At 41.1% G+C, this 67500-nt stretch overlaps 3 protein-coding genes across 4 annotated transcripts; all 3 read right to left on the bottom strand.

The window, feature by feature from the left end:
• Positions 1 to 16505: 16505 nt before the first annotated feature.
• Positions 16506 to 38602, bottom strand: LOC106089769 (uncharacterized). The gene is made up of 3 exons (XM_059369866.1): positions 38540 to 38602; positions 38129 to 38473; positions 16506 to 16547 (listed from the first exon to the last, which is right to left on the bottom strand). The coding sequence occupies exons 1-3, from the start codon at positions 38600 to 38602 to the stop codon at positions 16506 to 16508; spliced, it is 450 nt and encodes a 149-aa protein (XP_059225849.1).
• A 5618-nt stretch (positions 38603 to 44220) lies between these two features.
• Positions 44221 to 44974, bottom strand: LOC106089766 (uncharacterized). The gene is made up of 3 exons (XM_013255742.2): positions 44848 to 44974; positions 44438 to 44782; positions 44221 to 44376 (listed from the first exon to the last, which is right to left on the bottom strand). The coding sequence occupies exons 1-3, from the start codon at positions 44908 to 44910 to the stop codon at positions 44221 to 44223; spliced, it is 564 nt and encodes a 187-aa protein (XP_013111196.2). The 5' UTR covers positions 44911 to 44974.
• An 8238-nt stretch (positions 44975 to 53212) lies between these two features.
• Positions 53213 to 54240, bottom strand: LOC106089768 (uncharacterized). 2 transcript variants are annotated; one of them, XM_013255746.2, is made up of 3 exons: positions 54134 to 54240; positions 53610 to 53948; positions 53213 to 53537 (listed from the first exon to the last, which is right to left on the bottom strand). In XM_013255746.2, the coding sequence occupies exons 1-3, from the start codon at positions 54194 to 54196 to the stop codon at positions 53475 to 53477; spliced, it is 465 nt and encodes a 154-aa protein (XP_013111200.2). In that variant the 5' UTR covers positions 54197 to 54240; the 3' UTR covers positions 53213 to 53474. The 2 variants fall into 2 exon arrangements, with proteins under 2 accessions (XP_013111200.2, XP_013111199.2); XM_013255745.2 differs by having other exon boundaries at positions 53213 to 53551.
• Between the last annotated feature and the right edge of the window lie 13260 nt (positions 54241 to 67500).

A 67500-nucleotide genomic window follows, 5' to 3' on the forward strand; every position in this document is an offset into this window, starting at 1 on the left:
TGAATTATTCCCAAGGAAAACTTAAAATGACCATATCTCCTTAACTAAGCCTCGTGGAGCAAATGTAAGGTTTATTTGTGATCACTTCTAAAAATTCGAAAATTTATGAAAATCGGCCAAAAATTGAATTTTTCCCTTGGAAAACTTAAAATGGCGATATCTCCTTAACTAAGACTCGTAGAGCAAAAGTAAGGTTAATTCGTGATCACTTCCAAAAATTCGAAATATTTATGACAATCGGTTAAAAATTTAATTTTTCCCTACGAAAACTTAAAATGGCCATATCTCTTTAACTAAGCCTCTTAGAGCAAAAGTAAGGTTATTTCAGGATCATTCCAAAAATTCGAAAAATTTTGTGATTTTTCCGTAGGAAAACTTAAAATGGTCATATCTCCTTAACTAAGCCTCTTAGAGCAAAAGTAAGGTTAATTCGTGATCTCTTCCAAAAATTCGAAAAATTGATGAAAATCGGGCAAAAAATTAAATTTTTCCCTAGGAAAACTTAAAATGGCCATATCTCCTTAACTAAGCCTCGTAGAACAAAAGTAAGGTTAATTCGTGATCACTTCCAAAAATTCGAAAAATTGATGAAAATCGTGCAAAAATTAAATTTTTCCCTATGAAAACTTAAAATGGCCATATCACCTTAACTTAGCCTCGTAGAGCAAAAGTAAGGTTAATTCGTGATCACTTCCAAAAATTCGAAAAATTTATGAAAATCGGCCAAAAATTGAAATTTTTCCTAGGAAAACTTAAAATGGCCATATCTCCTTAATTAAGCCTCGTAGAGCAAAAGTAAGGTTAATTCGTGATCACTTCCAAAAATTCAAAAAATTTTTGAGAATCGGCCAAAAATTTAATTTTTCCCTAGGAAAACTTAAAATGGCCATATCTCCTTAACTAAGCCTCGTAGAGCAAAAGTAAGGTTAATTCGTGATCACTTCTAAAAACTCGAAAAATTTGTAAAAATCGGCCAAAAAATTGAAGTTTTCCCAAGGAAAACTTAAAATGGCCATATCTCCTTAACTAAGCCTCGTAGAGCAAAAGTAAGGTTAATTCGTGACCAACTAAACTAAAAAACTAAACTAAAAAATCGTGACCACTTTCAAAAATTCGAAAAATTGATGAAAATCGGCCAAAAATTGAATTTTTCCCTAGGAAAACTTAAAATTCGTGATCACTTCTAAAAACTTCGAAAAATTGATGAAAATCGGCCAAAAATTGAATTTTTCCCTAGGAAAACTTAAAACGGCCATATCTCCTTAACTAAGCCTCGTAGAGCAAAAGTAAGGTTAATTCGTGATCACTTCCAAATATTCGAAAATTTGAGTTTTTCCCTAGGAAAACTTAAAATGACCACATCTCCTTAACTAAACCTCGTAGAGCAAAAGTTAGGTTAATTCGTGATCACTTCCAAAAATTCGAAAAATGTATGAGAATCGGCCAAAAATTTAATTTTTCCCTAGGAAAACTTAAAATGGCCATATCTCCTTAACTAAGCCTCGTAGAGCAAATGTATGGTTAATTCTTGATCACTTCCAAAAATTCGAAAAATGTATGAGAATCGGCCAAAAATTTAATTTTTCCCTAGGAAAACTTAAAATGGCCATATCTCCTTAACTAAGCCTCGTAGAGCAAAAGTAAGGTTAATTCGTGATCACTTCCAAATTCGAAAAATTTATGAAAATCGGCCAAAAATTTAATTTTTCCCTCGGAAAACTTGAAATGGCCATATCTCATTAACTAAGCCTCGTAGAGCAAAAGTAAGGTTAATTTGTGATCATTTCCAAAAATTCGAAAAATTGATGAAAATAGGGCAAAAATTTAATTTTTCCCTAGGAAAACTCAAAATGGCCATATGTCCCTAACTAAGCCTCGTAGAGCAAAAGTAAGGTTAATTCGTGGTCACTCCCAAAAATTCGAAAAATTTATGAAAATCGGCCAAAAATTTAATTTTTCCCTAGGAAAACTTAAAATGGTCATATCTCCTTAACTAAGTCTCGTAGAGCAAAAGTAAGGTTAATTCGTGATCACTTCCAAAAATTCGAAAAATGTATGAAAATCGGCCAACAATTGAATTTTTCCTTAGGAAAACTTAAAATGGCCATATCTCCTTAACTAAGCCTCGTAGAGCAAACGTAAGGTTAATTCGTGATCACTTCCAAAAATTCGAAAAGTTTATGAGAAACGGCCATAAATTAAATTATTCCCTAGGAAAACTTAAAATGACAATATCTCCTTAACTAAGCCTCGTAGAGCAAAAGTAAGGTCAATTCGTGATCACTCCCAAAAATTTGACAAATTGATGAAAATCGGCCAAAAATTTAATTTTTCCCTATGAAAACTTAAAATGGCCATATCTCCTTAACTAAGCCTCGTAGAGCAAAAGTAAGGTTAATTCGTGATCACTTCCAAAATCTCCTTAATTAAGCCTCGTAGAGCAAAAGTAAGGTTAATTCGCGATCACTTCCAACAATTCGAAAAATTGATGAAAATCTGCCAAAAATTGAATTATTCCCTATGAAAACTTAAAATGACCATATCTCCTTAATTAAGCCTCTTAGAGCAAAAGTAAGGTTAATTCGTGATCACTTCCAACAATTCGAAAAATTGATGAAAATCTGCCAAAAATTTAATTATTCCCAAGGAAAACTTAAAATGACCATATCTCCTTAACTAAGCCTCGTGGAGCAAATGTAAGGTTTATTTGTGATCACTTCCAAAAATTCGAAAAAGTGATGAAATTCGGCAAAAAATTTAATTTTTCCCTATGAAAACTTAAAATGGTCATATCTCCTTAACTAAGCCTCTTAAAGCAAAAGTAAGGTTAATTCGTGATCTCTTCCAAAAATTCGAAAAATTGATGAAAATCGGGCAAAAAATTAAATTTTTCCCTAGGAAAACTTAAAATGGCCATATCTCCTTAACTAAGCCTCGTAGAGCAAAAGTAAGGTTCATTCGTGATCACTTCCAAAAATTCGAAAAATTGATGAAAATCGTGGAAAAATTAAATTTTTCCCTAGGAAAACTTAAAATGGCCATATCTCCTTAACTTAGCCTCGTAGAGCAAAAGTAAGGTTAATTCGTGATCACTTCCAAAAATTCGAAAAATTGATGAAAGTCGGCCAAAAATTGAAATTTTCCCTAGGAAAACTTAAAATTCGTGATCACTTCCAAAAATTCGAAAAATTTATGAAAATCGACCAAAAATTTAATTTTTCCCTAGGAAAACTTAAAATGGCCATATCTCCTTAACTAAGCCTTGTAGAGCAAAAGTAAGGTTAATTCGTGATCACTTCCAAAAATTCGAAAAATTTATGAAAATCGACCAAAATTTTAATTTTTCCCTAGGAAAGCTTAAAGTGGCCATATCTCCTTAACTAAGCCTCGTAGAGCAAAAGTAAGGTTAATTCGTGATCACTTCCAAAAATTCGAAAAATTGATGAAAATCGCTCAAAAATTGAATTTTTCCCTAGGAAAACTTAAAGTGGCCATATCTCCTTAACTAAGCCTCGTAGAGCAAAAGTAAGGTTAATTCGTGATCACTTCCAAAAATTCGAAAAATTTATGAAAATCGGCCAAAAATTGAATTTTTCCCTAGGAAAACTTAAAACGGCCATATCTCTTTAATTAAGCCTCGTAGAGCAAAAGTAAGGTTAATTTGTGATCACTTCTAAAAACTCGAAAAATTTGTGAAAATCGGCCAAAAATTTAATTTTTCCCTAGGAAAACTTAAAATGGCCGTATCTCCTTAAATAAGCCCCGTAGAGCAAAAGTAAGGTTAATTCGTGATCACTTCCAAAAACTCGAAAAATTGATGAAAATAGGCCAAAAATTGAATTTTTCCCTAGGAAAACTTAAAATGGCCATATCTCCTTAAATAAGCCCCGTAGAGCAAAAGTAAGGTTAATTCGTGATCACTTCCAAAAACTCGAAAAATTGATGAAAATAGGCCAAAAATTGAATTTTTCCCTAGGAAAACTTAAAATGGCCATATCTCCTTAAATAAGCCCCGTAGAGCAAAAGTAAGGTTAATTCGTGATCACTTCCAAAAATTCGAAAAATTGATGGAAATCGGCCAAAAATTGAATTTTTCCCTAGGAAAACTTAAAATGGCCATATCTCCTTAAATAAGCCCCGTAGAGCAAAAGTAAGGTTAATTCGTGATCACTTCCAAAAATTCGAAAAATTGATGGAAATCGGCCAAAAATTGAATTTTTCCCTAGCAAAATTTAAAATGGCCATATCTCCTTAACAAAGCCCCGTAGAGCAAAAGTAAGGTTAATTCGTGATCACTTCCAAAAATTCGAAAAATTTATGAAAATCGGCCAAAAATTGAATTTTTCCCTAGGAAACCTTAAAATGACCATATCTCCTTAACTAAGCCTCGTAGAGCAAAAGTAAGGTTAATTCGTGATCACTTCCAAAAATTCGAAAAATTTATGAAAATCGGCCAAAAATTTAATTTTTCCCTAGGAAAACTTAAAATGGCCATATCTCCTTAACAAAGCCCCGTAGAGCAAAAGTAAGGTTAATTCGTGATCACTTCCAAAAATTCGAAAAATTGATGAAAATCGGCCAAAAATTGAATTTTTCCCTAGAAAACCTTAAAATGACCATATCTCCTTAATTAAGCCTCGTAGAGCAAAAGTAAGGTTAATTCGTGATCACTTCTAAAAACTCGAAAAATTTGTGAAAATCGGCCAAAAATTGAATTTTTCCCTAGGAAAACTTAAAATGGCCATATCTCCTTAAATAAGCCCCGTAGAGCAAAAGTAAAGTTAATTCGTGATCACTTCCAAAAACTCGAAAAATTGATGAAAATAGGCCAAAAATTTAATTTTTCCCTAGGAAAACTTAAAATGGCCATATCTCCTTAAATAAGCCCCGTAGAGCAAAAGTAAGGTTAATTCGTGATCACTTCCAAAAATTCGAAAAATTGATGGAAATCGGCCAAAAATTGAATTTTTCCTAGGAAAACTTAAAATGGCCATATCTCCTTAACAAAGCCCCGTAGAGCAAAAGTAAGGTTAATTCGTGATCACTTCCAAAAATTCGAAAATTGATGAAAATCGGCCAAAAATTGAATTTTTTCCTAGGAGAACTTAAAATGGCCATATCTCCTTAACTAAGCCTCGTAGAGCAAAAGTAAGGTTAATTCGTGATCACTTCCAAATATTCGAAAATTTGAATTTTTCCGTAGGAAAACTTAAAATGGCCATATCTTCTTAACTAAGCATCGTAGAGCAAAAGTAAGGTTAATTCGTGATCACTTCTAAAAACTCGAAAAATTTGTGAAAATTGGCCAAAAAATTGAAGTTTTCCCAAGGAAAACTTAAAATGGCCATATCTCCTTAACTATGCCTCGTAGAGCAAAAGTAAGGTTAATTCGTGACCGCTTTCAAAAATTCGAAAAATTGATGAAAATCGGCCAAAAATTGAATTTTTCCCTAGGAAAACTTAAAATTCGTGATCACTTCTAAAAACTTCGAAAAATTGATGAAAATCGGCCAAAAATTGAATTTTTCCCTAGGAAAACTTAAAACGGCCATATCTCCTTAACTAAGCCTCGTAGAGCAAAAGTAAGGTTAATTCGTGATCACTTCCAAAAATTCGAAAAAATTTATGAGAATCGGCCAAAAATTGAATTTTTCCCTAGGAAAACTTAAAATGGCCATATCTCCTTAACTAAGCCTCGTAGAGCAAAAGTAAGGTTAATTCGTGATCACTTCCAAAGATTCGAAAAATTGAATTTTTCCCTAAGAAAACTTAAAATGGCCATATCTCCTTAACTAAGCCTCGTAGAGCAAAAGTAAGGTTAATTCGTGATTCTCCCGAAATTTGGCAGGAGGGATTTTCTTATGACTCTCAACATTACTGGTGATTTTCATGGAAATTGGTTCAGATTTATATAAAGCTCTCATATAAAGGGTGATTTTTTTGAGGTTAGGATTTTCATGCATTAGTATTTGACAGATCACGTGGGATTTCAGACATGGTGTCAAAGAGAAAGATGCTCAGTATGCTTTGACATTTCATCATGAATAGACTTACTAACGAGCAACGCTTGCAAATCATTGAATTTTATTACCAAAATCAGTGTTCGGTTCGAAATGTGTTCATTCACCGTAACGTTGCGTCCAACAGCATCTTTGAAAAAATACGGTCCAATGATTCCACCAGCGTACAAACCACACCAAACAGTGCATTTTTCGGGATGCATGGGCAGTTCTTGAACGGCTTCTGGTTGCTCTTCACTCCAAATGCGGCAATTTTGCTTATTTACGTAGCCATTCAACCAGAAATGAGCCTCATCGCTGGACGGTGAATGAACACATTTCGAACCGAACACTGATTTTGGTAATAAAATTCAATGATTTGCAAGCGTTGCTCGTTAGTAAGTCTATTCATGATGAAATGTCAAAGCATACTGAGCATCTGAAATCCCACGTGATCTGTCAAATACTAATGCATGAAAATCCTAACCTCAAAAAAATCACCCTTTACCATGTTTTTTGCCGTGGCGAAATCAATCAGCCTCAATCCATTATTAGACGTTATCTCGTGGAGGCTATTGGGCATAATGTGCTGTGGTGCCAATCATCGGGTATGTGTTCTTCTAGCCAGATTGCGCAGATAAGCTGATGCATACGCCTTATCAGCGTGTCGCCTCCGGCCTTAAATAGTTCAGCGGGTAACCCGTCGGCTCCTGCTGCCTTATTATTCTTTTGTCGGGTCACTGTTACTTGGACCTCATTATGACTAAGTGGTAAACATTCTATACCATCATCATTGATTGGTTCTGCGGTATCCTCGATTTTCTCATGGTAGTTCTCATAGTTTTCTGGGGGCGGGTTACTGGCCTAGCGCCCCAACCGCATGGGTTTTGTGGGTTTGCACTCGTATCCCTCGTTGTGGCGAGCCACTTGCTCCAAGATCCGACGCTCGCCCCCAGCCGCCCCTAACCTGAGAACAGACGCTGATGTTGGCCATAGGTTATTCGAAGGCGCCAATATCTCGCCTTGTCATCTCGAGCTTTATTGGCACTCAGTAATTAATTAAGAGCCAGTGCCACCTGACTCCTCAAGGAGACTCTCCTCTCGAGAAAGCAGACTCTAATCGGACATATTTACCGACGATTGAAATATGGGGCTCAAGTGCAAGGCATTTGGGAGTAGAGCACGAATTTGTTACCCACATTCGGGACCACGTTTCGGGGAGTCATTTGTCAACCGTAGTTTTCACAGTTTGATTTTTTGTTGTTGTTAAAATAAAATAAAAATTTGAAATCCTGTTATAGTCTACATTCTAAACTCAAACGAATGATAAAATAAATTAAAACTAACCCCATGTAAATGTTGAATTAAGTTTAGTTTTTAATTAATTGAAATTTAAGGTAAACAACTTTAGCCGAGCAAAATGTTGTTAACCACAACAAACATTACATTTACTCATTGGGTGGAACTGTGCTGCATGCATCTGTTAGCACAAATAACCGCAATGAGTTATGAGAGGCAATTCATAGAATGATTGTCTATCTAAATTGTAACATTGTTTAAATGCAAGCAATTATCATTATGGCCATTCTCAAAGCAAAAAATTGGAATTTGGATCATTTATTTCATTTTTCGTTTTAAGCCAGAAATTGCCAAATTACAAATAGCCATTATAGGGATTTAGGCTTTTGTGTTGGCACAGTTGGTTTCCACAGACCATATCCACAAAGCATCACACCCACACCCACACCCATATGGGCAAAAGGTCTCATTATGGTCATCAATTGATATTGGAAGCCTCAATTAAATTTTGAATAATTTAGGGTTCTTTTTAAATAGTTTGCGGTTATTTAGTATCCATAGCATGCAAATATGTTGGTCTCATATTGAGAACATTTTCGGCCTGAGTGTTTGTATGTGTGGCAATAGTTGAAGCGAACACATTAAGCTAAAAGGAGGTTTAAGAGGTCTGTTTAATAAAAAACGTAAAGTTTAGTTGCTCACAAGAAAAATAGTTATTTTACCTATTACCATAGAATTAGCTCTGCTCTGGTTTGACGGAAGAGGTCAATTTCTGCAGGTGCAATAGGAGGTGGTCGTTCTTCACTCGAAAGTTATTCACTGCATCTGCTAAGGTCTCTGCATGAATGTTGTCTACGCCGCTTGATCTAGAGGTCTCTCTTGTAGCACTGAACTTCAGGCTCCAGATCATGTAGATCTACCTTAAGGCTTCTGGGTGGTGGAAACCTATCCACAAGATGATGAGTTGAATGATCTCTGTGATAACAGCCCAGAAGGTAGTGCTTTGACAGCATGTAGTTAAGTCTTTGTTTTCGTCCATTGTGATACCATAGGAACTGAAGAAGGAAGAAGCTTTCTTATTGCTACCGTTGAACCATCCAGGTCGCTTTAGGTTAGGTTAGGTTGAAATGAGGATACAGATATTAATACGCCCCATGCCACTATGGACATACACCTAAGCCAGTAATCGGCTTGCTGTGCGCTCTAAAAACAAACAAGTAAAAAGGCGTTAAGTTCGGCCGGGCCGAACTTTGAATACCCACCACCTCGGGTATATACGTAAATCACCTTTCATCAAAATCCGGTGAAAATTGCATACCTTATGTCCCATAGCAGTTATATCGAAATATGTTCCGATTTGGACCAAATACTATGGTTGCCCAAAAAGTAATTGCGGATTTTTTTAAAAGAAAGTAAGCATTTTTAATAAAACTTAGAATGAACTTTAATCAAATATACTTTTTTTACACATTTTTTCTAAAGCAAGCTAAAAGTAACAGCTGATAACTGACAAAAGAAAGAATGCAATTACAGAGTCACAAGCTGTGAAAAAATTTGTCAACGCCGACTATATGAAAAATCCGCAATTACTTTTTGGGCAATAATAGGTACAAGTCATTGTTCAATTTTGTATAACAAAATATTGGTCTTTGTAATAGCTTTTTCTAAATATAAACCGATTTGAACCATATACGGATGTCGAAAAGCCTAACATAAGTCACTGTGATAAATTTCAGTGAAATCGGATTACAAATGCGCCTTTTATGGCGCCAAGATTTAAAATCGAGATATCGGTCTACATGGCAGCTACATCCAAATCTGAACCGATTTGGACCAAGTTGCAGAAAAATGTAGAAGAGCCTAATACAATGCACTGTCCTGAATTTCGGTGACATCGGACAATAAATGCGCCTTTTATGGGCCGAAAACCTTAAATCGAGAGGTCGGTCTATATGGTAGCTATATTCAAATCTGAACCGATCTGGGCCAAATTGAAGAAGAATGTCGAAGGGCCTAACAAAATACACTGTCCCAAATTTCAGCAAAATCGGATAATAAATGCGTCTTTTATGGGCCTAAGACCCTAAATCGGATGATCGGTCTATATGGCAGCTATACCCAAATCTGAACTGATCTGAGCCAAATTGGCGAAGGATGTCGAAGGGCCTAACACAACTCACTGCCACAAATTTCATCAAAATCGGATAATAAATGTGGCTTTTATGGGCCTAAAACGCTAAATCGGAGGATCGGACTATACGGCAGCTATATCCAAATCTGAACTGATCTGAGCCAAATTGACGAAGGATATTAAAGGGTCTAACACAACTCACTACACTAAATTTCATCAAAATCGGATAATAAATGTGGCTTTTATCGGCCTAAGACCTAAAATCGGCGGATCGGTCTATATGGCAGCTATATCCAAATCTGGACCGATCTGAGCCAAATTGACGAAGAATGTCGACGAGCCTAACAAGAAGCACTGTCCCCAATTTCAGCAAAATCGAATAATAAATGTGGCTTTTATGGGCCTAAGACCCTAAATCGGAGGATTGGTCTATATGGCAGCTATATCCAAATATGGACCGATCTGAACCAAATTGACGAAGGATGTCGAAGGGCCTAACACAACTCACTACACTAAATTTCACCAAAATCGGATAATAAATGTGGCTTTTATCGGCCTAAGACCCTAAATCGGAGGATCGGTCTATATGGCAGCTATAACCAAATCTGGACCTATCTGGGCCAAATTGGAGAAGGACGTCGAAGAGCCCAACACAACTCACCGTCTCAAATTTAAGCGACATCGGACAGTAAATGCGCCTTTTATGGCCACAAAACCTAAAACCGAGAGATCGGTCTATATGGCAGCTATATCCAAATCTTGACCGATCTGGACCAAATTGAAGAAGGTCGTCGAAGGGCCTAACACAACTCGCTGCCCTAAATTTCATCAAAATCGGATAAAAATTGTGGCTTTTATGGGCCTGATACCCTAAATCGGCAGATCGGTCTATATGACAGCTATATCCAAATCTGGACCGATCTAAGCCAAATTGACGAAGGATGTCGAAGGGCCTAACACAACTCACTGCCCTAAATTTTATCACAATCGGATAATAAATGTGGCTTTTATGGGCCTAAGACCCCAAATCGGCAGATCGGTGTATATGGCAGCTATAACCAAATCTGGACCTATCTGGGCCAAATTGGAAAAGGTCGTCGAAGAGCCTAACTAAACTCACTTTCCCAAATTTCGGCGACATCGGACAATAAATGCGCCTTTTATGGCCCCAAAACCTTAAAACGAGAAATCGGTCAATATGGCAGCTATATCCAAACCTGGACCAAATTGACAAAGGATGTCGAAGGGCCTAACACAACTCACTGCCCTAAATTTTATCAAAATCGGATAATTAATATGGCTTTTATGGGCCTAAGACCCCAAATCGGCAGATCGGTGTATACGGGAGCTATATCAAGATATAGTCCAATATAGCCCATCTTCGAACTTAATCTGCTTATGGACAAAAAAAGAAGCTGTGCAAAGTTTCAGCTCAATATCTCTATTTTTAAAGACTGTAGTGTGATTTCAATTGAAAGACGGACGGACATGTCTAGATCGTCTTAGATTCTTACTCTGATCAAGAATATATACTCTATAGGGTCGGAAACGGATATTTTGATGTGTTGCAAACGGAATGACAAAATGAATACACCCCCCTTCCTTTAGTGTTGGGTATAAAAAGGACAAACACTAACACTAAGGCGGCAGCCCTTGACGATGAAGGATTCTATCGGGCCAGTCCGGTGGATACAACCGGCTGCCATTGCAAGAAAATAGTTGAGGAGTGAAAAAAGCCATGTCGGATCCGGCGGACTCGGTTTAGTGCAAATTACAACCACATAGGTCTTATTGATTTGAAAATTTGTTTGTAACTTGACATAATGGTTTCGAGTATACCTGTCTTCCTTATGGGGTTGGTATAAAAACAACTGCATAATACAAATGGCCCGGGTAATTTCAAATTTTACCTTTTCTCCTGAACAGACCTCTTATATCAAATAATGTGTGTAGACAGTGCCTAATGACATAGTTAATGATATTGCTTTGATCCTTTATAATTTGACTCACATTAAAGGCATTTTGATTACCTTATTTTCTCCTGTTGAGCACTTGACCTCAATTGCAAAGTTCTTAGAAAATTTGTGGTTATCGACTATGTGGAAATCCTATTGAGTTCTTCAATGCCAAGAGTTTTGAAACTAATGATGATGAATTCCAATTTAAGGAGGAATTTTTATGAGTTTCATCAACAAATTTTGAAAGTTGTTTAAATTATAAGTTATTGGAGAAGACAATAATTTTGAAAAATAAAGATAACTAAGCAAGTAAATTGGCATTAAATTCGGCAGGAGAGATACTTGGACATCTACCATTAATGATCTAGGTTAGGTTTAAATGGCAGTCTGCCATCAGACTCACTTAGACGTTTTCGTCCATTGTGGTACCACAGAAACAGAAGAAGGAAGATGCCTTCCAGTTCTTACCACTGAACCATCCAGATCGCTTTAAAAAGCCCAATAACTTGCGAATGTTCACATCCGCTAAATCAGACAGATTCTCAAAGAAATGAGAACCTAAAGTGGAACTCCTTTTAACTGCTAGTGCGGGACGCACACACACAGAAGGTGTTCTATAGTCTCTTCTTCCTCGATGTCCCTACAGCTTCTGCGAAAGTGGAACTCCTTCTAACTGCTAGTGGAGGACACACACACACAGAAGGTGTTCTATAGTCTCTTCTTCTTCGATATCCCTACAGCTTCTGCAAAAGTCGTTGCTGGCAACCTTCAGTCTGTCAGCATGTTTTCCGATTAGACAGTGACCTGTCGTAACGGACACAATGACTGAAACGTCTGTTCTAGCCAATGACAGCAAAGCTTTAGACCTCTTCAAGTCTAGATTAGGTCACATAGTTTTGGAATGCTTGCAGATATTTATGCCAATCGTCGTAATGACATTAAATCTTAGCCATTCCACCACTTTCTCAATTGTAAGGATCTCTGCTTGATGCACACTGCAGTGGTCGGGTAACCCTTTCGATGTCACCAGTTCTAGATCTTTAAAGTACACCCCAAAGTCCACCTGGTCGTTTTGTTTGGAACCATCCGTATAGAAGTCAAAGTAACTTCTATTACCAGGGATATCGTAGTTCCAATCGGTTCTATCGGGAATAGAGGTAATTTGCAAATTTTGCCCATGAACATTCCACTAAGGAACAGGGGCAAACTTCTCACACATCAATGAGTGCGGTCCGATTCAAGTTTTAAGCTCAACGATAAGGGGCCTTCTTTATATAGCCGAGTCTGGACTGCGTGCCGCAGTGCGACACCTCTTTGGAGAGAAGTTTTACATGGCATAGTACCTCACAAATATTGCCAGCATTACGAGGGCAACACCACCGCTGAAAATTTTTCTGATGATCTCGCCAGGATTTGAAACCAGGCGTTCAGCGTCATAGCGGACATGCTAACCTGTGCGCTACGGGAATAGAGATACAGTACTTATTATCAAAAAGCGGCTCTCGTAGGGTGCAATCCACACTGCCTGGAACATTGGACATTATATCAAGGATAACACAGTGTCCGTTGCTGCCGCATGACCAAAGAGGCAGCTGCCTTAACCTCACAGCAGTGTTCGCAGCAATTTGTCTAGCCACAATGTCCAGAGGGATAAGATGTATGATTAAATTCAGTGCAACAGATGGTGTCGTCCTCAGTACTGCTGTGATGCAAAAACAAGCCATCCTCTGGATCCGGTTAAGTATTGAGCAGTAGGTGGATTTTTGAAGCGCCGTCCACCAGATCACAACACCATATAGCATTATAGGTCTGACAACTGCAGTATATACCCAATGCATGACACGCAGTCTAAACCCCCAAATGTTGCCTATTTCAGGTGTATAGGGCAAGAGTAGCCTTTCGTGCCCTTTCCAAAATCTTGGATTTGAAGTTCAATTTCCTGTCCAGCAAAACACCCAGGTATTTTGCCAATTCTGTAAATGGAACATTCTCTCCTCCCAAGGAGACAGGTACCACTGTAGGCAACTTGTATCTCCTGCTGAAAGAGGAACTACTTCTGTCTTACACGGATTTATACCTCGCCCACTTTCGGTAACTCACTTTGCTGTTGCACGTAGAGCTTTCTGAAGTATATCTCTTAGAGTGCTGGGAAACTTTCCCCTAACCGCAATTACCTCGTCATCTGCAAACGCGACCACTTTTACGCCTTTTTCTTCCAGAGACAATAATATATTGTTAATGGCTATATTCCAAAGAAGAGGAGACAGTACACCTCCTTAAGGTGTTCCTCTGCTGACCCATTTTTGTAGATCCACAGATCCCAAGCCTGCCGTAATGCATCTTTTAGTAAGTAAGTTATTAATAAACTTTCTTATGGAAGACTTGATGCCTGGAAACTCCAACTCCTTCATGATTAACGTCGGTTTTACATTACATTGAAAGCACCTTCAATGTCAAGAAATGCTAACATTGTATATTCCTTGACAGCGAGGGAGGGTAGCCGACTAGGTCGTGAAGGGCTGTTTCAGTGAATTGGCCTTTACTATATGCATGCTGTTGCCGCGACAGGCGATCTCCAGGAATATTTGCTCTAAGATTTGTTGCTATCAACCTCTCAAGGGTCTTCAGCATAAAGGATGACAGACTAAAAGGACAAAAATCTTTCACCTTCGTGTGGTAGGGTTTTCCTGCTTTCGGAATGAAAATGACCTTCGTATTTCTCCATCCCACAGACATTCTGATACAAGCAGAGTATATCTCCCTAAGCCTGGAACCAGTCTATCAGACACAACTTGCAATTCAACCGGTGATACATCATCAGGGCCTGGCGACTTAAAGGAGGCGAAACTTCTTATCGCCCAAAGGATTTTCAGCTTAGACACAATTTCTCTAATAGCCACCGACAAATGCATACCAGTGACAACCTCTTCTGGCGCCACGTTGTCCGTTGGAGAATTTCCCGGGAAATGTGTATCAACGAGTAGTACAAGTGTTTCCTGACTAGATATTGTCCATACATTCTCTGACTTCTGTATATAACCCACCGTAATAGGTCTCGAAGACAGAATCTTCCTTAGCCTAGAGACCACAGATATATCCACCTAGCTGCTGAATTCCACCCAGGATTTGTTCTGAGCCTTTATAAACTCGCCCTTATATTTTCTTAGCTCAGCCTTATAGAACCGTGTGGTGCTCTTGTGGCTTTCATTCTGTTGAAGAGTTTTCTGCAGTCCTTCCTTAGACCAACCAGCTCTGGGGTACACTATGGCGGTTGCTGTTTGTCCCTTGGCTTGGCACTAGGGCATGCTGACGCAAGCGAGTCTTTCAGGGCCTTCGTGATCCGTTTCACTATTATGTCTATATCCTGTGCAGGTACCACTTCCTTTTCTGGTCTAGAAGGGATAGACGTGCAGAATTTGTGCCGAATTTATCCCAATCCACCTTTCCTCTGTTTAGCTGAGGGATCACTCCTGCAGTATTTTCTCCAAGGCTGAAACTTATATCACGAAGATCAGAGAAGCTGTGGTCATCTAACACTTCCCAGTCGCATATTTTTGCGCTTATATCTTGCGAAACAAAGTTAAGACCCAGTACCTCCTGCCTGTTCCTGATAATAAAGGTCGGTATATCCCTTTTATTGGAGGCAATCGTGGCGCCTATGATGCCGAGCGCTTGGCGAGACCACCAAAAAATTTTTCAGCGGTGGTTTTCTCCTCCTAATGCTGGCAACATTTGTGAGGTACTATGCCATGTAAAATTTCTCTCCAAAGAGGTGTCGCACTGCGGCACGCCGTTCGGATTCGGCTATAAAAGGGAGGCCCCTTATCATTGAGCTTAAACTTGAATCGGACTGCACTCATTGAGATGTGAGAAGTTTGCCCCTGCTCCTTAGTGGAAGTTGCATGGGCAAAATTTGCATTTGCATATTCCTTTTATTATATCTCGTCAGATTGCAACTTACAATATATTCGGGTGAGCACCCCTTTCGTTGACATACGAACTTCCCCATTTCAGGTGATGTGCTTTAGCATCACTTCCCACAATGAAGCTCTTCTTCCCCACAGAAGCGGCTTCAAACAGCAACTTAAGGTTTGAAGGTGGCATCTGAATAGTTTGCCATGTAATAAGGAAACCTGCCAGTAATGAGACTTACTGGCAGGCTTCCTTAGTGCCCTAACCATTCCTCCACACCCCCTTGGTTCCTGGATAAAGACCACGTCAAATCCCCCTGCCATCAAGAGGCCCTTTAGTGCCGACGAAGCGGTTTTACAATGGTGGAGATTTATCTGCTGAAACCGGTCCATAGTCAGGATTCAGAACTTCCACAACTGTTGTGTTCGCCTCGTCTTCTGATTACGCCAGGAGTTCAGCTTGACAAGATTCGTTAGATCTTTTCATGATGAGCTTCCGTTCGAATCCAAGGAGAGGTGAGAAAGCAGTGGAACCACTCTCACTCAGGACACTGGACACTTGCGGTGTGGACGATTCCTTCTTAGATGCTCCACTAGCTGCTGCTGTCGAAGTAATTTTTGGAGTCCGTGCTTCCCCGCTGGCGCACACCTTGAGCCCAGTCCAACTTTGTGACCCACCCACACAGGGCTTCTCGGGTTCCATTTCGATGCCATCCCCTCCTTCTTGAATGAGGCAGAGGTATTTTCAGTCTCTTGCAATCCGCCAGACTTTAGCGATGTGGTCGATAGTTATTCAGGCAAGTGTTCAGCAACAACCACTGAGTCGTCTCCTGATTCCCCAACCCCATCGCTTCTATAGACCTTCAGCTTCAACTTGTTGAATCCGTAGGATACAACCTCTTTAGACTTGTTGAGGCCTGCGAGACAGCTGGAGTTGAGAACGAATAGTGTATGTCTCCAGATACCATCAGCCTCATCCAATCTACCAATTTTCCAGTCGGTGGTTGAAAGATTGGGATTACATTCCCTTAGTCTTCCAAGTATCGATTCAGGATCTGGGGGAATCCTTGGTATCCAAGCATGCGCCATTGATCGAGAAGGTATATCTTCCTTCTTCACAAATCTAGTGCTGCACCGGGCCAGATCTCACCAATTTTTTTTATTACACAACGATACATTCCAATTGAGCATTGATCCCCGAAGGCAATTAGCCTGTGTTGGCCTCGATATCACCCTGCATCGTCACTAACTGGAGGAAACACAAGAAATTCCGCAAGAACATTCGAGTATACTGATGACAGTTCATTGACTATCACATTCCAATTATTCCCAGGTATGCAGCCCTGTTCTTCTCCCTTGTCGACAGCTGCCATCACCAAACTATCCCTAGCGACATTAGCAAAGGTTCTTGGACCCATCTTACTATTGTTCGCCCTAGCTCGTTAAGGCATGGGAAGCCCTCCAGGTAACCGCAGCCTTTTGACTGACTGCAGTGCAGTTTCCGAATCTAGACGTGTAGCCCTTGGGATAGGCTGTGCAGCGAATCCTCGAGCCCACTTTGGGGGGTCTCTCTCCCTATTAGTGAGAGTCTTAGGATTATTCGCATCAAGCCTCTCAAGAAACCTGAGAGCGATGTATCTTCGGTTTGCCGGGGAAGACCGATGGCCTTGGCAAATTATAGGCATGCGAAGATAGAATAGGTTTGGCCTTGACCTTAAGACTCGAATCAGTTGTCTTCGTCAAAAGCGCCTGCTGACCAGTCGTCTGTTGGCTAGTGGAGCCTGGAGCAGCCGCTCCACCAGTCGAGGTTTCAGTAGCAGATAACATGCTACGACCCGATATCACCACCGCAGCTGTTGGGTCTTTGGAGTCTATTCTAAGCTTACTCCCGGGCTCTAGATCTGCCGCTCCACTGGAAACAGACGCAGATGATGATCTGCCTAATGGATACCACTATCGCAGCCATCATTGAGTGACTTAAATTTTTCTTCCAAAAATAATGACCTATTACGAGTTACAGAAAAATTCTTGCGGAGTTACAGAACAATTCTAGCAAAACGTCCGCTTCGATTCAAACTAGATTCTCGATTGTAAATGAAAACATTTATCCTATTTGTTTCGCTAACAATGAGAGAGTACAATGAGAGTATATGAGTATTGTGGAGCTTCCTTCTCCTCGGTTACAAAATTCAGGCGTGCATTCCAAATATTTTCGTTGACTTCGTATTGGCATAGCCAAGGAGGATTGGCAGTGCAATGCATCTTCCTCGTTCACTCATATGTCATCTGTAGGAATAGGAATGTTATTGAGCCTGAGAATGTGCCATAGTAATTCATGAGGTTATCTTTCTATAGCACATGCTTGAGAAATTTATAGTCCTTTCATCCGACACCATAGGATAGGAGGAAATCCGGATAGCAGTTGAATGTTGCAGTAGTTGGTGGAAGTTTTTCATGCTTTTCTTTAAGAAAATATCCAAAACGAATTTTCTTTCCTATATTAAAGTTGTGAGTATACTCTTGATTTTTTTTGTTGACTTGCCAAAGCATCCTTCACGTCAAAGCAAGTTGGAAAGCCAAGAGACACGGATGGGTATGTTTGTCTGGTTTCCGTTTTAGATAAAAGTGCAGTACAAATATTTGGGACATTAGAATGTGGGCAAACCCCTCAAGTGCAGCTCATTCATTCTATTGTCATCAAATAACAGCAATTCCAAGAAAAGTTAGAGATATGATAACTAGTATTTTAAATAAGGTTTATGTTTTTAGTCAAATTTGACAGTAGAGAATCATATTTTTTTTTGATATTTGGAGGGGAGCGGACCCTCCCCCTTACTCCAAAAGTACTACCAAAAAATGAAAGTGGTCCGATCGAGACAATATGGGATTCAAATGAAAGGTATTCAAGAGAAGAGTACGCATTTCATAATAAAAGTTGGGTCCAAGTACATGGGGGGCCGCTCCAGACCCAAAACCCCCTAAAATAGGTTTATTTGACGATCATTACAATATGGGACTCAAATGAAAGGTATTCGGGAGTAGATTACGAATATGGTGAGGAAGTAGGAATAGGTTTTATAATTTATTAATAAAGGAAGGGGGGGGGGGGGGCGGACCCTCCCCGTTACCCCATAAATATCATCCAAAATCACAAGTGGACCGATAAAGACAATATGGATATCAAATGAAAGGTATTGAAGAGTAGAATACGAATATGGTATAAACAAGTAAAAGCGTGCTAAGTTCGGCCGGGCCGAATCTTATATACCCTCCACCATGGATCGCAATTGTCGATCTCTTGCCATGGTATCTTTTTTTAGGCAAACAAAGGATAAAAAAAGAATTGCTATGAATTGAATATCGGAGACCATAATAGAAGTCATTGTGTAAAATGTCAGCCAAATCTAGTAAGAATTGCGCACTTTAGGCGTTGAAGAAGTAAAATAGGGAGATCGGTTTATAGGGGTGCTTTATTAGGCTATAGACCGATTCATGCAATATACGACACGTAAGTTAAAGGTCATGACAGAAGCCGTTGTACAAAATTTCAGCTAAATCGGATAATAATTGCGCCCTCTAGTGGCTCAAGAAGTCAAGACCCCAGATCGGTTTATATGGCAGCTATATCAGGTTTTGGACCGATTTGAACTATTCTTAGCACAGTTGGAAATCATAACAAACCACCTCATGCAAAATTTCAACCCAATCGGAGAAGAATTGCTCCCTCTAGAGGCTCAAGAAGTCAAGACCCCAGATCGGTTTATATGGCAGCAATATCAGGTAATGGACCGATTTGAACTATTCTTAGCACAGTTGTTGGACTTCATAACAAAACACGTCGTGCAAAATTTCAGCCAAATCGGATAATAATTGCGTCCTCTAGAGGCTCAAGAAGTCAAGACCCAAGATCGGTTTATGTGGCAGCTATACCAGGTTTTCGACCGATTTGAACCATACTTAGCACAGTTGTTGGAAGTCATAATAAAACATCTCATGCAAAATTTCAGCCAAATCGGATAATAATTGCGTCCTCTAGTGGCTCAAGAAGTCAAGACCCCAGATCGGTTTATATGGCAGCTATATCAGGTTATGGATCGATTTGAACTATTATTAGTACAGTTGTTGGAAGTCATAACAAAACACCTCATGCAAAATTTCAGCCAAATCGGATAATAATTGCGTCCTCTAGTGGCTGAAGAAATCAAGACCCCAGATCGGTTTATATGGCAGCTATATCAGGTTATGGACCGATTTGAACCATACTTAGCACAGTTATTGGAAGTCATAATAAAACATCTCATGCAAAATTTCAGCCAAATCGGATAATAATTGCGTCCTCTAGTGGCTGAAGAAATCAAGACCCCAGATCGGTTTACATGGCAGCTATATCAGGTTATGGACCGATTTGAACTATTCTTAGCACAGTTATTGGACTTCATAACAAAACAAGTCGTGCAAAATTTCAGCCAAATCGGATAATAATTGCGTCATCTAGTGGCTCAAGAAGTCAAGACCCCAGATCGGTTTTTATGGCAGCTATATCAGGTCATAAACCGATTTCAACCATACTCAGCACAGTTGTTGGAAGTCATAATAAAACATCTCATGTAAAATTTCAGCCCAATCGGATAAGAATTGCGCCCTCTAGAGGCTCAAGAAGTCAAGACCCCAGATCGGTTTATATGCCAGCTATATCAGGTTATGGACCGATTTGAACTATTCTTAGCACAGTTGTTGGAAGTCATAATAAAACATCTCGTGCAAAATTTCATCCCAATCGGATAAGAATTGCGTCCCCTAGTGGCTCAAGAAGTCAAGACCCCAGATCGGTTTATATGGGCCCATAAAAGGTGCATTTATTGTCCGATATCGCTGAAATTTGAGACAGTGAGTTGTGTTAGACCCTTCGACATCCTTTTTCAATTTGGCTCAGATCGGTCCATATTTGTATATAGCTGCCATATAGACCGATCTCTCGATTTTAGGTTTTGGGGTCATAAAAGGCGCATTTATTGTCCGATATCGCTGAAATTTGAGACAGTGAGTTGTGTTAGACCCTTCGATTTATTTCTTCAATTTGGCCTTGATCGGTTCAGACTTGGATATAGCTGCCATATAGACCGATCTCTTGATTTAAGGTTTTGGGCCCATAAAAGGCGCATTTATTGTTCGATGTCGCCGAAACTTGGGACAGTGAGATAAGTTAAGCTCTTCAACATATTTCTGCAACTTGGCCCAAAACGGTCCAGATTTGGATAGAGCTGCCATATAGACCGATCCCTCGATTTAATGTTTTGAGTCCATAAAAGGGGCATTTATTGTCCGATTTCACTGAAATTTGGGATAGTGAGTTGTGTTTGGACCTTCGACATCCTTCATCAATTTGGCCCAGAACGGTCCAGATTTCGATGTAGACGCCGTATAGACCGATCCGCCGATTTAGGGTCTTAGGCCCATGAAAGCCACATTTATTATCCGATTTCGCCGAAATTTGGGAGAGTGAGTTGTGTTAGGCCCTTCGATATTATTCTTCAATTTGGCCCAGATCAGTTCAGATTTGGATATAGTATTTGGTCCAAATCGGAAAACATTTCGATATAATTGCTATGGGGCATGAGGTACGCGTTTTTCACCGGATTTTGGCGAAAGGTGGATAACATATGAACCCGGTGGTAGGTATCTAAAGTTCGACCCGGCCGAACTTAACGCCCTTTTACTTTAGGCGTTAGAAATTGTATAAAAAATCTTCATATATAGTATGCATGTAGCTACGAAAATAAAATTTCTCAAAACTTCTTTAAGTGTTTGTTGTCAAGAGGGAAAACTGTACAGCCATCATAATAGGAGTCCCATATTAGTCAAGCATAAGAGTTTTTTTATCTTTTGCTGCACTTACCACTCAAGGAACTTTACATTCAACTTAGAAGACAGCACGATAAGTGGAGATGGATGATGGCGCACGACATTGTGTCAATATCTACACATGATGATGACAACTACAATGAAAATAGAGTACAACGTTTAAGGAGTAAAGAAGATGATTATGCTTTTCCCTTTTTTTTGGGGTAGGTCAAGGATCAAGAGCTGCTCAAAGTTCACAGTTTGCTGAACTTCTTCCCAGCACTTGTGCGATGCCTTTGGCATATCAAAGCATGTCTCCCATCACATGGTTCAAGTATGTGATTGTTGGCATTACGGCTCTTGACTTATGACTGGAAGTATTTTTTTTATTTTATTTTGTTATTGTAATGCAGCTGCTGCAATCCACAGTGGCTGGAGAAACTTATCAGTGTATAGCATTAAGTGTGATAGTATTTACCATGATGTTATATGTGCAATATTTATCCTTTAAACTAACAATGCCGTTTTGAGTATGGGAAATTTGTATGCAATGCTAAAAAAAAGTGCTAACTGCATTTTGGTAAACTAGCATGAGGGTAAAAAAGCATTGCATTGGCAGTAGAATAATAAGAATCAGAATTTTTGCATGCATCATTGTACAAATTGACAAGGGCATACTAAACGATAAGGACCTCAACATAATATGCCCCTTCATAAATGATGATAAGACAGATGGATGGACGGACGGACAGACAGGGCTAGATCACATTAGATTTTTACAACGACCAAGAAAATACAGTGTCGTGCAAAACTAAAGCAACTTTTTTTTCAAATACCTGAAAATATTCCCAAAATTCAACTAATGCATTATGGTCATACAAAGTTGGCCATAAAGCTCCGATGAGTGGTGAGGACGTTTTGTTATTTCACTCCGCAAGAATTTTCCTGTAACTCGTAATAGGTCATTATTTTTGGAAGAAAAATTTAAGCCACTCCAGGATAGCTGCGGTCAGGCGGTTGATGATCTGCGTCGGTTTCCAGTGGAGCGGCAGTTCTAGAGCCCGGGAGAAGGCTTAGAATGGACTCCAAAGACCCAACAGCTGCGGTGGTGATATCAGGCCGTGGCATGTTGTCTGCTACTGAAACCTCGACTGGTGGACCGGCTAGATCGCATTAGATTTTTGCAACGACCAAGGAAATACAGTGTCGTGCAAAACTAAGGCAACGTTTTTTTCATATTCCTTAAAATATTCCCAAAATTCGACCGATGCATTATGGTTAAGCAAAGTTGGCCATAATGCTCCGTTTGTTATTTCACTCCGCAAGAATTTTCCTGTAACTCGTAATAGGTCATTATTTTTGGAAGAAAAATTTAAGTCACTCCAGCATAGCTGCGGTAGAGGTATCCATTAGGCGGTTGAAGATCTGTGTCTGATTCCAGTGGAGCGGCAGTTCTAGAGCACGGGAGTAGGTTTAGAATGGACTCTAAAGACCCAACAGCTGCGTTGGTGGTATCAAGCCGAAGCATATTGTCTGCTACTGAAACCTCGACTGGTGGAGCGGCTGCTCCAGGCTTCACTAGCCGACAGACGACTGGTCAGCAGGGGCTTTTGACGAAGACACCTGGTTCGAGACTTAAGGACAAGGCCGAACCTATTCTATCTTCGCATGCCTATAATTTGCCTAGGCCATCGCCCTTCCCCTAGGTTGGAATAATAGAAGACGTATCGCTCTCAGGTTTATTGAGAGGCTTGGTGCGAATGATCCTAAGATTCTCACTGATGGGGGGGAGAGACTCCCTAAATTGGGCTCGGGAATTCGCTGCACAGACTTCCCCAAAGACTACACGTCTAGATTCGGAAACTGCACCGCAGTTAGTCAAAAGGCTGCGGTCACCTGAAGGGCATCCCATGCCAAAAAGATCTAGGGCGAACAATAGTAAGATGGGTCCAAGAACCTTTGCTAATGTCGCTAGGGACAGTTTGGTAATGGCAGTTGTCGACAAGGGAGAAGAACATATCTGCATACCTAGTAATAATCGGAGTGGGATAGTCAATGGGCTGTCATCAGTATACTCGGATGTTCTTTCCTGAGTCTCCTTCAGTTTGTGACGATGCAGGATGGTATCAAGGCCAACACAGGCTGATTGCCTTCGGGGATCAACGCTCAATTGAAATGCATCTTTGTGCGCTACAAAAGATTGGCGAGATCTGGCCAGGTGCAGCACTAGATTTAGTCAAAATATATTCCTTCTCGATCACTGGCGCATGCTTGGATACAAAGGATTCCCTCAGATCCTGAAGCGATACTTGAAAGACTAAGGGAATGTTATCCCAATTTTTTAACCACCGACTGGAAATTGGTACATTGGATGAGGCTGATTATGACCGGAGACATGTAGTATTCGTACACAACTCCGGCTGTCTCGCAACGAGTCTGAAGGTGTTGTATCCTACGGATTCAACAAGTTGGAGCTGAAGGTCTATATAAGCGGTGGGGTTGGGGAATCAGAAGGCGACTCAGCTGTTGTTGCTGAACACTTGCCTGAGGAACTATCGACCACATCGCTAAAGTCTGGCGGATTGCAAGAGACTAAAAATACCTCTGTCACAATCGAGACAGGAGGGGATGGCATCGAAATAGGACCCGACAAGTCCTGTCTGGGTGGGTCATCCGGTTGCAATGGGCTCAAGGTGTGCGCCAGCGGGGAAGCACGGAGCTCAAGAAGAACTTCGACAGCAGCAACTAGTGAAGCATCTAAGGCGGAATCGTCCACAATGCAAGTGTCCTGTGTCCTGAGGAAGAGTGGTTCCACAGCTTTCTCACTTGCTTCTTGATGATTACGGAAGCTCAACATGACAGGTTCTATCAAATCTTGTGAGGATGAACTCCTGGTGGAGACAGAAGACGAGGCTAACACAACAGTGGTGGAAGTTCTGGATGCTGATTATGCTCCGGTTTCTACAGATAAATCTCCACCATTGTAAGGCCGCTTCGGCGGCACTACAGGTCCTCCTGATGGCTGGGGGATTTGACGCAGTTCTTATCCAGGAACCATGGGAGTGTGGAGGAATGATTCGGGGACTAAGAAATCCGGGATTTTAACTACTCAAGGGAATGGGAGACACAGAGCCTGTATTCTTGCAAAGAGTGTTCAAATGTTTTCTTCTTCCGTCGCTAAGCACTGAAGATTCAGTAGTAGCCAGCCTTGAAATAAACAGGTCTCAACATTGGCTGGCTTCCCTATATATGGCACACAATTCAGAGATGCCACTTTCAAACCTTAAGTTGCTGGTTGAAGCCGTAGCGAAGTAGCGAAGAAACGCATCATTGTAGGAAGTGATGCTAATGCACATTACCACATATGGGGAAGTTCGAATGTCAACGAAAGGGGTGAGCTGCTTATTGAATATTTTATGAGTTGCAATCCAGCGATTTTTAATAAAGGGGATAAACCGACCTTTATTACCAGGAACAGGCAGGAGGTATTAGATATTATCTTTGTATCGGAAGATATAAGTGGAAGAATATGCGACTGGGATGTTTTGGATGAGCACAGCTTCTCTGTTCACCGTTACATTAGTTTCAGCCTTGTAGAAAATACTGCAGAAGTGGTCCCTCGGCTAAACAGAAGAAAGGCGGATTGGGATAAATTTCGGCACAAATTCTGCACGTCTAACCCTTCTAGACCAGAAAAGGAAGTGGTACCTGCGCAGGATATAGACATAATAGTGAACGGATCACGAAGGCCCGGAACGACTTGCTTGTGTTAGCATGTCCTAGTGCCAAGTCAAGGGACAAACAGCGACCGCCATAGTGTACCCCAGAGCTGGTTGGTATAAGGAAGGACTGCAGAAAACTCTTCAACAGAGCAAAAGCCACAAGAACACCACACGATTGGAACATCTATAAGGCTGATCTAAGAAAATATAAGGGCGAGTTAAGAAAGGCTCAGAAAAAATCCTGGGTGGAATTCAGCAGCTAGGTGGATAAATCTGTGGTCTCTATGCTAAGGAAGATTCTGTCCTCGAGACCTATTACGGTGGGGTATATTCAGAAGTCAGAGAATGTATGGACAATGTCTAGTGAGGAAACACTTGAACTACTCGTTGATACACATTTCCCGGGAAATTCACCAACGGACAATGTGACGCCTGAAAAGGTCGGAGGCTATTAGGGAAATTGTGTCTGAGCCGAAAATTCTTTGGGCGATAAGAAGTTTCCATTCCGATTAGAAGTCGCCAGGCCTTGATGTTATATCACCGGTTGAATAACAAGCTGTGTCTGATAGACTGGTTCTCTGGCTAAGGGAGATATACTCTGCTTGTATCAGAATGTCTATGGAATAAAGGAACACGAAGTTCACGAAGGCGAAAGATTTTCGTATTAGTCTGTCATCCTTGAGAGGTTGATAGCAATGTATCTTAGAAAAAAGATCCCTGTAGATCGGCTGCCGCGGCAGCAGCATGCATATAGTAAAGGCAAATCCACTGAAACAGCCCTTCACGACCATGTCGGCTACATAGAGGTTTCTCTCGCTGTCAAGGAATATACATTAGTAGCATTTCTTGATATTGAAGGGGCTTTCAATAATGTAAAACCGACATCAATCATGAAGGAGTTGGAGTTTATAGGCAGCAACACTACCATAAGAAAGTTTATTAATAACTTACTTACTAAAAGATGCATTACGGCAGGCTTGGGATCTGTTGATCTAAAAAGTCGGGTCAGCAGAGGAATACCTCTAGGAGTTGTACTGTCTTTGTACTTTGGAATATAGCCCTTAACAATATATTATTGTCTCTGGAAGAAAAAGGCGTAAAAGTGGCAATTGCGGTTGGGGGAATGCTTCCTAGAACTCTAAGAGATATACTTCAGTAAGCTCTACGTGCAGCAGCAAAGCGGGCTACCAAAGTTGTCTAGGTATAAATCCGTGCAAGACAGTAGTAGCTCTTTTCAGCAGGAGATACAAGTTGCCTACAGTGGTACCTGTCTCCTTGGGTGGAGAGCGCAAAATTACCTGGGTGTTTTGCTGGACAGGAAATTGAACTTCAAGTCCAAGATTTTGGAAAGGGCAAGAAAGGCCACTCTTGCCCTGTACACCTGCAAGAGAGCCATTGGCAAAAGTTGGGGGTTCAGACCGCGTGTCATGCATTGGGTATATACTGCAGTTGTCAGACCTATAATGCTATATGGTGTTGTGGTCTGGTGGACGGCGCTTCAAAAGTCCATCTACTGCTCAATACTTAACCCGATCCAAAGGATGGCTTGCTTGTGCACCACAGCTGCACGTAGGAACACACAATCTGATGCACTGAATTTAATGCTACATCTTATGTCTCTGGACCTGGTGGGTAGCCAAATTGCAGCGAACACTGCCGTGAGGTTAAGGGAGCTTTCTCATAGGTCATGTTGCGGCAACGGACACTGTATATCCGATCTGATATAATATCCGATGTTCCAGGCAGCGTGGATTACACCCTACCTGAGCCTCTTTTTGATAAAAGGAATTGTACCACTATTCCTAATAGGAGTGGGCAATGAATTCGCATGCAACATTGCGGAATAGCGAAACGGTCGTTAGGACGGCGAAAATCCTATGGGGGATCCAGATCGCGAGAAGACGAGACTATTACTGAAAGGAAGCAAGAAGGAGGTCAGTAAAGCTATTGGTACCATAACGGGACACATAGGACTAAGAGCTCACTTATGTAATATCGGTGCGGCAAGTGATAGCATGTGTAGGGCATGCGGGGAAGATGATGAAACGTTGGAGCATTTCCATTGTCATTGCCCGGCTTTCGCGGCCAACAGATATCGGCACTTAGGTGGAGACACAACATCAGACATGAACCAACTTAGGGGAGTGGTATTGAAAACAATTAAGGATTTGTAAGAAGCACGGAATTCCTAACTTAAATTTTTCTTTTTAGAGGTTACTCTATAGTTTTTAGAGCACACAACAAGCCGATTACTGGCTTAGGAGTATGCCCATAGTCGCCATTCCTGATAGAACCGATTGGAACTACGATATCCCTGGTAACAGAAGTTACATTGACTTCTATACTGATGGTTCCAAACTAAACGACCAGGTGGGCTTTGGGGTGTACTCTAAAGATCTAGAACTGGTCATATCGAAGAGGTTACCTGACAGTGGTCAGCGTGTATCAAGCGGAGATCCTTGCAATTAAGGAAGTGGTGGAATGGCTAAGATATAATGTCATTACGACGATAGGCATAAATATCTTTTCAGGCTGCCAATTAATTCCTGGAGAACGTATTTCTGAATACAAAAATCACCCTCGACTGGCGCAGGTCTATCAACGAGATGACTGAACAGTTCAAAATTCACCTGTTCTGGGTGCCGGGCCATAGAGATATCCCAGGGAATTGTAAAGCGGGCGAGCTTGCGAGACTAGCAACTACTCTACACATTCCAGGGATACTGTAATCTGTAGGTATGCCTTTAGCGACATGCTGTAAGTTTTCAGGACCAAGCCCTAAGGACAACGAATGATAGATGGACACAAAGAGGGGGCTCTGAGCATTCCAAAACTATGTGGCCTAATCTAGACTTAAAGTCGTCTACTGCTTTGCTGTCATTGGCTAGAACAGAAGTCTCAGTGATTGTGTCCGTCATGACAGGTGACTGTCTAATCGGAAAACATGCTGACATGACAGGTGATTGTCTAATCGGAAAACATGCTGACAGACTGAAGCTGGCAACCTTCAACTCGACTTTTGCAGAAGCTGTGAGGACATGTATGTCCCGCACTAGCAGTTAGAAGGAGTTTCACTTCAGGTTCTCATTTCTTTTTTGAGAACCTGTCTGATTTAGCGGATGTCAACATTCGCAAGTTATTGGACTTTTTAAAGCGATCTGTATGGTTCAACGGTAGGAATTAGAAGGCATCTTCCTTCTTCTGTTCATATGGTATCACAGTGGACGAAAATGTCAAAGTGAGTCTGATGGCTGACTGCCGCTAAAACCTATCCTTACCTAACCTAATGGGTTCCTCAATAAGCAAAATATGCGTTATTGGTCTGGTAAAAATTCCTATGTGCTTCACGAATCAACACTTCATCCACAAAAAATAACTTGTTGGTTCGGTTTGCATGCCGGTGGCGTCATTAGACCATACTTCTTCGTCGGTGATGCCAATCGTCACGTTACCGTGAATGCCCAATGCTTCCCCAGATATTGACCTGGACGATAAGTGGTTTCAACAGGACGATGCTGCAAGCCACACAGCACACGTTACAAACGATTTATTGAAATGTAAGCTTGATGGGCATGTTATCTCAAGTAGTGACCTGGTCGAATAGAACGAACAAGGCTTACGATTTTATTCCCTAAAACTATTTTCTTTGGATCTTTATCAAGTCATTGGTCTATGCCAACAAGCCGACGACATTAGAAGAGCTCAGAGCCAGCATTGAATAGTTAATAGCTACCGTTTCGGCTGGGATGTGCGGCCGAGTCATCGAACATTAGGTCTAATATCTTGAGAGATGTAAATGTGCCTGAGGTAGCCATTCGATAGGAGTCGGGTCCCACCCATAAATGTTTCGATTTTATTTAATGCCTATAACAAAGTTCTTGAAATGTCTCAAATTGTTTGCGTTTTAGCTATAAACAAGTAAGAGCGTGTTCAGTTCGGCCGGGCCGATTCTTATATACCCTCCACCATGGATTGCATTTGTCGAGTTCTATGCACGGTATCTCATTTTAGGCAAACAAAGGTAATATTTCAGATCATTCGAATAAGAATTTCGCCTTGTAGGGGCTCAAGAAGCAAAATCGGGGGATAGGTTTTTATGGGAGCTGTATCAAGCTAATGATCGATTCAGACCATATTAAATACGTATGTTGAAAGTCATGAGAGAAGCCGTTGAACAAAATTTCTGCCAAATCGGATGAGAATTGCGCCCTCCAGAAGCTCAAGAAATCAATATCCCAGATCTGTTTATATGGCAGCTATACCAGGTAATGTACCGATTTGCGCCATATTTAGCACCGTTTTTGGAAGTCATAACACATCAGTCAAAACACATCATACAAAATTTCAGCCAAATCGGACGAGTATTGCGCCCTCTAGAGGCTCAAGAAGGCAAGACCCAAGATCGGTTTATATGGCAGCTATATCAAAACATTGACCGATTTGAACCATACTTAGCACCGTTATTGGAAGTCATAACAAAACGCATCATGCAAAATTTCAGCCAAATCGGATGAGAATTGCGCCCTCTAGAGGCTCAAGAAGTCAAGACCCAAGATCGGTTTATATGGCAGCTATATCAAAACATGGACCGATTTGAACCATACTTAGCGCAGTTGTTGAAAGTGATACCAAAACACAACGTGCAAAATTTCAGTCAAATCAGATGAGAATTGCGCCCTCTAGAGGCTCAAGAAGTCAAGACTCAAGATCGGTTTATATGGCAGCTATATCAGGTTATGTACCGATTTGTATCATACTAAACACAGTTGTTGGAAGTTATATCGAAATACTACGTGCAAAATTTCAGTCAAATCGGACGAGATTTGCGCCCTCTAGAGGCTCAAGAATTCAAGACCCAAGATCGGTTTATATGGCAGCTATATCAGGTTATGGACCGATTTGAACCATACTTAGCGCTGTTGTTGGAAGTGACACCAGAACACCACGTGCAAAATTTCAGTCAAATCGGATAAGAATTGCGCCCTCTATAGGCTCAAGAATACAAGACCCAAGATCGGTTTATGTGACAGCTATACCAGATTATGAACCGATTTGTATCATACTAAACACAGTTGTTGGAAGTGATATCGAAACACTACGTGCAAAATTCCTTCCAAATCGGACGAGAATTGCGCCCTCTAGAGGCTCAAGAAGTCAAGACCCAAGATCGGTTTATATGGCAGCTATATCAAAACATGGACCGATTTGAACCATACTTAGCGCAGAACACCACTTGCAAAATTTCAGTCAAATCGAACGAGAATTGCGCCCTCTAGTGGCTCAAGAAGTCAAGACCCAATATCGGTTTATATGGCAGCTTTATCAAAACATGGACCGATTTGGCCCATTTACAATCCCAACCGACCTACAAAAATAAAAAGTATTTGTGCGAAATTTCAAGCGGCTAGCTTTACTTCGAAAGTTCGCGTGCTTTCGACAGACAGACAGACGGACAGATGGACGGACATGGCTAGATCGACTTAAAATGACATGACGATCAAGAATATTTTTGCTTTAATGGGTCTCAGATGCATATTTCGAGGTGTTACAAATAGAATGACGAAATTAGTTTACCCCCATCCTATGGTGGAGGGTATGAAAAAAAACTTGCCAAGTCCTTATTGAAAATCATTCTCTACATAATTTACTTTCCCTGTTGACAACCCATGCTCATATATTGGGTTGCCCAAAAAGTAATTGCGGATTTTTTTAAAAGAAAGTAAATGCCTTTTTAATAAAACTTAGAATGAACTTTAATCAAATATACTTTTTTACACTTTTTTTCTAAAGCAAGCTAAAAGTAACAGCTGATAACTGACAGAAGAAAGAATGCAATTAAAGAGTCACAAGCTGTGAAAAAATTTGTCAACGCCGACTATATGAAAAATCCGCAATTACTTTTTGGGCAACCCATATTTCTTGGACATGGCTTTTTTTCTTCATTTGGTATTTATCCTTCTCCTCGAATTTAATTAAAAGATGTGGTTTAACAATGGACATATCCATATGAGCGATGAGAGCAGTAAATGTCGTTCGTTGTCATCTCAGTCACGTCTTACAACATTCACGCGGCTTGTGTCTTGACATTTATAGTCGAGTGAACGTCGAATGATACATGTCTTGTCCTTATGCAACGATGCAGCAAACGTCTTCAGAATTTTATGTTATTATGGCAATTATTTAAAATGTTATGGGGCAATTTTAAATAATTGTCCTGTTTGTTTCTTATGTCCCCTCATGTGAGACATGTAAGCGTGACGTCCCATATTAACTTTAGCGCCAACATGTCCTGTGACAGATTACAATACAGCCGAGCATACAACAAAAGTGAACGCAAGTGATTTATTTTAATTTCTGTGATTTATGTAAACAATTAACGTCCTCTCATGTCTGTCGTGCTTCTTTGTGCGAATGCTGGTGAATGTCAACTCGAGAGACTGAGTCAGTGAGTGCGTATTGTGTGAGTGACATTAAGCCTTTGTCGAGTGGCCAAGTTAAAAATGATTCGTGCCAGTAACTGTCAAATGGGATTTTCGTTACTTTGAATGAATCCTTGATTTACCACATATTGGCATGGGCACTTACAGTATCATATAAAAGCGAAATGTAATAAGTGACCCTTGAGAGAATCGCAACACAAGGCAATAAACAGTTAAATATTTGCATAGGGAGAGCGTATTTACGTATTATGGTGTTCTTGTACCCTTCACCACACAAATGGGGAAAAACTTCCTTTGGTAGCATCTCGAAGTATTGATCAAGGTCAGGTAAGGATTTGGTGGGAATCTGCAAATAGAGTCAGTGGATGTTTCCATTCTATTGGTTGCCCAAAAAGTAATTGCGGATTTTTCATATAGTCGGCGTTGACAAATTTTTTCACAGCTTGTGACTCTGTAATTGCATTCTTTCTTCTGTCAGTTATCATCTGTTACTTTTAGCTTGCTTTAGAAAAAAATTGTAAAAAAGTAAATTTGATTGAAGTTCATTATAAGTTTTATTAAAAATGCATTTAAAGGGTGATTTTTTTGAGGTTAGGATTTTCATGCATTAGTATTTGACAGATCACGTGGGATTTCAGACATGGTGTCAAAGAGAAAGATGCTCAGTATGCTTTGACATTTCATCATGAATAGACTTACTAACGAGCAACGCTTGCAAATCATTGAATTTTATTACCAAAATCAGTGTTCGGTTCGAAATGTGTTCAAATTTTGACAAATTTTGTTCAGCGATGAGGCTCATTTCTGGTTGAATGGCTACGTAAATAAGCAAAATTGCCGCATTTGGAGTGAAGAGCAACCAGAAGCCGTTCAAGAACTGCCCATGCATCCCGAAAAATGCACTGTTTGGTGTGGTTTGTACGCTGGTGGAATCATTGGGCCGTATTTTTTCAAAGATTCTGTGAATGAACACATTTCGAACCGAACACTGATTTTGGTAATAAAATTCAATGATTTGCAAGCGTTGCTCGTTAGTAAGTCTATTCATGATGAAATGTCAAAGCATACTGAGCATCTTTCTCTTTGACACCATGTCTGAAATCCCACGTGATCTGTCAAATACTAATGCATGAAAATCCTAACCTCAAAAAAATCACCCTTTAAAAAATCCGCAATTACTTTTCGGGCAACCCAATACATTCTTTTTGTACCCTTTACCATAGGATGGGTTGTGTTCTTATTTCGTCATTCCGTTTGTAACACATCGAAATATTGATCTGAGAGCCAACAAAGTATATCAGGAGATCGGTCTATATGGCAGCTATATCCAAATATGGTCCGATCTGAACCACATTTGACAGGAATGCATAGGGTCTACCGGAACACGCTGTGCCAAATTTCATCGAATTCGGGTAATAAATGGATTTTTTTTTATGGCCTCAATACCCTATATCGGGAGATCGGTCAGTCGGTGTATAGGGTAGCTATATCCAAATATAGTCCGATCTGAACAGCACTTCACAGAAATGGGAAGGATTCCACCAGAACTCATTGTGCCAAATTTCATCGAAATCGGATGAAAAATGACCAATTTATTGCTGCCAGACTTTAAGTCTGGAGATCGGTCTATATAGCGGCTATATATAACTAAAATCCAATTTCATGAGATCAAAAACTCAGGTTTATAAACAAAGAAGACGAAATCATCAAAAATTGTTTGCAAAATGTCTTTATACCCAAGATACCTGCAAAATTATAAATAACCAGCTTTTGGGTATAAATGGGTAAATTAGGTCCAGTGCCACGAGGACCGTCCTATCACATGGACGGTCCTCGTGGCTGATTGAAGACACGAAAAATGTGTGCGGTGATGGCATGCAAAGCTGTTGTTGTGCTGTGCAGTCTTCGAAATCCATTTTGATGCTCGGCGAATGGAAATTTTGGTACGAGACTCGGGAGGAGTAATGCCTCAAGCGTCTTTGCCACTGGTGAGATAAGAGAAATTGGTCTGTACGACTCCCCCAAACTCGAGACCTTTCCAGGCTTCAGTAGCGGGATCACTATGCCCATTTTCCAGACATCGGGAACTATAAAAGTGTTCAAAGGCAGGTTGAGGACAGTGGTAAGGTACTCAACTCCAGGTGAATCCAGATTCTTCAACATAAATGTAGAGATTCCGTCGGGGCCCAACGCCTTAGATGATTTGGCGCCACGGATGACATTCGTAACTTCGCCCACGGTAAATTGTGATGGCTGTCCATCGGCTCGGGGACCACGAATACGGCGAAAGACTCTTCTCCTTGCCCTGTCTCTCTCGGGATGCACAATAAATTGACGGTTGAACAACCTAGCGCATCTCTTCGGATCAGTCACGGTTATTTCGCCAAAAGTGACTGAGGTTCTGTCATCCCGTTTACCGGGGTTCGAGAGTGACTTAACAGTAGACCAGAGTTTGCCTACATCGGCGCCTAAGTTATAGCGCTTCAAGTGTTCCAGCCACAAATTCCGCTTATGTTCGTTGACTACCCTGGAAATAACAGATTCAGCTAGCTGATTCTGGGGTTAGCGGGGTCCATACCACGAATCCCATCACGCTCGTCTGCGAGTACCACTGCTTGCGCCGAGAAATTGGGCCGCACTTGGCGTATTCGACCGGCTGGTATAAAGCGAGCGGCTGTTGCGTTAATGATGTCTCGGAATTTCCTCTCGGCCACTAGCACATCAGAGGGGGGTGGCAGTTCACTGAAGCGGCGATTAGTATTCTATCTGAAGCCAGTCCAATCGGCCTTCTTATGATTGATAAACGTCCGGCGCTCAGAGGTTATGAAGTAGGGTGGTCGGTCGATGGTGAGAATTATGGGGAGGTGGTCTGACCCCAAAGAGATACGTCACTCAGGAGATCAGGGGATGCAATGGAGATGTCTGGCAAGCTGCTGCACCTCCTCGTGATCCTAGTGGGGGCATCCTCATTCAAAACGTGGAGCTTTCAATCTGCTCTGCCAAAGCTATGCCACGCTGGTCGTTAGCTAAGGGAGAATGCCATGACGTGTGATGTGCATAAAAGTCCCTTAGAACCACACAACTATGGCCAGATATCAACCCACTTATGTCGAGGTTGTAAGCCTGGCTATTAATCGGGACACACGTTGTATAGCTCTATCTCGGCAGTACCGGACCTGATTGCTATCCCCATGCATTCCATCTAGGGGTCACTAGCGCCATGCGCAGGCGAGATAGGTCTATATTGCACGGAATGGTGTATTACGAAGGCCAATTCCCCAACTCTATTCCTCATTCCTGCTCAGTTTAAAAAATTAAAGATTCTACGGGATCTTGTCGAAAGCTGCAGTAAAATCTACAAAGAAAGCATATGTTCCCCGAGTGAACGTTTAAATGTACCATAGACGTTAAATTGAGTACCAGGAAACCTGCCTGGTACTCATTTATGACGTTATTCATCTGTAGCCAGCTCCTGATCCGATTAAGTAATATCCCAGTGAACAACTCATAGATTGTGTCTAGCAGCGACAGACCTCTGCAAATTGATACTAAGTTCGCATCACCCTTTTTGAATAATGGTACCAATATAGAATAAAGAAAAGATGTGGGAATAGCATTATGCAGGAAAATTTGATTAAACAGAAGCAAAGTCCCATATAGGAACGACGTTGGGGCATTTTTAAAAAATGCTTAACTTATTCTATCGTTTTCTGGGGCTTTATTAGATTTAGTTTCGTTTAGTATGAGCTCATTAAGATCGAAAGGTGAGCCAAGCCAAGGGTCAACATTATGTCCCTCACACCAGGCGATTTCGCGGTTCAAGGATACGGTAGCCAAAAGCGATGTAAAGTAGTCCCGAAAGTCTTTTATGAAAAGATAAGTGGCCAACCTTCTCGACTGAATTAGAAATCTTCCACCATTCACTGTTGTCATTGTCTCTGTATATTGCGATCCTCAAAAACACGTTTTTATACCCTCCACCATAGGATGGGGGGTATACTAATTTCGTCATTCTGTTTGTAACTACTCGAAATATTCGTCTAAGACCCCATATAGTATATATATTCTTGATCGTCGCGACATTTTGTCGGTCTAGCCATGTCCGTCCGTCTGTCCGTCTGTCCGTCCGTCTGTCCGTCCTTCCGTCCGTCCGTCTGTCTGTCGAAAGCACGCTAACTTCCGAAGGAGTAAAGCAAGCCACTTGAAATTTTGCACAAATACTTTTTATTAGTATAGGTCGGTTGGTATTGTAAATGGGCCATATCGGTCCATGTTTTGATATAGCTGCCATATAAACCGATCTTTGGTCTTGACTTCTTGAGCCTTTAAAGGGCGCAATTCTCATCCGATTTGACTGAAATTTTGCACATAGTGTTTTAGTATCATTTCTAACAACTGTGCCAAGTATGGTTCAAATCGGTGCATAACCTGATATAGCTGCCATATTAACCGATCTTGGGTCTTGACTTCTGGAGCCTCTAGAGAGCGCAATTCTTATCCGATTTGAATGAATTTTTGCACGAAGTATTTTTTATTATGATATCCAACAACTGTGCCAAGTATGGTTCAAATCGGTTCATAACCTGATATAGCTGTCATATAGACAGATCTGGGGTCTTGACTTCTTGAGCTTCTAGAGGGCACAATTCCTATCCGATTTGGCTGAAATTTTGCATGACGTATTTTATTCTTACTTTCAACAACTGTTTCAAATAAGGTTCAAATCGATTCATAACCTGATATAGCTGCCACATAAAACGATCTGGGATCTTGACTTCTTGAGCCTCTAGAGGTCGCAATTATTATCCGATTTGCTTGAAATTTTGTACGACGGATCCTCTTATGACCATCAACATGCGTGTTTATTATGGTCTGAATCGGTTTATAGCTCGATACAGCTCCCATATAAAGCGATCTCTCTATTTTACTTCTTGAGCCCCAAAGGTCGCAATTCTTATTCGAATTGGCTGACATTTTACACAGGTCTACAACATATAATTTAATTGTGGTCCAAACCGGATCATATCTTGATATCGCTCTAATAGCAGAGCAAATCTTTTCTATATCATTTTTTGCCTAAGAAGAGATTCCGGGAAAAGAACTCGACAAATGCGCCACATGGTGGAGGGTATATAAGATTCGGCCCGGCCGAACTTAGCACGCTTTTACTTGTTTATGTCATATTTGTAATCTAATGCCGAATACTTTTCATTTGAGTCCCATAATGACAGGAACGCCGAATATATCTGTTTAGAGGAGTTTTGGGGTTGGGGCAGCCCGCTGGGTACTTGGAGCAAAATTTAATACGATATTCATTTTCTAGTCTCCCATACCTTTAATGTGATAACCATATTGTGCCCATCGGTCCACTTTTGGTTTTGGGTGGCGTTTTTGGTGTAAGGGGGGGAAGGGACCACCCCCATCCAATTTCTAAAAATCATATAGCCTATTTTTACTTCCAGACAAACTTACACAATTTGTGAACATTTTAAGGGAAATCGGTTCAGCCGTGTTTGATTCTACGTAACAAGCAAAAAAAACCGAGTACCATATAGTCATGATGGGTCATATGCCCATTTAAGGTATTTTTGGGAGGTAGGGTAACCCCCTATACTTCGAACTGATTTTGTATGCCAGATTCGAAATCTACTCCCGAAAACCTTTCATTTGAGGCCCATATTGACGTGAACGTCCTATATGTCTGTTTGGAGGAGTTTTGGGGTTGGGGCGGCCCGATGGGTACTTATATCCAAATTTTAATACAAAATTCGTATTCTATTTTCCAATACCTTTCATTTGAATCCCATATTGTCCCGGTCAGTCCACTTTTGGTTTTGGGTAAAGGGGGAGGGTATGCCCCCTTCCGAAATCAACAAATTATGAAACCTATTTCTCCTTTCCGTTCATATTCGCCATCTACTCACGAACACCTTTCATTTGAGTCCCATACTCTCATGATCGTCCAAAAACCTATTTCAGGGGGTTTTGGTGTTGGGGCGGCCCCAGTTACTTGGAGGCTATTTTTAATATGAAATTCTTACTCTACTCCTGAATAGCTTTCATTTGAGTCTCATATTGTCCCGAATGGTCCACTTTTATTTTTGGGTAGTACTTTTGGGGTAAGGGGGAGGGTCCGCCCCCTTCCGAATTCAACAAATTATGAAACCTATTTCTCCTTTCTATTCATATTCGCAATCTACTCACGAACACCTTTCATTTGAGTCCCATATTCTCATGATCGTCCAAAAAACCTATTTTAGGGGGTTTTGGTGTTGGGGGCGGCCCAAGTTACTTGGAGGCAATTTTTAATATGAAATTCGTACTATACTCCTGAATAGCTTTCATTTGAGTCTCATATTGTCCCGAACGGTCCACTTTTATTTTTGGGTAGTACTTTTGGGGTAAGGGGGAGGGTAAGGTATTATATAGTGAGCATCGCCTAAATTACCCTACTAGTGCAATTTCAGCTATGCAGCAGACCTACTATGAAAACAAACGAGGCCATTGTTATCAACTATAATTTTTTTCTTTCATTTATTTGCTCATCATTAAAAATTCCAAATGTTCTCTGTGTATTGAAGGGACTCAAAGTCATAGCTTACGGTCGTAGAGTTGTAGATCCCATCACGAATATTTTTGAAATGTGATTTTGATTTTCATAGGTGTTAAAAGTGAAATTGAATTTTATCAATGGAGCGTATGCTGGCAAAAATTTGGCACTATTGATGCTAAAGTTGGATAAGGTATACAAAAAATTCTGAAAATTAAAAAGATTTTATTGCGTCAATTGATAAGTGGCTGCTCTTTTCAAAATAACTCTGACTTACGCCTTTCAAGGGACATTTGTAGGGCAAATTGCTTGTCTTTCTCATTTCTTCCACCAAGACCTTAACAAACGGCACCCCCATGGCTGTGGTCAAAAAGTTGCAGATATTTATTTTAAAATCCAAAAATTTGACGGGTTTGCCGGCCTTTACTTGGGCGTGAGTGAAATAGATGAGAGTATGCCATTCGGCAGTTTTGGGCAAGTCCTTGGAGTACATGAAACTCATATCAAGGGCATAACTGCCTGCGTTTAGCATTTGTAAATCGCAATCGAATTCCTTAACCGCTGAGTTGAATTTCTCACATGTTATGTTGTGCAATACGAGATCGTAACGTCTTTTTATGGACTTAAACGATTATGAATTTTGGGTTGTGAAGTTTGGAGCATTCTATTGACTTCATTTAAAACTTACCTCAATTAAAGAAAAGAAACTGAAAAGTATTAGCAGACAAGCATGAGCTTTCTTCAGCAACATTTTGTAAAATCGAAATTTAGGGAATCAATGATATTTTCTAAGTTGACTAGGTTTTCTTTATACATACGATGGTGTCACCATCGAGTTTGTACCATAAGATCAATGGGGTTAATACGTTTTTAATTATTTAAAAGCTAATGGAATTTCATTAAAAACCCCTTGGCGCGATTGATAACTTTCATCGCACAGTGTGACTAAATTGAAAACCATTGGACAAAAGTTCGTGGTCAAAACAATTGACAACGAAGAAATTTCCCGTAATGGATTGAGGTTAATAGAAGAATAATAGAAGAAGAAATCAAGATTTCTTGAGCCCCTACAGGTCGAAATTTTTATCCGATTTGGCTGAAATTTTGCACGAGGTGTTATTTCCAAACAACTGTGCTAAGGATGGATACAATCGGTTACATTCTTATATAGCTGTCATATAAACCGATCTGGGGTCTTGACTTCTTGAACCACTGGAAGACGCAAGTCATATCCGATGTGGCTGAAATTTTGCATGAGGTGTTTTGTTATGATATCCAACAACTGTGGCATCGGCTCATAACCTGATATAGCTGTCATATAAACCGATCTGGGGTCTTGACTTCTTGAGCCCTTAGAGGGCGCAAATCCTATCCGATTTCGCTGAAATTTTGCATAACGTGCCTCGTTTTGATTTTCTACTTTTATTTTGGGTGGAGTTTTTGGGGTTAGAGGGGAGGGTTCGCCCCCTTCCAATATCAACAAAATACATAGCCTATTCCTCCTTCCTGACCATATTCGTAATTTACTCCCGAATACTTTTCATTCGAGTCCCATATTGTCATTATCGTCTAATATGCCTATTTGAAGGGATTTTGGGGTCGGGGCAGCCCCCTAGGTACTTCGAGCCAAATTTTGATATTAAATTTGTATTCTACTTCGGAATACCTTTGATTTGAGTCTCATATTGCCGCGATCGGTGCACTTTTATTTTTGGGTGGGACTTTTAGGGTAAGGGCTTTAGCAACTTAAGACTTCAATTTGAAGGACCACTTAGGATATCCCATCATATGGTAGTGGGTACAAAAACGCTTGTCGAACGCATGTGGCCTAACCAATTTCAAGTCACTTTTTATACCCACCACCGTAAGATAGGGGGGTATATTCATTTGGTTATTCCGTTTGCAATCGAAATATCCATTTCCGACCCTATAAAGTATTGGGTTGCCCAAAAAGTAATTGCGGATTTTTTAAAAGAAACTAAATGCATTTTTAATAAAACTTAGAATGAACTTTAATCAAATATACTTTTTTTACACTTTTTTTCTAAAGCAAGCTAAAAGTAACAGCTGATAACTGACAGAAGAAAGAATGCAATTCTTTGATCAGCGTAAAAATCTAAGACCATCTAGACATGTCCGTCCGTCTGTCTGTTGAAATCACGATACGGTCTTTAAAAATAGAGATATTGAGCTGAAACTTTGCACAGATTCTTTTTTTTTGCCCATAAGTAGCTTAAGTTCGAAGATGGGCTATATCGAACTATATCTTGATATAGCCCCCATATAGACCGATCGGCCGATTAAGGGTCTTGGGCCCATAAAAGCCACATTTATTGTCCGATTTTGCTGAAATTTGGGATAGTGAGTTGTGTGAGGCTATTCGACATCCTTCGTTCTTTTGGCCCAGATCGGTCCAGATTTGGATATAGCTGCCATATAGACCGATCCTCCGATTTAGTGTCTTAGGCCCATAAAAGCCACATTTATTATCCAATTTTGCTGAAATTTGGGACAGTGAGTTGTGTTAGGCCCTCCGATTCGCTTCGTTCTTTTGGCCTAGATCGGTCCAGATTTGGATATAGCTGCCATATAGACCGATCCTCCGATTTAGGATCTTAGGCCCATAAAAGCCAAATTTATTATCCGATTTTGTTGAAATTTGCGACAGTGAGTTCCCTTAGGCCCTTCAACATCTTTTTTTAATTTGGCCCTGATCGGTTCAGATTTGGATATAGCTGCCATATAGACCGATCCTCCGATTTAGTGTCTTAGGCCCATAAAAGCCACATTTATTATCCAATTTTGCTGAAATTTGGGACAGTGAGTTGTGTTAGGCCTTTCGATATCCTTCGTTAATTTGGCCTATATCGGTTCAGATTTGGATATAGCTGCCATATAGACCGATCCTCCGATTTAGGGTCTTAGGCCCATAAAAGCCACATTTATTATCCAATTTTGCTGAAATTTGGGACAGTGAGTTGTGTGAGGCTATTCGACATCCTTCGTTCTTTTGGCCCAGATCGGTCCAGATTTGGATATAGCTGCCATATAGACCGATCCTCCGATTTAGTGTCTTAGGCCCATAAAAGCCACATTTATTATCCAATTTTGCTGAAATATGGGACAGTGAGTTGTGTTTGGCCTTTCGATATCCTTCGTTAATTTGGCCTATATCGGTTCAGATTTGGATATAGCTGCCATATAGACTGATCCTCCGATATAGGGTCTTAGGCCCACAAAAGCCATGTTTATTATCGGATTTTGCTGAAATTTGGGACAGTGAGTTGTGTTAGGCCCTCCGATTCGCTTCGTTCTTTTGGCCTAGATCGGTCCAGGTTTGGATATAGCTGCCATATAGACCGATCCTCCGATTTAGGGTCTTAGGCCCATAAAAGCCAAATTTATTATCCGATTTTGTTGAAATTTGCGACAGTGAGTTCCCTTAGGCCCTTCAACATCTTTTTTTTAATTTGGCCCTGATCGGTTCAGATTTGGATATAGCTGCCATATAGACCGATCCTCCGATTTAGGTTCTTAGGCCCATAAAAGCCGCATTTATTATCCGATTTTGCTGAAATTTGCGACAGTGAGTTCCCTTAGGCCCTTCAACATCTTTCTTTAATTTGGCTCTGATCGGTTCAGATTTGGATATAGCTGCCATATGGACCGATCCTCCGATTTAGGTTATTAGGCCCATAAAAGCGCGTTTATTATCCGATTTTGCTGAAATTTGAGACAGTGAGTTGTGTTAGGCTTTTCGGCGTCCTTCTTCTGTTTGGCCCAGATCGGTCCAGATTTGAATATAGACCGATCTCTCGATTTAAGGTTTTGAGCCCATAAAAGGCGCATTTATTGTCCGATTTTGTTGAAATTTGGGACATTGAGTTTTCTTATGCCCTTAAATATATTTCTTTAATTTGGACCTGATCCGTTCAGGATTGGATATAGTTGCCATATAGACGATCTCTCGATCGGTCGCTGAAATTTGGGACGGTGAGTTGTGTTAGGCTCTTCGACGCCCTTCTTCAATTTGGCCCAGATCGGTTCAGATTTGAATATAGCTGCCATATGGACCGATATCTCGATTAAAGGTTTTGGGCCCATAAAAGACGCATTTATTGTCCGATGCCGCTGAAATTTGGCATAGTGAGTTGAGTTAGGCTCTTCGACGCCTTTCTTCAAATTGGCCCAGATCGCTCCAGATTTGAATATAGCTGCCATATAGACCGATCTCTCGATTTAAGGTCTTAGGCCCGTAAAAGCCACATTTATTATTCGATTTTGTTCAAATTTGAGACAGTGAGTTGTGTTAGGCCCTTCGACATCCTTAGTTAATTTGGCCTATATCGGTCCAGATTTGGATAAAGCTGCCATATAGACCGATCCTTCCATTTAGGGTCTTGGACCCATAAAAGCCACATTTATTAACCGATTTTGCTGAAATTTAGGACAGTGAATTGTCCTAGGCCCTTCGACATCCTTCGTTCTCTTGGTCTAGATCGGTCCAGATTTGAGTATAGCTGCCATATACACCGATCTCTCGATTTAAAGTTTTGGGACCATTAAAGCCCTATTTATTATCCGATTTTGCTCAAATTTGGGATAGTGAGTTGTCTTAGGCCCTTCAATATCTTTCTTCAATATGGCCCTGATCGGTCCAGATTAGGGTCTTAGGCCCATAAAAGCCATATTAATTATCCGATTTTGCTGAAATTTTGGACAGTGAGTTGCGTTAGGTCCTTCGACATCCTTCGTTCTTTTGGCCTAGATCAGTAGAGATTTGAATATAGCTGCCACATAGACTGATCCTCCGATAAAAGGTCTTATGCCTATAAAAGCCACATTTATTATCCGATGTCGCTGAAACTTGGGTCACCGAGTTAAGTTAAGCCTCTTGACATACTTCTGCAACATTGCACAGATCGGTTCAGATTTGAATATAGCTACCATATAGACCGATCTCTCGATTTAAGGTTTTTGGCCCATAAAAGCCACATTTATTATCCGATTTTGCTAAAATTTGGGACAGTGAGTTGTGTTAGGCCATTCGACATCATTCTTTAATTTGGCCTTGATCGGTCCACATTTGGATATAGCTGCCATATAGACCGATCCTCCGATTTAGGGTCTTAGGCCCATAAAAGCCATATTTATTATCCGATTTTGCTGAAATTTGGGACAGTGAGTTGTGTTATGCCCCTCAACATCCTTCGTTCCTTTGGCCAAGATCGGTCCAGATTTGGTTAAAGCTGCTATATAGACCGATCTATCGATTTAAAGTTTTGGGACCATTAAAGCCACATTTATTATCCGATTTTGCTCAAATTTGGGATAGTGAGTTGTGTTATATCCTTCGATATCTATCGTTTATCTGGCCTAGATCGGTCCAGATTTGGATATAGCTGCCCTATAAACCGATCCTCCGATTTGGGGTCTTAGGTCCGTAAAAGCCACATTTATTATCCGATTTTGCTGAAATTTGGGACAGTGAATTGCGTTAGGCTCTTCGACGCCCTTCTTCAATTTGTCCCAGATCGGTCCAGATTTGAATATAGCTGCCATATAGACCGGTATCTCGATTTAAAGTTTTGGGCCCATACAAGGCGCATTTATTGTTCGATTTCGCTGAAATTTCAGACAGTGAGTCCAGTTATGATCTTCGACGTCCTTCTTTTATTTGGTTCAGATCGGTTCAGATTTGAATATAGCTGCCATATAGACCGATTTCTCGATTTAAGGTTTTGGGCCCTTTAAAGGCGCATTTATTGTCCGATGTCGTTGAAATTTGAGACAGTGAGTTGTGTTAGTTTCTTCTACATTTTTCTGCAACTTGGCCCAAATCGGTCCAGATTTGGATATAGCTGCCATTTAGACCTATATCATGTTTTAAAGTCTTGGCCCCATAAAAGGCGCATTTATAATCCGATTTCACTGAAATTTGACACAGTGATTTATGTTAGGCTTTTCGACATCCATATTGTATATGGTTCAGATCAGTCTATTTTGGATATGGCTACCAAAAAGACCAATATTTTGTTCTGCAAAATTGAACAATGACTTGCTTTTTTTAGTATTTGGCCCAAATCGGAACATATTTCGTTATAACTGCTATGGGACATAAGGTACGCAATTTTCCCCGGATTTTGAGGAAAGGTGGTTTACATATATACCCGAGGTGGTGGGTATCCAAAGTTCGGCCCGGCCGAACTTAATGCCTTTTTACTTGTTTTTATTAAAAACAAAGTCTTATTAATCTTGAACCACAATGGTGATATCTCCATTGTATTGTTTTTTTTTATTTTATTTACTCATCAGTAAAAAAAATAAATATTAGCCATTATTTAAAAGTTAAATGTGAACTGGCTTCATTTACGATCTCAGAGTTGTAGACCCCTCCAAGAACAATTGTGAGATCAGTTTTTGATTGTCATAGGTATTGAAGGAAAAATTGAATTTTACCAATGGAGTGTATGAGGGTAGAAACTTAGAGTTGATGCTAAAGTTGGATAAGGTATACAAAAAATTCTGAAAATTGAGAAGCACTTCAATTAGAAAATAGCTAAAGTATTTTTTGCCAAAAACTTACGCCTTTCAATGGGCATTGGTAGGGCAAATTGCTTGACTTTCGCATTTCACCCACAATTGCTTTAATCAGCGGCACACTCTTGGCAGTGGTAAAAAAGTTGCATATATTCATTTTGAAGTCCATGAACTTCATCCAACCACCAGTTTTCAACTGGGCGTGATTGAAATAAATGACAGTCTGCCATTCACTATTTGTATTCAAATCTTTGCTAAACATGAGACTCATATCCAATGCATAATTGCCGGCGCTCAACTTTTTTAGATCGCAGTCATATTGTGTAGACACGGGGTGAGTTGGTTGGCAGCTGGCACTGTTAAGGACGATATCCAAACGACGTTTGGCGGTCTAAATTGGAGGTGATCGTTAAACTTTTTATTACGGGGACTTAAGTGAGTTGTTGAAGAAGATACCTGTATTACAGATATGAGATTTGGCAATATCAGCAAATGAAAGACAACAATTTTCAACAACATTTTGAAGAAGAAACCCTTTTAAAATATATTTGTTTCAATATTGATTGGCTGTTTAACTACAACAAGTGTGTTTCTACTCTCATTAACTCAAACTGGGTACTTAAAAGGTTGTTTAAAGTTAATAAATTTGTTATTGTTCAAACCCTAATGGATGAAATTGAAACCACAGTCAAAGCTATTAATAAACATTGTAGCACAGTGTCTTGAAATTGAAAGCCTTTGAATTAGAGCCAGAAAGATTGATTTTAATACATTTGTACAAAAAGGGCCTATTGAACAGAAACATATTTATTGTATTTGGCGATTTTCAGGAAAAACAATTTATTTCTAATTTTGCATTTGTATTTTGTACTCGTTCTTATGTACATCAACATTTTTCAAAATCCGGGTTAAAAAATTCTAAAAAAAATGATTTTAATTATTTTCTTTTTTTGTACGGTGTATCGTTTAGTAGGTCTTAATTATTTTTCCATTACGAGTTCATGCATAAGTAACACAAAAATATTCTATTAATCACTCGTTGCACTCGTTAACTTTTAAAACTATGAACAAAAACAAATATTTATAAAGTATTTTTAAAAACTCTAAAGTGGTTTTACAATTCAACCATGAATTCATCAACAATGGAAAAAATAATAGTTTATTAATGAGGCCAAAAAATATGACTTGGAATCAAAATTGATCCAACCAACCTTGATCTTACTTAAGTCAATAAATTAATCAAAACAAGTAAAATCTAGCTAAGTTTGGCCACGTGGAATCTTAAGAAGCTACCACCATTGGTTTTGCTAAAAACCTACAAAATTTCTATCAAATGAGATTTTCTAAGCACCAAATCTTCTTATATAGAACAAGTAAAAGCGTGCTAAGTTCGGCCAGGCCGAATCTTTTATACCCTCCACCATGGATCGCATTTGTCGAGTTCTTTTCCCGGCATCTCTTCTTAGGCAAAAAAGGATATAAGAAAAGATTTGCTCTGCTATTAGAGCGATATTAAGATATGGTCCGGTTTGGATTATATGTTGGAGACCTGTGTAAAATGTCACACAATTCGAATAATAATTGCGCCCTTTGAGGGGCTCAAGAATTCAAATAGAGAGATCGATTTATATGTGAGCTGTATCGGGCTATAGACCGATTCAGACTATAATAAATACGTATGTTGATGATCATGAGAGGATCGGTCGTATAAAATTTCAGGTAAATCTAGAGGCTCAAGAAGTCAAGATCCCAGATTGGTTTATATGGCAGCTATATCAGGTTATGCACCGATTTGGCACAGTTGTTGGAAATCATAACAAAATACTTCGTGCAAAAATTCATTCAAATCGGATAAGAATTGCGCCCTTTAGAGGCTTAAGAAGTCAAGACCCAAGATCGATTTATATGACAGCTATATCAGGTTATGGACGGATTTGAACCATAATTGGCACAGTTGTTGAAAATCAAAACAAAACACGTTATGCAAAATTTCAGCCAAATCGGATGAGAATTTCGCCCTCTAGAGGCTCAAGAAGTCAAGATCCCAGATCGGTTTATATGGCTGCTATATCAGGTTATGAACCGATTTGAACCTTATTCGACACAGTTGTTGAAAGTAAGAATAAAATACGTCATGCAAAAACTCATTCAAATCGGTTAAGAATTGCGCCCTATAGAGGCTCAAGAAGTCAAGATCCCAGATTGGTTTATATGGCAGCTGTATCAGGTTATGAACCGATTTGAACCTTAATTGACACAGTTGTTGAGAGTAAGAATAAAATACGTCATGCAAAAATGCATTCAAATCGGATAAGAATTGCGCCCTCTAGAGGCTCAAGAAGTCAAAATCCCAGATGGGTTTATATGACAGCTATATGAGGTTATGGACCGATTTGAACCATACTTGGCACAGTTGTTGGATATCATAACAAAATACTTCGTGCAACAATTCAGCCCAATCGGATAAGAATTGCGCCCTCTAGAGGCTCAAGAAGATCGGTTTATATGCAGCTATATCAAAACATGGACCAATTTGGTTCATTTACAATCCCAATCGACCTACACCGACCTGGATATCATAACAAAACACGTCGTGCAAAATTTCATTCCAATCGGATAAGAATTGCGCCCTCTAGAGACTCAAGAAGTCAAGATCCCAGATCGGTTTATATGACAGCTATATCAGGTTATGCACCGATTTGAACCATAATTGGCACAGTTGTTGGAAACACCTTATGCAAAATTTTATCCAAATCGGTTAAGAATTGCGCTCTCTAGAGGCTTAAGAAGTTAAGACCCAAGATCGGTTTATATGACAGCAATATCAAAACATGGACCGATTTGGTTCATTTACAATCCATACCAACCTACACTAATAAAAAGTATTTGTGCAAAATTTCAAGCGGTTAGCTTTACTCCTTCGAAGGTTAGCGTGCTTTCGACAGACAGGCGGACGGACAGACGGGCGGACGGACGGACAGATGGACGGACAGCTAGATGGACTTAAAATGTCAAGACGATCAATAATATATAACCAATGAGGTCTTATGGGGTCTTAGGCGAATATTTTGATGAGTTACAAACAGAATGGCGAATGACGGGGGTACACTTACCCCCATCCTATGGTGGAGGGTATAAAAATGTATTAAGTTCGGCCATGCCGAACTTTGGATTCGCACCTCCAAGGATATGATAATTATTCTATTTTTATACCCACCACCATAGGATGGGGGTGTACCAATGTAGTCATTCTGTTTGTAACACCTCGAAATATTTATCTAGAACCCCATAAGACTCCATTGGATATATATTCTTGATGGTCTCGACAATTTGAGTCGATCTAGCCGTCCGTCCGTCCGTCTGTCGAAATCACGATAGCGGTAGAACGCGTAAAGCTAGCTGCTTTTCTCCGATTTGGCTTAAATTTTGCACATTGTTCTGTTATGACTTCCAACAGCTGAGCAAACTACGGTCCGAATCGGTCAAGAACCTGATATAGCTCCCATTTAAACCGATTTCCCTATTTGAATTCTTGAGCCCTTACAAGCCGCAATTTTTGTCCGATTTTGCTGAAATTTTACACGTATGTTCTGTTAGGAAACATAAGCTATATAATTTTTTGATATCGGAAGGGGGACGGACCCTCCCCCTTACCGCAAAGGTACTACCCAAAAATAAAAGCGGAGCGATCGGGACAATATGGGATTCAAAAGAAAGGTATTCAAGAGTAGAGTAAGAAGTTCATAATAAAAATTGGGTCCAAGTACCTGGTGGGCCGCCCCAACCCCAAAAACCCCTTAAAATAGTTTTATTTGACGATCATGACAATATGGGACACAAATGAACGGTATTCGGAAGTAATGTGCCTAAATGAGGACATTAGCCAATGACGGATATATGTTTGTTCCGTATAGACTTAAAAACGGCAGAAACGATTTTCTCGAAATATTCACATATTGTGTAGATTGGTCTGGAAGGAAAGATAGGCTATATAATTTTTTGGTATCGGAAGGGGGACAAACTCTCCCCCTTATGCCAAAAAACACCACCCATAATCAAAAGTGAAGCGATAGGGACAATATAGGTATCAAATGAAAGGTATTGGAGAGTAGAATACGAATATGATACTTCGCTACAAAAAGTTGCTTGAGTTGCTCCCCCAAACAGACATATTGGACGTTCATGTCAATATGGGACCCAAATGAAAGGTATTCGGGCGTAGATTTCGTATCTGGCATACAAAATCAGATCAAAGTATGGGGGTCACGCCAACCCTCAAAAACGCTATTAGACCCATTATGACTATATGAGACTTGGCTGAACCGATTCTTTTAAATTTTTCATAGATTGTGTAGGTTGGTCTGCAAGGAAATATAGGCTATATAATTTTTTGATATCGGATGGAGGCGGACCCTCCCCCTTACCCCAAAAACGCCCCCCATATCCGAGGTCCTATGAGCACAGTAAGGGTATCAAATGAAAGGTATTGGAGACCAGAAAACGAATATGGTATTTAAATTTGAGTCCAAGTATCCAGCGGGCTTGAGAGTAGAAAACGAATTTGATATCCAATTTTGGAGCCAAGTGTTTTGGGGTACGCCCTAAAGCACCCCCTTAACTTCATTTTGCAATATGGAGCTCCAATCAACGGTATTTGGGAATAAAGAACGATTTGATATCTATTTTCAGTGCAAAGTGCCGATGGCCGCACCAGCCCTAAACCACCCTCCAAACGGTTTATATTTACCGACCATGGCAATATGGTGCTCAAATTAAAGGGATTTGGAAGTGCAACACGAATTTGATATCCAAATTTAAGTCGAAATGTCTGAGATGCCATCTCACTACCCTAATTTTTAAAACACCAAGAACCGAGCATGGGCAAACTTTGTGTGTGCTTTCCGAATCAAGATTAAACTCAATGATAAGGGTCCTTTTTTTATAGCCGAGTCCGACCGGCGTCCCGCAGTGCGACACTTTTTTGGGGAAAACTTTTTAAATGACATGCATGGCATTGTACCTCTCAACTGTCGGCAGCATTAAGAGGGGATAACCACCGCTTTGCCAGGATTAGAACGCGTTCAGCGTCATAGGCTACATTGGCAAATACAAATGCAAATTTTGCCCATGAATATTCCACTAAGGACAGGGGCAAACTTCTTAAATATCAATGAGTGCAGTCCGATTTTAGTTTAAGCTCAATGATAAGAGGTCTCCTTTTTATAGCCGGCTCCTAACGGCGTGCCGCAGTGCGACACCTCTTTGTAGCGAAGTTTTACATGGCATAGTACCTCACAAATGTTGCCAGAATTAGGAGGGGAAAACCAGAGCTGAAAATTTTTCTGTGGTTTCGTCTGGATTCGAACCCAGGCATTCAGCGTTATAGCCGGCATGCTAACCTCTGCGCTACGGTGGCTACAATGGCACGAATTCGATATCCACATTCAGAGCGAAGGGTGGGGACACACCCTAAAAAGATATTAGAGAGTTAAAGAAGGCGCAGCGGAGCAGGCCCAATTCGGCTAGTACATATATATATATTGCCCGAATTTATAATTGTAGGGTAGGTGTATTGTATTATATAGTCGGCTCAGCCCGGCTTTTGTGTTTCCATACTGGTTTTCTGGACCCGCCATTGTGGACCCCAGAGATGGTTGGTCTAAGGAGGGACTGCAGAAAACTCTTCAACAGAGTAAAAGCCACAACAGCACCACACAATTGGGACATCCATAAGGCTGAGCTAAGAAAATATAATGGCGAGCTGAGAAAGGCTCAGAAAGAATCCTGGTTAGTATGCTGCAGTTCCGTGGAGGATACATCTGAGGCCTCTAGGCTAAGGAAGATTCTGTTCTTAAGATCAATTACGGTGGGGTATATCCAGAAGTCAGAGAATGTATGGACAATGTTTAGAGGGGAAACACTAGAACTACTCGTTGATACACATTTTCCGGGAAATTCTCCAACGGACAACGTGGCGCCAGAAGAGGTAGTTACTGATATGCATTCGTCGGAGGCCACTAAGGAAATTGTGTCTGAGTCGAAAATCCTTTAGGCGATAAGAAGTTTCGACTCCTTTAAGTCGCCAGGCCATGATGATGTATCACCGGTTGAATTACAAGCTGTGTGTGATAGGCTGGTTCCCCGGCTTAGGGAGATATACTCTGCTTGTATCAGAATGTCATATATAACTGTGGGATGGAGGGACACGAAGAAGTCTATCATCCTTAATGTTGAGGAATTTTGAGAGGTTTATAAAAACATATCTTAGGGCAAACATCCCTGAAGATCGCCTGTAGCGGCAGCAGCATGCATATAGCAAAGGCAAAATCACAGAAACGGCCCTTCACGACCTAGTCGGCTAAGTAGAGGGTTCTCTCGCTGTCAAGGAATATACAATGTTAGAATTTCTTGACATTGAAGGTGCTTTCAATAATGTAAAACCGACGTCAATCATGAAGGAGTTGGAGTTTCTAGGCACCAACTCTACCGTAAGAAAGTTTATAAATAACGTACTTACTAAAAGATGCATTACGGCAGCCTGGGATCTGTTGATCTAAAAAAATGGGTCAGCAGAGGAACACCCCAAGGAGGTGTACTGTCTCTTCTACTTAAGAATATAGCCATTAACAATATATTATTGCCTTTGGAAGAAAAACGTGTAAAAGTGGTTGCTTATGCTGATGACGTGGCAATTGCGATTAGGGGAAGGTTTGCCAGTACTCTAAGAGATATAATTCAGGAAGCTCTACTTGCAACAGCAAGGTGGGCTACCGAAAGTGGTCTGGGTATAAATCCGTGCAAGACAGAAGTAGTTCTTTTCAGCAGGAGATACAAGTTGGCTACAGTGGAACCTGTCTCCTTGGGTGGAGAGTATGTTCGATGTACAGAAAGCGCAAAATGACCTGGGTGTTTTGCTGGACAGGAAATTTAACTTCAAATCCCACATTTTGGAAAGGGCAAGAAAGGCCACCCTTGCCCTATACACCTGCAAGAGAGCCATTGACAAAAGTTGGTGATTTTGACCGAGTGTAATGCATTGGGTATATACTGCGGTTGTCAGACCTATAATGCTATATGGTGTTGTGGTCTGGTGGACGGAGCTTCGAAAGTCCATCTACTGCTCAATACTTAACCAGATCCAAAGGATGGCTTGAGCTAAAACTTTGCACAGTTTCTTTTTTTGTCCATAAGCAGGTTAAGTTCGAAGATGGCTATATCGGACTATATCTTGATATAGCCCTAATATAGACCGATCCGCCGATTTATGTTCTTAGGCTCATAAAAGCCACATTTATTATCCAACTTTGCTGAAATTCGGGACAGTGGGTTGTGTTAGGGCCTTCGACAATCTTTTTCACTTAAGTCGGTCAAGATTTGGATATAGTTGCCATATAGACCGATCTCTCCATTTAAAGTCTTAGGCCGATAAAAGGCGCATTTATTTTCTGATTTCACCGAAATTTGGGAAAATTTGTTGTGTTTTGCTCTTCGACATATTTCTACAGTTTGGCCTAGATTAGTTCAGATTTGAATATAGGCCCCATATAGACCGATTCGCCGATTAAGGGTCTTAGGCCCGTAAAAGCCACATTTATTATCCAATTCTGCTTACATTTGGGACAGTGAGTTGCGTTAGGCCCTTCGACATTCTTCTTCCTTGTGGCTTATATCGGTTCAGATTTCAATATAGCTGCCATATAAACCGATCCTCCGATTTAGGGTCTTTGGCCCATAAAAGCCACATTTATTATCCGATTTTGCTGAAAATTGGGACAGTGAGTTGTGTTACGGCTATCGACATCCTTTTTCAATTTGCCCCAGATCGGTCCAGATTTGAATATAGCTGCCATATAGACCGATTTCCCGATTTAAGGTCTGTGGCCCATTAAAGGTGAATTTATTGTCCGATGTCGCCGAAATTTGGGACAGTGAGTTGTGTTGGGCCCATCGACATCTTTGCTCAATTTGGGCCAGATCGGTTCAGATTTGGGTATAGCTGCCATATAGACCGATCTCTCGATTTAAGGTCTTGGGCCCATAAAAGTTGCATTTATTGTCCGAAGTCGCCGAAATTTGGGACAGTGAGTTATGTTGGGCCCCTCGACTTTCTTCTTCCATTTGGATAAAGCTGTCATATAGATCGATTTCCCGATTTAAGGTCTTGGGCGCATAAAAGGCGCTTTTATTGTCCGATGTCGCCGAAATTTGGGAAAGTGAGTTGTGTTAGGCCCTTCGATATCATTCTTCAATTTGGCCCAGATCGGGTCAGATTTGGATATAGCTGCCATATAGACCGATCTCTCGATTTAAGGTTTTGAGCTTATAAAAGGCGCATTTATTATCCGATATCGCCGAAATTTGGGAAAGTGAGTTGTGTTAAGCCCTTCGATATCATTCTTCAATCATATCGATATAGCTTCTATGTGGGCATAAATTATGCATTTTTCACCGGATTATGATGAGAGTTGCTTTACATATATAACCGAGGTGATGGATATCCAAAGTTCGGTCCGGCCGAACTTAATGCCTTTTTACTTGTTTTCTGCCAAATTATTTTTTTTCAAAAGTCACTGAAACCGCCTGAATGATGCTCATACGTCACAACGATCTGAGTACGATTATGCTAGTACAGATCGATCGAACCTGGCAACATTTGGTGTTGTTTAGTTCGGAAACTTTTAAAGTATCCCTCGTATAACTGTCAATCAAAACGCATGATCTTGAATTTGCATTGACAAAGTGATAACTTTTTAATAGCATTTGAAGATGTGTTGGCAAAACTTGTTTTGTTGGAGCATTAAAATGTGCTCCATGTATTTCCTAGATTTCAATTTAAATATTACAAGACCAATTTTAATTCTTAGGCTTTACATAAAACATACCATTTAATAGCGTAGGTCCAGACTTACTTGGGGAACATTTATTTCAACGATATTTTGTTCTTGGGATTTGTATATATATTTATTTTTTGAAATTCCCTGTTTAAAACTCATTTGCAAGCTTTTTACGGTATTTGAACTGTAGATCCTTCCACCACATATTTCGAAATCAGCACTCGATTATCAAAAGTGTTTAGAGAAAAATTAAATTTTATTAATGGCGCATATGCGGGTAAAATTTTTGCATTCATACTGAAATTGGAATAGCTGTAGAGGAAATTCTGTAATAGAAAGCAATGAAGTAGCACTCAGTGGTATTGTAAGACCCTACAAACTTACGGCCTTCAATGGACACTCGTAGGGCAAATTGCTTGTCTTTCTTGTTTCCTCCATAATCATTTTGACTATGGGCACAGTCATAGCAGTTGATAAGGCACTGCAGATATTCATCTTGATATCCAAAAATTTTATGGGCTTGGAGCCTTTTAAATGGCTGAAATAAATCAAGCCTTGCCATTCTGCATTTTCATTCAATTCGCGTGCATACATGAAACTCGTATCGATCAGGTAATTACTGGGGCTCAACATTTTAAAGGCGCAATCGAATTGCTTCATCACTGGACTGAATACTTGACAGGTGGTATTCTTGATTACGACATTAAAGCGTCGTTTTGCGGTCTAAATAGAGGGTTAAAAAGTTATTGTTGTCTTTAGAATATCATTAACATTAGATATACACTAAGGGCGTTGGCCATATGCTGGAGAGTTGGAACCCTAATATGTTTTGGTACAAAATACCAACCTTGTGACAAAAACTAAATGGCTGAATTTTTAGCTTGCATTAAAAGCCTATGTCTACTGACCTTTGTTAAGACGGCAAGACTCAGCGCTAACAACAGGAAAAATATTTTTCTTTTCTTCAACATTTGATTATTTTAAGTAGTAACAAAGTTTTAATGTTTTTGGAAGTGACTTTTGCTGTGACATTTAAAGTTTGTTTTCAATCGAAGAACTAGATATGGCATTCAACCAAAGTTTTTAGATTTTAAATTATTCATAGCCGATAATGGCAATGAAGCGGAAATCATTTAATTGGCTTTTAAATGAAAAACAAGTAAAAGCGTGCTAAGTTCGGCCGGGCCGAATCTTATATACCCTCCAACATGGATGGCATTTGTCGAGTTCTTTTCCCGCCATCTCTTCTTAGGCAAAAAAGGATATAAGATAGGATTTGCTCTGCTATAAGAGCGATATCAAGATATGGTCCGGTTTGGACCGCAATCGAATTCTATGTTGTTGTAGCAGTTTATTGTGTTCTGTCTTTCGTCTGCTTGATTCTGTTGAGTGTCAAGACCCAGGAACTCTGCGACTAAGATGGGGTGCGTCCACAGGGATCTGGCTCTAAGTCGAGTGCGTCTGGCGGGCAGTTAAACAAGTGACGTGTATCGTGCGGTCCCTGGTTACAATCGGGACATACATCTTGCACGTCGGCATCAATCCTAGCTCTGTGGGAATTGAGGCGGCTACATCTGCCGGAACGTAATTAAGCCAGAACTACCCTGGTTTGCCGGGGGAGGTCAATTTCTTCGGGTGCAATGTGAGGCGGTCGTTCTCGAAGGACTACATTCACCCGGTAGGCAATTACCGCATCTGATCCCGTGTCTGCATGAATTTAGTTTAGACCCGCTTGATATGCCGCTTGATCTAGAGGTTCTCTTTTGTAGCGCTGAACCTCACGCTCTAGATCATGTAGATCTACCTTAAGGCTTCTGGGCGGTGGATATCTATCCACAAGATGATGATTTGGATGATTTCTGCGAAAACAGCCCAAAAGGTATTGCTTAGACAGCATATAGTTATGTCTTCGCCCTGGTAGGATCTTTGTCTCCTGATGGAGGTGGTCTGAGGAGACAGCCCGTCGCAGTTCGGAGGGCGGCATTCTGAAAGATCTGAACATTATTTCACTGCGTGTCACAAAGTTGACAAGACCACACTGGCGCTGCATAACTTACCACAGGCCGGCCAATTGCTTTATACGTGGTCAACAAGGTTTCTTTGTCTGCACCCCAAGTTTGAATTTATCGCATATTGCTGTGGCATGTGGGGAGAATGTGTAAGAGCTGCCAAATGTGACGCCAAGTATTTTTGGACACTCTTTGGTGGTCGGAATCATTTCTTCATCGACCATCACAGTCAGCTCAGTATTCACCTCACGCGTATTTGTAGTGAACAATGTGGCTGAAGATTAGGTGGCGGATATCTTCTGATTTCTTGATGGTCGGAATCATTTCTCCATCGACCATCACAGTCAGCTCAGTATTCACCTCACGCGTATTTTTAGTGAACAACGTGGCTGAAGATTTGGTGGCGGATATCTTCAGATATCTTACAGCGAAATATAAGGCAAGCTCGTTGAGGTAGACGTTCAACCTATCGCAGATGTCATCAATGGGTGGGGGGCCTGATGCCATGATCGTACAATCGTCCGCATATGGTACGATCTCTATGCCGTCTGGAGGGGGTGGAATGGAGGATAGGTAGAGGTTAAACAGTGCCGGTGATATCACCCCACCTTGGGGAACACCCTGTTTCACTCTACGGTGTTTCGACTCCTTATCCCTAAATTCCACAAACGACTGGCGACCACACAGATAATTCGCGACCCATCGTTTCAAGCCTGGATGGAGAGACGTGTTGGCGATGTCCTCAAATATTGGGTTGCCCAAAAAGTAATTGTCGGTAATAAAGTAGTAATATAGTCGGCGTTGACAAATTTTTTCAACGGCTTGTGACTCTGTAATTGCATTCTTTCTTCTGTCAGTTATCAGCTGTTACTTTTTGTTTCTTTTGCTTTAGAAAAAAAGTGCGCGAAATTTTGTTTACATCCACCATATAGCCCTGACCTTGCACTATCAGACTACCATTTATTTCGATCTTTGCAGAACTCCTTAAATGGTAAAACTTTCGGCAATGATGAGGCTATAAAATCGCACTTGGTTCAGTTTTTTGCAGATAAAGGCCAGAAGTTCTATGAGCGCGGAATACTAAATTTGCCAGGAAGATGGCAAAAGGTTATTGAACAAAATGGCAATTCTATATATTAGATTAAAGTTCATTCTAAGTTTAATTAAAAATGCATTTACTTTCTTTTAAAAAATCCGCAATTACTTTTTAGGCAACCCAATATATGGCCTTATCTAGACTTGAAGAGGCGACTGCTATACTGCCATTGGCTAGAACAGACGTCTCAGTCATTGTGTCTGTCATGACAGGTCACTGTCTATTCGGAAAGCATGCTGACAGACTGAAGGTTGCCAGCAACGACTTTTGCATAAGCTGTCCTCGGAGCGAAGAAGAAGAGACTATAGAACACCTTCTGTGTGTGTCCCGCACTAGCAGTTAGAGGGAGTTCCACTTTAGGTTCTGGGAGCTTTATTACATTATGAACCGATTTAGCCTATACTTACCACAGTTGTTGAAATTCTAAACAAAGCACTTCATGCAAAATTTTAGCCTAATCGGGTAATAACTGCGCCCCCTAGCGGCTGAAGAAGTAAGGATCCGAGCTCGGTTTATATGGCAGCTATATCAGGTAATGAACCGATTTGGGCCATACCTGGCACAGTTGTTGGAAAATTTCATGCAAAATGTGTTTAAGGTCATAGAAGGAGCCGTTGTGCAAATGTTCAGCCTAATCGGATAAGAATTGCGCCCTGTAGAGGTTTAAGAGCATAATCGGAAGATAGGTTTATTTGGGAGCTATATCAGATTATGGAACGGTTAAGGCCAATTTACCACTGAGCTAGACTCAGGTGTCTCAATCTTAACCCAGTGAATACAGAAATATGCCTGTTAACGAGGAAGACGAAGGTGGGCCAATTTGACTCACCACGTTTCCTCAATAAGACTATTTCGATATCTGACAAGGTCAAATACTTAGGTGTGATCTTGGAGAGGAAACTGAATTGGAAGTGTCACATTCAGGAGCGTACTTAGATGATGAGATGATGTTGGGCACTATGTAGACGGGCCGTAGGCTCGAAATGGGGCCTGAATCGGACAAGAGTCCACTGGCTCTATAGGAGCGTGTTTAGACCAATACTTACTTACACCGCAGTAGTTTGGTGGACTGCTATGGAGAAAAAGTGCAACATAAGGACCATACAACAGGTTCCGAGAACATGTTGTCTTGGCATAGGCGGAGCGATGAGGACCACGCTCACTAGGGCACTGGAGACTATTCTAGATATCCGACCCATTGACATACAGATTAAGTATGAGGCAGCCACTGCGGCTATGAGATTTAAGGTGATGGGAGAATGGATTGAGGATGGGAGCTGCTCATACCATCGTGGTATAAAAGAGCCGACGATAGGAAATCTGGAAGGAAGGGAAGAGGTTTCCGATAGGATATCTGAGATAAACCTTGAAGTTGAGTGCGAGGCACTGCTGCCATTGGCACAGTCATGGATTGACGGAACCCAAGTATTGCCATCTGGAGGATCATGTTACACGTATGGATCAAAGCTAAAGGACAAAGTGGGCCTGGGGGTTTACATTGAGATCCCAAGAACTGAGATCTCCCTTAGACTGTCTGACCATTATACGATTCTGCAGGCGGAGTTTCGGGCGATCATGGAATGCGTGAAGTGGTGTGATGCCAAAGTCGAGTGTGAATTTCTTTACGGACAGTAAAATGGCTATAAGGGCAATAACAACCAGGAGGGTAAGGTCACGAACAGTCTTGCAGTGTAAGAAGGAGATTAATGCCTTCTCTGAGGATGGCAAAATCGACATCGTTTGGGTGCCGGGCCATAACGGAGTAAGGGGGAATGAAAGGGCAGACGATTTGGCGATGAAGGCCAGAGGACAGCCTTCATTAAACTTGGTTAACCCAAAGCCTTTCGGGTCGACGCAGTCAGAGTTAAGGGAGTGGGCGACGGATGCGCATGCAACATTGTGAAACAGCGAAAGAGTCGGTAGGACGGCGAAAACCCTATGGCGGGATCCAGATCGTGAGGAGACGAGGCTATTACTGAAAGGAAATAAGAAGGAGGTCAGTATAGCTATTGGTATCATAACGGGACACATAGGACTACGAGCTTACTTATGTAAAATCGGTGCGGCAAGTGATAGCATGTGTAGGGCATGCGGGAAAGATGATGAGAGGTTGGTGGACTTCGTTTGTCATTGCCCGGCTTTCGCGTCTGACAGATACCGGCACTTAGGTGGAGACATAATACCAGGCGTTAACCAACTTAGGGGAGAGGTTACTTTTTATTACATTTAGAGCGCACAACAAGCCGATTACTGGCTTAGGTGTATGTCCATAGTGGCATGGGGCGGATTAATATCTGCACCCTTTTCTCAACCTATCCTAACCTAGCATAGCCAATGCATGACACGCGGTCTAAACCCCCAACTTTTGCCAATGGCTCTCTTGCAGATGTATAGAGCAAGAGTTACCTTTCTTGCCCTTTCCAAAATGTTGGATTTGAAGTTCAATTTCCTGTCCATCAAAACTCCCAGATATTTTGCGCTTTCTGTTAATGGAACATTTTCTCCACCCAAGAGGACAAGTTCCACTGTATGCAACTTGTATCTCCTGCTAAAAAGAACTACGTCTGTCTTGCACGGATTTATACCTAGACCACTTTCGGTAGCCCCTTTTGCTGTGGCACATAGAGCTTCCTGAAGTATATCTCTTAGAGCGCTGGGAAACTTTCCATAACCGCAATTGCCACATCATCAGCATACGCAACCACTTTTACACATTTTTCTTCCAGAGACAAAAATATATTGTTAATGGCTATATTCCCAAGAAGAAGAGACAGTACACCTCCCTCTGCTGAACCATCTTTTTAGATCCACAGATCCCAAGCCTGCCGAAATGCATCTTTTAGAAAGAAAGTTATTAATAAACTTTCTTACTGTAGAGTTGATGCCTAGAAACTCCAACTCCTTTATGATTGAAGTCGGGTTTACATTACTGACTTACTTTACTTTACTTACTTTAATTGGCTACGACAGAATATTTGTTCCACTAGCCGAACGTAGAATAGCGTTCCAAGCGCCTCGATCTTCTGCGCTCATCTAAAATCTCTGACACCAAGTTTCGAGGTGTCTCCCACAACTTCATCTTTCCATCAGGCTTTTGGTCTTCCCGGTTTGCGTGTACCACCGTGTTTGCCTTCAATAGACTTCTTTGCTGGAGCTTCTTCATCCATTCTGACAACATGACCTAGCCAACGCAGCCGTTGTATTTTGATGCGTGTAACTATGGTATCGTCGTCATACAGCTCATACAGCTCGTGGTTCATACGTCGCCTATTTTCTCCGTTAACGCAAACTGGTCCATATATTTTACGAAGAATCTTTCTCTCAAATACTCCAAGCACTGCCTCATCTGCTTTCACAAGTACCCATGCTTCAGAACCATATAACAGCACGGGTAGTATCAGTGTCTTGTATAGTGTAATCTTCGTCTGTCGAGAGGTGGCCTTGTTTCTAAACTGCCTACTTAGTCCAAAGTAGCATCTGCTTGCCAGTATTATTCTTCGCTTTATCTCAAAACTGGTGTCATTCGTTTCGTTTACAGCGGTGCTGAGGTAGATAAAGTTGCTGACTATCTCAAAGTTGTGGTTCCCAACTTTCTCCATTCTCTTTATCTGCTTCTCCAGCAGGATGCTAAAGAGATCACACGATAGGCTGTCTCCTTGTCTGAAACCTTGTTTGGTATTAAATGGTTCGGAGAGATTCTCTCCTATTCTTACTGAGGAACGCGTATCAGGAAGTGTCATCCTCAGAGTCTTATTAATTTTGCAGGGATATCAAACTCAGACATGGCTTGAAAACCTTTGAACGTAAAGGAGTATCGAAGGCGGCTTTGTAGTCATCAAAGAGATGGTAGGTGTTGATTTGTCCTTCTCGGGTCTTTTCCAGGATTTGGCGCAATGTAAATATCTGGTCTAGGGTGGATTTACCAGGTCTAAAGCCGCATTGATAGGGCCCAATTATCTCATTGACTTTAGGTTTTAATCTTTCACACAGTACGCTCAAGAGTATCTTGTATGCGATGGGGAGGAGACTTATTCCTCTGTAATAGGCACATTCCGTCTTATCTCGGGACATAGTATGCTGAGGTTCCAATCATCGGGTATGCGTTCTTCTAGCCAGATTGCGCAGATAAGCTGATGCATACGCCTTATCAGCGTGTCGCCTCCGGTCTTAAATAGTTCAGCGGGTAACCTGTCGGCTCCTGCTGCCTTATTGTTCTTTAGTCGGTTCACTGCTACTTGGACCTCATTCTGACTAGGAGTTAAACATTCTATACCATCATCATTGATTGGTTCTGCGGTATCCTCTTCGCCGCCAACGTCGGACACTAGCAGTTGGGTAAAATGTTCTTTCAATATCCTCAGCTGTTATCTGTGTCAGTTACCAGATTTCCTTCTTTGTCTCTGCAGGAGGATGTGCCTGCACCAAAGCCATCGGTTTGATGTTTAATTCTTTGGTAGAATTTCTGGACTTCATTCTGACTCCTGTACACCTCAATTCGCTCACACTCACGTCTTTCCATTTGCTTTTTCTTTCTGCGGAATAGACGTTTCTCCTCTCTCCTTTTCTCCCGATACCTCTCCTTCATCTGGCGCGTTGCTACTGATTGCAGGCTTGCTCTATATGCCGCATTCTTGGCTTCAGTAGCATCTCGACACTCTTGGTCGTACCATGGGTTTCTTAGAGGAGGCTTCCGGTACCCAAGTGGAGTATGCCTCTGCCATTTGTTGTGTTTGCAACTTTTCAATGTCCAGCTTCCGTGCAGTGTCAGATCGTACTTTCCTCGCCATATTCAAACGGGTGCGAACCATTGCTGCAACAAGCTAATGATCATAATCTATATTCGCTCCACGGTTCGATCGTACATCTAACACGCTGGATGAATGCCTTCCATCTATCACAATGTGAACAATTTGGTTTCTCGTGTTTTGATCGGGTGACAGCCATGTGGCTTTGTGAATATTTGAAAATCTGGTGTTACTAACTACCATGCTTTTTGCCGCGGCGAAATCTATCAGCCTCAACCCATTACTGGGCGTTATCTCGTGGAGGCTAAACTTTCCGACTGTTGGACCAAAAATGTCTTCCTTTCCTATCTTCGCATTAAAATCTCCCAGAACGATTTTAATATCATGCGGCGGGGCAGTGGTCATATTCTCTCTCTAGCCGCTCGTAGAAAATGTCCTTGGTCTGCTCGTCTTTGTCTTCCGTCGGGGCATGGGCACAAATAAGGCTGATGTTGAAGAATTTGGCTTTTATGCGGATTGTGGCTAGTCTCTCATCCACGGGAGTAAAGCTGGAGACAAGGTATTTCAGTCTTCGACTAACCACAAATCCGCAGCCAAATTCATGCCTCGTGTTATGGCAGCTATGGTATAGTTCGTCACTGTTTGGTGTTGTAGTGACGCCATTCCCAGTCCATCGCACTTCCTGTAAGGCGGTAATATCTGCCTTGTACTTCTCTAATACATCCGCCTGCGCGTACCTTCTCTATTAAGAGTGTGGACATTCCAGGTGCAGGTCCGCAAATCATGGTCCTTTTTTCGTTTGCGTGGGTCCGTTTTTACTATTCCTTTGCTTTTCATAGTAAAGGGTGATTTTTTTGAGGTTAGGATTTTCATGCATTAGTATTTGACAGATCACGTGGGATTTCAGACATGGTGTCAAAGAGAAAGATGCTCAGTATGCTTTGACATTTCATCATGAATAGACTTACTAACGAGCAACGCTTGCAAATCATTGAATTTTATTACCAAAATCAGTGTTCGGTTCGAAATGTGTTCATTCACCGTAACGTTGCGTCCAACAGCATCTTTGAAAAAATACGGTCCAATGATTCCACCAGCGTACAAACCACACCAAACAGTGCATTTTTCGGGATGCATGGGCAGTTCTTGAACGGCTTCTGGTTGCTCTTCACTCCAAATGCGGCAATTTTGCTTATTTACGTAGCCATTCAACCAGAAATGAGCCTCATCGCTGAACGGTGAATGAACACATTTCGAACCGAACACTGATTTTGGTAATAAAATTCAATGATTTGCAAGCGTTGCTCGTTAGTAAGTCTATTCATGATGAAATGTCAAAGCATACTGAGCCTTTAGTTCTATGTTTTCCGGGGGCGGGTTACTGACCCAGCGCCCCAACCGCATGGGTTTTGTGAGATTGCATGTATCCCTCATTGTGGGCAGCCGCTTGCTCCAAGATCCGACGCTCGCCGCCAGCCGTCCCTAACCTGGGAACAGACGCTGATTTTGGCTGTTGGTTATTTGAAGGCGCCAATAACTCGTCTTGTCATCTCGAGTATCATTGGCACTCAGTATTTAGTTAAGAGCCAGTGCCACCTGACTCCTCACTGAGACTCTCATTTCGAAAATCGCTGACTGCCTGCGGCCGCATTTGCAGCTTATCCGCATAAAAACGGAGCTTTTCCACCATCCGCAACTTGTGGACGCGCCCGGTAGCTTTCAGCTAAGCTTCCCGTGATAACGATGGGCACCACACAAATCGGAGCTCAAAGTTCCAGCTTGTGTGGTGCTCAAGTCATCCCGTATCGGCCGGGATACGCTTCGAAAGAATACAGGCTCTGTGTGTCCCATACCCTTTCCCATACCATTTCTCCACACACCCATGATTCCTGGATAAGAACCACGTCAAATCCGCCTGCCATCAGGAGGACTCTTAGTGCCGCCGCAGCGGCCTTACGATTTTGGAGATTTATCTGCAGACACCGGGAAATGTGTATCGTTGAGTAGTTCTAGTGTTTCCTCACTGGACATTGTCCATACATTCTCCGACTTCTGAATATACCCCACCGTAATAGGTCTCGAAGAGAGAATCTTCCTTAGCCTAGAGACCTCAGATGTATTCTCCACGGAGCTGCAGCATACTAACCAGGATTCTTTCTGAGCCTTTCTCAGCTCGCCCTTATATTTTCTTAGCATAGCCAATTAACGAAGGAAAGAAAGAAGAAGAAAATTTATTGAAAAATTCATTCAAATATCGTAGGTCCAAACTTACGTTTTTAACGATATTTTATTTTTGGGACTTACGAAAGATTTTTATTTTGGAAAATTTCTTATTTTCAAGCTAAAACTTTTAAAGTATTGAAACCGTAGATCCTTCCACCGTATATTTTGAAATTAACACTCGATTGTCAAAGGTGTTCATAGAAAAGTTGAATTTTACTAATGGTGCATAGGCGGGTAAGAAATTTGAATATTGAATTTTGAATACTGAAATTGGAATAGTGGTAGAGGAAATTCTGCAATAGAAGAAGCGAATTTAACCTTAGATGTAATCCCATAGCAATACTCCACAAACTTACCGTCTTCAGTGGACACTCGTAGGGCAAATTGCTAGTCTTTCTGGTCTCCTCCATAATAATTTTGATTGTGGGCACAGTCATAGAAGTCGATAGGAGACTACAGATGTTCATCTTGAAATCCAAAAATTTTATGGGCTTAGAGCCTTTTAAGTGACTGAAATAAATCAAGAACTGCAGTTCTGCATTTTCATTCAATTCGCGTGCGTACATGAACCTCGCATTGAGCAGGTAATTACTGGGACTCAACATTTCAAAATCACAATCAAATTGTTTCACCACTGGACCAAACACTTGACAGGTGGTATTCTTGATCACGAGATTAAAGCGTCGTTTTGCGGCCTAAATAGAGGGTTAAACAGTTTTTTTTTTGTTATTTTTAGGTTTTCATGATTACATTTTCTTATGAGTAAGATATACAGTAAACTCATTGGCCAGTTTTTGTGCAAAATACCACCACCCTAGTGCCGAACAAGTAAAAAGGCTTTAAGTTCGACCTGGCCGAACTTTGTATACCCAACACCTCGGGTATATATATAAACTCCCTTTCGTCACAATTCGGTGAAAATTGGATAACTTATGAACCCCAAATTAGGCACGGGGGTTGGGTGGTCTAATAAATGTAAGTCCCGGCCTATACGGGATGACTACGAGCACCACATAGGCTGAAACTTTGAACTACGACTTGTGTGGTGTCCATCGTTATCACGGGAAACTTAGCTGAAAGCTACCGGGCGCGTCCACAGGTTGCGGAAAGCTCTGTTTTTATGCGGAGTAGCTGCAAATTCAGGCCATCGTAGCGCAGAGGTTAGCATGTCCGCCTATGACGCTGAACGCCTGGGTTCGAATCCTGGCGAGACCATCAGAAAAAATTTTCAGTGATGGTTTTCCCCTCCCAATGCTGGCAAGATTTGTGAGGTACTATGCCATGTAAAACTTCTCTCCAAAGAGGTGTCGCACTGCGGCACGCCGTTCGGACTCGGCTATAAAAAGGAGGACCCTTATCAATGAGCTTAAACTTGAATGTTACTGCACTCTTTGATATGTGAGAAGTTTGCCCCTGTTCCTTAGTGGAATGTTCATGGGCAAAATTTGCATTTGCATTTTTAGCTGCAAATTCAGCCACGGGCAGGAGAGGAGAGTCTCAGTGAGGAGTCAAGTGGCACTGGCTCTTAATTAAATACTAAGGGCCAATGATACTCGAGATGGCAAGGCGATTAACTACTTTGAGAAACAAGGAATAGCAAAAACGGACCCCCAACGTTGACGACTCACGCAAACTAAAAAAAGGCCATGATTTGCGGATCTGCACCTGGAATGCCCGCACTCTTTATGGAGAAGGTGCAGTATACGCGCTGGCGGATGTCTTAGAGAAGTAAAAGGCAGATATAACCGCCTTACAGGAAGTGCGATGGACTGGGAATGGCGACACTACAACACCAAACGGTGACGACTATACTATAGCTGCCATAACACGAGGCATGAATTTGGCTGTGGATTTGTGGTTAGTCGGAGACTGAAACATTTTGTCTCCACCTTTACTCCGATGGATGAAAGGCTAGCCACAATCCGCATAAAAGCCAAATTCTTCAACATCAGCTTTATTTGTGTCCATGCCCCGACGGAAGACAAGGACGTGCAGACCAAGGATATTTTTTACGAGCGCCTAGAGAGAGAACTTGGAGACTGAAACACCTTGTCTCCGGCTTTGCTCCAGTGGATGAGAGGCTAGTTAAAATCCGCATAAAAGTCAAATTCTTCAACATCAGCTTTATTTGTATCCATGCCCCGACGGAAGACAATGACGAGCAGACCAAGGATATTTTCTACGAAAGAGAATATGACCGGTACTCCACACATGATATTAAAATCGTTCTGGGAGATTTTAATGCGAAGATAGGGAAGGAAGAAATTTTTGGTCGGAAAGTTTAGCCTCCACAAGATAACGTCCAGTAATGGGTTGAGGCTGATAGGAAGGAATATGAACGCTGTCCCGCCCATGATATTAAAATCGTTCTGGGAGATTTTAATGCGAAAATGGGGAAGGAAGACATTTTTGGTCCAACAGTCGGAAAGTTTAGCCTCCACGAGATAACGCCCAGTAATGGGTTGAGGCTGATAGATGTCGCCGCGGCAAAAAACATGGTAGTTAGTAGCACCAGATTTCAACATAAAAATATTCACAAAGCCACATGGCCGATCAAAACACGAGGAACCAAATTGATAACATTGCGATAGATGCAAGGCATTCATCCAGCGTACGATCGATCCGTGGAGCGAATATAGATTCGGATCATTTGCTTGTCACAGCAAAGGTTTGCACCCGTTTGAATATGGCGAGGAAAGTTCGATCTGATACTGCACGGAAGCTGGACATTGAAAAGCTGCAAACACAACAAATGGCAGCGGCATACTCTACTCGACTGACCCAACTGCTGGATGAAAGCACTTCTTGTTCCGATGATATAATGGCGCAGTGGCAAACTATTGCCCATTCAATGGAAAATGCCGCGAAATCCGTACTTGGGTACCGGAAGCTTCCCTCCAGAAACCCATGGTACGACCAAGAGTGTCGAGATGCTACTGAAGCCAAGAATGCGGCTTATAGAGCAACCCTGCAATCAGTAGCAACGCGCCATATGAAGGAGAGGTGTCGGGAGAAAAGGAGAGAGGAGAAACGTCTATTCCGCAGAAAGAAAAAGGAAATGGAAAGACGTGAGTGTGAGCGAATTGAGATGTACAGGAGTCAGAATAAAGTCCTGAAATTCTACCAAAGTATTAAACATCAAACCGATGGCTTTGGTGCAGGCACATCCTCCTGCAGAGACAAAGTAGGAAATCTGGTAACTGACACAGATAACATGCTGAGGATATTGAAAGAACATTTTGCCCAACTGCTAGTGTCCGACGTTGACGGCGAAGAGGATACCGCAGAACCAATCCCTGATGATGGTATAGAATGTTTACTTCCTAGTCAGAATGAGGTCCAAGTAGCAGTGACTCGACTAAAGAACAACGAGGCAGCAGGAGCCGACGGGTTACCCGCTGAACTATTTAAGCTGATAAGGTGTATGCATCAGCTTATCTGCGCAATCTGGCTAGAAGAACGCATACCCGACGATTGGAACCTCAGCGTACTATGTCCCGTACACAAGAAAGGAGACAACACGGAATGTGCCAATTACAGAGGAATAAGTCTCCTCCCCATCGCATACAAGATACTCTTGAGCGTACTGTGTGAAAGGTTAAAACCTAAAGCCAAAGAGATAATTGGGCCCTATCAATGCGGCTTTAGACCTGACAAATCCACCCTGGACCAGATATTTACATTGCCCCCAATCCTGGAAAGGACTCGAAAAGGACAAATCAACACCTACCATCTCTTTGTTGACTACAAAGCCGCCTTCGATACTCCTTTGCTTTGAAAGGTATTTCAAGCCATGTCTGAGTTTGGTATCGCTGCGAAATTAATTAGACTCTGCAGGATGACACTTGCTGATACGCGTTCCTCAGTAAGAATAGGAAAGAATCTCTCTCCGAACCATTTAATACCAAACGAGGTTTCAGACTAGGAGATCGTGTGTGATCTTTTTAATATGCTGTTGGAGAAGATTGTACGAGATGCAGATGTGAATAGATATGGCATACTCACTCACAAGAGAACACATGCTACTCGTCTATGCCGACCATATCGATGTCATAGGTTGGTCACCGGAAGTAGTAACTGCAGCTTTTGAAAGAATCGAAAGAGAGTCAGTGAAAATGGGTCTGGCAGTAAATGGAAGACGAAATGGATGGTTTCAACTCCCAATAAGCCTTGCACAACCGAGCATATAAAGGATATGGAGA

This window comes from Stomoxys calcitrans, chromosome 5 (assembly GCF_963082655.1).
Source record: "Stomoxys calcitrans chromosome 5, idStoCalc2.1, whole genome shotgun sequence".
Lineage (NCBI taxonomy): Eukaryota > Metazoa > Arthropoda > Insecta > Diptera > Muscidae > Stomoxys > Stomoxys calcitrans.

Excerpts from the sequence above, each read along its gene's own strand:
- LOC106089769 (XM_059369866.1), bottom strand. The coding sequence starts at position 38,602 with ATGTTGCTGAAGAAAGCTCATGCTTGTCTGCTAATACTTTTCAGTTTC. Across the intron at positions 38,474-38,539 it reads GTTTCTTTTCTTTAATTGAG|TCCATAAAAAGACGTTACGA; the intron begins GTAAGTTTTAAA and ends TAATCGTTTAAG. Across the intron at positions 16,548-38,128 it reads ACAAATGTCCCTTGAAAGGC|TTAGTGACGATGCAGGGTGA; the intron begins GTAAGTCAGAGT and ends TGTTTCCTCCAG.
- LOC106089766 (XM_013255742.2), bottom strand. The coding sequence starts at position 44,910 with ATGTTGTTGAAAATTGTTGTCTTTCATTTGCTGATATTGCCAAATCTC. Across the intron at positions 44,783-44,847 it reads ATCTCATATCTGTAATACAG|ACCGCCAAACGTCGTTTGGA; the intron begins GTATCTTCTTCA and ends CCTCCAATTTAG. Across the intron at positions 44,377-44,437 it reads ACCAATGCCCATTGAAAGGC|AATTTTTTGTATACCTTATC; the intron begins GTAAGTTTTTGG and ends CTCAATTTTCAG.
- LOC106089768 (XM_013255745.2), bottom strand. The coding sequence starts at position 54,196 with ATGTTGAAGAAAAGAAAAATATTTTTCCTGTTGTTAGCGCTGAGTCTT. Across the intron at positions 53,949-54,133 it reads GTCTTGCCGTCTTAACAAAG|ACCGCAAAACGACGCTTTAA; the intron begins GTCAGTAGACAT and ends CCCTCTATTTAG. Across the intron at positions 53,552-53,609 it reads ACGAGTGTCCATTGAAGGCC|AATTTCCTCTACAGCTATTC; the intron begins GTAAGTTTGTAG and ends TTTCTATTACAG.